The 61,387-nt window shown below is 34.1% G+C and overlaps 5 protein-coding genes across 6 annotated transcripts; 3 read left to right on the forward strand and 2 right to left on the reverse strand.

Annotated features, from left to right (window-relative positions):
* The first annotated feature begins 17,219 nt into the window (after positions 1–17,219).
* LOC108201931 (putative Myb family transcription factor At1g14600) lies at positions 17,220–20,868 on the forward strand. The gene is made up of 6 exons (XM_017370275.2): positions 17,220–17,925; positions 18,036–18,112; positions 18,249–18,285; positions 18,872–19,067; positions 19,165–19,351; positions 20,466–20,868. The coding sequence occupies exons 1-6, from the start codon at positions 17,799–17,801 to the stop codon at positions 20,745–20,747; spliced, it is 906 nt and encodes a 301-aa protein (XP_017225764.1). The 5' UTR covers positions 17,220–17,798; the 3' UTR covers positions 20,748–20,868.
* Positions 20,869–23,340: 2,472 nt separating this feature from the next.
* Positions 23,341–27,215, reverse strand: LOC108200839 (uncharacterized). The gene is made up of 7 exons (XM_017369098.2): positions 26,882–27,215; positions 26,220–26,266; positions 25,183–25,327; positions 24,891–25,089; positions 24,444–24,573; positions 23,811–23,987; positions 23,341–23,716 (listed from the first exon to the last, which is right to left on the reverse strand). Exons 1-7 carry the CDS (start codon positions 27,033–27,035, stop codon positions 23,531–23,533), a joined length of 1,038 nt encoding a protein of 345 aa, XP_017224587.1. The 5' UTR covers positions 27,036–27,215; the 3' UTR covers positions 23,341–23,530.
* Positions 27,216–30,216: 3,001 nt separating this feature from the next.
* Positions 30,217–39,207, reverse strand: LOC108202922 (protein ACCUMULATION AND REPLICATION OF CHLOROPLASTS 3, chloroplastic). Of its 2 annotated transcripts, none has more exons than XM_017371539.2 (16): positions 38,808–39,207; positions 37,226–37,284; positions 36,415–36,479; positions 35,971–36,105; positions 34,714–34,762; positions 34,247–34,359; positions 34,098–34,169; positions 33,918–34,028; positions 33,465–33,643; positions 32,849–33,130; positions 32,664–32,758; positions 32,108–32,514; positions 31,641–31,745; positions 31,421–31,558; positions 31,032–31,198; positions 30,217–30,469 (listed from the first exon to the last, which is right to left on the reverse strand). In XM_017371539.2, exons 1-16 carry the CDS (start codon positions 39,110–39,112, stop codon positions 30,403–30,405), a joined length of 2,349 nt encoding a protein of 782 aa, XP_017227028.1. In that variant the 5' UTR covers positions 39,113–39,207; the 3' UTR covers positions 30,217–30,402. The 2 variants fall into 2 exon arrangements, with proteins under 2 accessions (XP_017227028.1, XP_017227030.1); XM_017371541.2 differs by having other exon boundaries at positions 36,411–36,479; positions 38,808–38,949.
* Positions 39,208–42,783: 3,576 nt separating this feature from the next.
* On the forward strand, positions 42,784–44,208 carry LOC135149633 (uncharacterized). Its single transcript, XM_064085399.1, has 4 exons — positions 42,784–42,817; positions 42,908–43,057; positions 43,133–43,886; positions 43,947–44,208. Exons 1-4 carry the CDS (start codon positions 42,784–42,786, stop codon positions 44,206–44,208), a joined length of 1,200 nt encoding a protein of 399 aa, XP_063941469.1.
* Positions 44,209–51,024: 6,816 nt separating this feature from the next.
* On the forward strand, positions 51,025–55,696 carry LOC108201489 (protein indeterminate-domain 12-like). Its single transcript, XM_017369771.2, has 4 exons — positions 51,025–51,199; positions 51,383–51,779; positions 53,956–54,956; positions 55,596–55,696. Exons 1-4 carry the CDS (start codon positions 51,025–51,027, stop codon positions 55,694–55,696), a joined length of 1,674 nt encoding a protein of 557 aa, XP_017225260.2.
* The last annotated feature ends 5,691 nt before the right edge of the window (positions 55,697–61,387 follow it).

The following is a 61,387-nucleotide window of genomic DNA, read 5'->3' on the forward strand; positions in this document are numbered from 1 at the left end:
TTGTCTCAGGGCTTCTGCTTATTTCCCAAACACTTTAATCACTTATAAGTCTTATCTTGCTTCCAACTTCTACTCCACTTATTTATTTAAGTAATAAGCACTTATTTTAAACTCACCCAAACGCCCCATAGTCAGCCAAAACGGAATGCACATTAAAGTCTAAACCGAGGTGTTCTATGTTTGCAGGGGAAGCAATGGAATAGTTTGGCTACAAAAGTAGTGTCAAATTTGAGTCCAGAAAATATTAATGTAACGGTGATCAAGCGATATCACAGCTCATAGAATGTATGGAATGTCAAATGCGTTACACAGTTGGTTACGTTTATTGACAAACCATGTGTGTCGTTTGCTAATTTTATCACGTGTTTTTCCATATTTGATGTAATATTGATGACTTTCCACTTATCAATTTGGAACCGTTTTTATCCGCTCACTAAGATTTGAATACATTTATTTCCTATTTTGAAATAAAATATTAATATATTTACTAGTAAAATGATTTGTATTATAACTTTATAAGGTGCATACACTTAAAACAATCAAGGAGAGTTCGGAAAGTTCAATCAAAAAAAAAAAAGAGAGAGAGTTCGGAAAGAATATTGAAAATTAGAAATTTTAATACCGCTATATAGATGGTGACACAATTTTTGCCAAAAATAGAAAAAAAGAATCATTTAATAAATTTTAAAAACTGTATTTTTAATAAAATAAGTATCCATATTTTTGAAAATTTTTAATTTCGGTCTTTATTAAAAATTGTCACAAAAATTCATCATTAATTATCATCAAAAATATTATTTTTATATTATATCTAAAAATATACATAAAAAAATGAAATAGTTATATAATTTCACACAATTTTAACAAACACGTAATCTTTCATGTCCGAACAGAATCGCAGTCTCCCCTAATTAGGTAATGCACCTAAAAGGCTAAAAGTGTCTAGAAATTCGAGTAGCAGCGTGGGTCCTAAAACTTTGAATTACTTTCTTTTACTGCAATGTTAAAAAGTTCAAAACTACAATAACAAAACAAAGAAAGGAAGTATTTTCTCCCTATCTTTCTAAACATAGGAGACCCGTCAGTGTTAGCCATATAAAAAAAAATTGGAGGGAGTGTTATGTGTAAAAGCAACTCCAATATTATCTTAATAATTTTTATAGAATAATATTATTATATAAATTTTAGTGATTAAAGATATTGAGTTATAAAATTATCTCAACAATAATCTATAATTTTGTTTATTAATTATTATTCTAACAATAAATTCAAATTCAAGAAAGACAGAATAGTGTGAAAAGAGATAAATGAATATTAATTTATAAAAATAAGATGAGGAACAACTATATATTTTTTAAAAATAAGACATGTTAATTTTTAGGAAAGTACCAACTGTAACAACCGCAAATTTTCAAGTACGTGAATAAGTTGATTATTAAATTTTATGCGGTTAAAATTAGCATTCACATAAATTATGAATTTATTATTGGTACGTAAAATATTCAAGGGTAATAAAAGCTTAGATTATATTTTTATGTCGGCTAGCGAATCAAGTTCAGTTACGTGCCATTAAAATTAATACGTGAATAGTTAGTAAACGTGAAGTTCTAATTTTACAACCCGAAAATAAATAAATACTACGGGTTAGCCAGAGTAAATATTTTGTTATAATTATTCAATAAATTTCAAAATATTTAGGAAAATATTAGAATAATTATTACTTATTTAATTAATCTCGAATAATTTTATTTAAAATATTTAAATGAGTAGCGTTAAAAGAGCCGGGACCGGAATATTCGAGAATAAACGAAACAATTTATACTTTTGCGAAACGTAACTTGGTGCGCAAGAAAAACAGAAACTTACGGCCCAAGTAATTAAACTTGGGGGCCAAGTTTGCTTGGTAATCAAGTAATAAAGTGATTAAAATTAAATAGTGGGCAATTAGCAATTAACTACAATTAGTGGAAGTAGTATAAATTCACAGGAAAATAAGAGAAAACCAGTAAGCTTTCTGCAAACTGTAGGAGTACTTTGCAAAGTTTAAAGGAGATGACTTTGGCCTTTATTTTCTTTAAAATAAGGTACATATCCCTCTTAGCTTACTCTCCGTTAGTATATTAATTAGCTTATTCAGGGAGCATGACCCACTAGTAGTTAAAGATTTATGAACTTATTCTTTTAAAAGAGCTGTGACATCGTGTTACACAAATATAAATCTTCTGGTAATATTCAAACAATTCAATTTGCTTAATTGGGTTTGCTGGAACTTAGAATCTTGGATCGAGAATTCGTGGTTTATTGTTGATTTGGGGCTTTAACTAAATAAATATAAAATGATTGTGATTGGTGGTTGAATTGAATTTGGGGCCGAAGTATTGGAAATCAAGTGTAAACGGGAGGGGTGATGGCGGAGTGCTGTCCGGCGACCACCGCGGACAGGGGAACGCCGAAAACAGCGTGAACGCCGTCGATTGGCGGCGACGAGTGGTGAGAAAAAGAAGATACAGGGGAGAAGCGGGAGTATGTGCAGTGGAGAAAGAGAGAGAGAGAGAGAGGAACGGAAATGGTTGTGGTGCCGCTGGCGATTCTGATCGGACGGCAGAGGAGAGAGTCAGAGAGATCAGCAAGGGAGAGAGGAGAGAAGAGAGAATGGGAGAGATGATGGTAGGGGTGTTTCGGGTATTTCACGGATAAGATTTTTAATAAATAAATTTTGGAAATAAAATGAGTTGGGGAATGCAAAGTATTTGCCGTAAAATAAGAAAATTGAGAATGAAAGTAGTATGAGAATTTTTAAATTTAGAAAATAATTGGTTAATGGCAATGATAATTCTTGGGTGATATAATATATTCGGAAAAAAGAGAATATTTTATTTTTATAAGAGTAGTGAAAGAATTAAAGAAGAGAAGAATATTAAATTATGGGTTAAAATATAATATGGGATTAATTAATAACATTAAATGAGAATTTTAAAATGTTGTGAATAAATTTGGGGATTTACAAATAAGGATAGACTTTTATTAGATAAATAAATTGGTGGGTTATTAGCATTAGTATTGTTGAATAAATAATTGGTCAAAGATAAAAGAAACAATGAAAAAGTGGATGAGTATGGGTCGAATGGTAGATCAGTAGGAGTCTTCGGCAAAAAGAGGAGAAATGATAATCATTAGAGCAATTAATGTGGTGATAAACAATAGAAATTGGGTTAATTGGGATTAATTTCGATTATTAATCAAAGTAGAAAGTTGAGCGACATATGTGAATTTCCCATTTAAAAAGTTTAAGCACAATACTTTAAGAGAGGGTGAAAGAACAATTACGGAATAAATAAATGTATAGTGAATACATATTTGACATAATATTTGGAAGTCATTATTTCCTTTATAAAGAGATTTCTAAATTACTATTATTTTGTGTGAATTAGAGAATATAATATCTGGAAAAGCCGAGCCGATTTATAAATATTAGATTCGGAAAGTCTTATCAAGCTAAGGACGACAGGCAAGTTCACTATCCCTGTCTTGACGTGAAGTATTTTTGTGCTTATTTCATAATTTTGTGAAAAGTGTTGATTGTGAACATATTACATTTCGTACCATTGTGAATTCGAGAAAATATCTCCTTTTCATTTTGAGGGTTTTAAAGATATTGTTCACATATACTTTCAATAATTCGAGCCCTCCCATTGTACGGGAATGAGCTGATCCTAATAACAATAATATTTTGAATCTTCAAAACTTGAGGTGAATACGTTGCAGCGATGATCTCACCACAATTAACTTACTCCCTTTTTGGAGATCATCTTATTCTTTGGAATCTAGTTCTTTTAATTATCCTTCACTTCTACCTTCGGGTAATCCTTGTTGAAAGGGTGCATTGTTCGCACTTCTTTGGTACAAATGAGTAGTGATGATTGGTGTTTGTGTGGGAGAATATCCTTGTATTCGGAGGAATCTATTCAAGCTGGTCAACACGAATTTATTAAATTCGTGGTAGAGTTGAGAATTTACTATCTGGTAAGGCAGATAGTTTAGGGTTACAAATGTTAACCCTTATGCTAGCAAATGAGAGTGGTAGGTGTGTCTTGTGCGGTTACGATCAGACTGCAAAGATCACACAGGAGAACGGTATTCACGAAATGGTGCTGATCGAGCCACGTAGTGTTACCGAACGGTGGAAGACCAGCGTTTTCTTTACTTGAACTTGTGTTGTCATTTGACGGTAGCTGCTTTGTTGCTTTGACTTGAATTGTTTTCTATGCCTTACATGCATATTCTGTTGATTGTTGTTTTGTTCTATGTGGACTTGCTGAGCAATTTGATTGCTCATTCTTGCATCTATTTTATTCCTTTTTGAGCAGTAAATAGTGAGTATGGCACAACTCAAGAAAACCGGCCGGAAATGGGTTTTTGGCAAAGCGAGGGAAATGGCGTATCGCCCAAGCTGATACTGCTAGACTACGCCGCTTGGTAGTACGAGCTATAGTTATTATAATGGTCTAAAATCAGATTTCCCTTATGTAATAAAGTTAGACTCGGTAGTAATGTTGTAAGACGATCGACCCTGGACTTGTGGGGCAAGAGTTGGATTATGTAATATTAATATGTAATGCAAGTGTTGTTTTGAGCCAGATGTTTAGTGGCAGACCAGATCTGCGGGATGTGGATCTGGGGGCGTCACAGATTTGGTATCAGAGCGAGGTTATATCCTTAGGATACGAGGAACCCTAGGAATATAACGAGCGAGAATGATAAGAAGTTTAAGATGGGTGCTTTAGGTAAACCTATCTCCATATGTTATTAAGTACATACGTGCCAAGTAAACTTTTAGCAAAAGGGGTTAGTAGACTCTATTGAAATGTATATTTATATGTATATATGTAGAAGGACATACGGACCAGTAGAGTCAATGGACTCTATAAAGTTATATGCTTATGTATAAAGCCTGCGCAACTTTGAGTAATTTATGTTTATAATGTATAGATGTCAGGTGATAGATATCGAGTATGAGAATTCTCCTATACAGATATTAGAGCCACTGGCACCTGATATCATTAACTTAGTATCTGAGGAGATCAAGGATAGAGAATCTTTTGAGTTCACTAAGAGTGCTTGGATGAATATCTTTCGATCCTTACCTGAGCTGACTTATGTTCCTACTTTGACCCCTTCCTTTTCGATTAACACTTCTACTGTTCCTCCACCTATTTTTGAGAGTGGGGACCCTTCCATTTTAGGTTTGCTTCAACATTTCGAGCCTACACCTCTTTCTTATAGTCTTATTACCACACATACTTCTGATTGTTGTCATTTTGGGACTGCTGTGTCATCTCTGATTGGAGATGCTCCTATACCACCTTTCAGTAGTCACACCCATGTTTATACCACACTTAAACCTCGAGTTCGAGTTACACCCCTAGTTACTACCATGTCAGAGACTTGTGTACCATTTACCTTCATATCCACTATTTCAATTTATGTACCTCATACCGCTCTTTGTCAGATTAGTGGATCTTTCTATGCACTAGTTTCTATACCATCAGGTGGCGACTATGTGCCACTTTCTTTGGTCCATTAGTACCATCTGTTGAGAGAGTCTGCTTATGACTCTAGATTTGGGATTCCAGGATCTTACGATCTTATGTTTGTTTTGCGGGTTTAGGATTTCTGACCCGAGGGTTTAGTATGGAGATTGTGTATAAGATTTCTAATTCTATATTAGAGGGACTTTGTATTGATATCGGTGAGATACCTTCCACAAGCTCATGATATGTAAATGTTAAACTTGTTACAATGCTAATAAATAGAGCCTTTCCTGAGTTTCAGCATAGGGTCTCACAGATATTTGGATGATAGATTTGCTTTTTGACTTTTGAGAGATAACACATATAGTCGGTGTGTATCTCATTTTATAGTATATGATGTATCTAGAGGATATAGAGACACTGTATAGTATCGGAATAGAGGATCGTGCGCTTCTCTTTATTTTATATACAGATGCTACAATTTCGATTAGTATATCATTAGTAGTAGAGATTTATATAAAGTGATCTTTTGTATAGTGATGTCCAGATTAGATTTGATGTAGTAGGGTGATGACTAGATCAGATATACTTCTATATCATGACTTGTACCCTAAAAGCTTCGGATATTATGACCACTTTGGGAAGGATGATCAATCTTGTTGTCATATTGGTGTCTCTTTCTTTGTCTATACCTGCCCTATTCTTCTTGGACTTGTCAACTACTTTTGACCTGTTTCACTCCTGTCAACCTATCTTGCATCTGCTACATCAATGATCCAATGTGAAATTTTAATGTGTATTTATTCAACCTTTTAAAATTGTTTTTTTTTCTTTTTTTAGAGGTTTTGAAAAAGAGAAATGCTAAAGTTTCTAAAGTTTAGATTTTTCAAAAAGAAAAGATGCAACCTTTTAAGTTTCTTAAAGGTTTTAAAAATATGCAACTTTGGTAAAACTTATCTTTCTAAACAAATTATGCAACCTACTTCCAAAGTTCTGTACTAATCATTTTACAAAACAATTGCACCTTGTTGAACCTTTGGATAAACCTTGCATTTTAATGATGAAACCTATTAAACAGTTTTATCTACTCTAATAGATTAAGGTGGATTCACACCAGATGCTTCACTTGAATTTCAACCCAGACCATATCTTGTTCAATTACTTGACAACATACCTGGGTCAACTTACTAAACCTATCTTTTCATTCAAATCTTTCAAATTTTTGCCACAACAAGAGTTTAAAGGGACAGTAGATCCCGTTGAGGCCAAGATATGGCTAAGAGAAATCGAGAAGACTTTTGAAATGGTTGATGTAGAAAAGGATAAGAAAACTATCTGGATGCTTATATGCTTAATGGAGAAGCTAATTATTGGTGCAAAGCTAAGCAGTATCTAGAAAAGTCTAGTGTGATATCATGGACTAGGTTTACAAAGTTATTCCTAGAGAGGTATCCTAAACACCCATGGAATCCAATAGAGCTCAAATTTCTATAGCTCATGCAAGAGAATATGTCTGTAGCTAAATACGAATCTATGTTTATCAACCTTTTGAGATTTATACCGTATTAAGTAAATATAGACACAAAGAAAGCTAGATGTTTCAGCCAGGCTTGAAGCCCTAGATTCATAATTGGATTGATATTCTTAAGATTGCTAGTTATACGATGTTAGTGCACAAAGCTTGAATCATGGAATTAAGTAGTGAGTTGTTTAAAAAAAAAAAAAAAAAGAAGAGAAGAAAGTCGGTAGGAAGCGGAACCCTCGCAAAATAATCAAAATGTAGGAAAAAAAAAAAACCTTGGAATCATCGTGTGAAGAAACCTTTTGGTGAAGTAAGAGATGCCGTGAGCAGATAATATAGGTAATATAAAAGGAAATCAAAGGTTTAGATCCTCACAAAACGCGAACGTGTTATAAGGGAGACCCTCGTTGCCTGATATAAGATTTGTGGAATATGCTATTTATAAATAATATTACGTTTCACATCATTTCGGCTCAAGTTGACATCAAATCTCATTTTGAAAATTGTGAAGTTTATTCTGTATCTTGAATCCTTCCTTTGTTCGGAAGTGACTGCTCCTAATAATCAATATTTCTTTGATGTTATAAAATCTTTTGTGATTCATGATTTAACATTCAAGAATTAGAATAAATATATACCACAATGATGATCTCAATCTAATAATTCTAAGAGATCGTTCCATATTTGATCCTATTTCTGATTCTATCCACTGAAAATCCGTAATTTGTGGTTAAAGGATGCATTGCTCGCATTCTTTGGAAGAAATATGTCGAGAAGTAATTATGGTAGATCAAGTTTGTCCAAGTTATGAGATAACAATTCAAAAGCAAATCTTTGAGATACATCTTATTTCCTTAATATTTCTTCAATCTGATTGGGATGAATAACCCTAATTATAGGGGACACAAGGTATACCTGTCTGTGTGATAGGAGTTGGATGGGACACCATCACTTGTGTGTGTTGTGATTACAAGAAGGTTAACAACCTTTAGTAGTGTCTTAATTTGGGCACGCAACACTTAGTTCATTTGATCATATTGGTCTCCCAGTCATCATCCTTTTATTTCAAATGAAAGCTACTTTGAAAAATCATTGGTCTGTGATTACCACTGTAAAAGACTTCTATATATTCAAGAAAGTTTTAAAATTCTTATTTCCTTTGAGTTATCTTCAAAATGCTCAGATTTCAAATTCTTTGATTTTGTTCTTTTCAAATATACAATTTTTTTTCCCAAAGGTGTTTCAAGAAGGTCTTGTATGGAGACATCAAATCTTGACCCTCTGATTTGAGGATTGTCACATTCATTATCGAAAGTTAAATAAGACGACCCTTTACCTGAGGTTGATGATTTGTTTAATCAGTTGAAGAGAGCACCTTAATTTTCAAGATAGACTGAAGGGGATACCATCAGTTAAAGAATCAGATTTGAAAATGTACCTAATACGAACATTATGAGTTCTTAATAAGCCTTTTGGATTGACTAATGCCCCTGAAACTATTATAGATATTATGAATTGAGTATTTAAGAAATATTTGGATAAGTTCATTATTATTTTATCAATAAAATTGTGATTTATTTTAAAACAAAAGAAGAACATGTTGAGTATCTTAGGATACCTTGAAAATACTGAGGAAAAAAATAGTTATAGGCGAAATTTTCGAAATGTGAAATTTTGATAGAGCAAGTATAGTTTTTAAGGACATATAGTTTTTAAGAAAGGAATATTAGTAGACCCGCGAAGATTGAGGCATTATCAAATTGGGATAGACTAAAAACCCCAACCAAAATGAGAAGTTTTCTTGGTTTAGCAGGATATTATAAAAGATTTTTGAAAGATTTCTCTAAGATTGAGACTCCTTTGACTAAGTTGACTGGAAACGAAGAGAAGTTTGAGTGGACACCTGAGTACGAGGAAAGTTTTCAAGAATTAAAGAAGCGACTTACAATGGCCCCTGTATTAACCTTGCATAATGAGACAAGATATTTCGTGGGTTTATAGCGATGCATCTCATCAAGGACTTAGATGAGTTCTTATATAAACATGGAGAAATGATAGCATATGCTTCTAGACAACTTAAGGCTTACGAGCTGAGATACCCGACACATGACCTAGAGTTAGCTGCTATAATGTTTTCTTTAAAGATTTGGCGACATTTCTTGTATGGTGAGAAGTGTGAGATATTCACGGATCGTAAGAGCTTAAAATACGGCTTACTCGGAAAGAATTAAATATGAGACAAAGGAGATGGTTAGAATTGATAAAAGACTATGATTGTACAATTAACTATCACCCAGAGAAGGCTAATGTAGTTGCTGACGCGTCAAGTAGAAAGGAAAGAATTAATGTGATGTCTTTATTAAAGAAATTGATTAAGAAGATGGAAAATCTCGGATTGAAGATTAAGGATTCAGAGCATAAGGATGGAAGGATTTTTGAGATATAAGTGCAGCCAGAAATACTAGAACAAAGTCAAGAGTTGATAATTAAATAAAGACATTTTGAATTTACTAACGATGAGTATTTAAGTGAAATATGAGAAAGGAATTATGAGATTTGCTAAAAGAATTTGGATTCCTAACATAATCGATCTTAAAAGAGATATTTTTAGTAAAGCTCATGAATCGATATATTTTGTACACCTAGGAAGTACCAAGATGTACCAAGATTCGAAGAAGTATCATTGGTGGCCAAATATGAAAAGAAAAATCACAGAGTGGGTAAGTAGATGTTTGACTTGTTAAAAGGTGAAAGCAAAGCATCAAAGACCTAGTAGATTGTTGCAACCATTAGAAATCCCAGAATGGAGCTGGGAACACATTACTATGGATTTTATAGTATATTTACTAAAGTCGCAAGCCAATCATGATGCTATTTGGGTAATGGTATATAGATTGACATAATTTGCATTTTCTTCCTATTAGTGAAAAATATACCCTTGAAAGACCGATAAGGATGTTTATGAATGAAGTTGTGTCTAAGCAGTATCAATTGTTTCAGATAGAGATGTGAAGTTTACATCAGGATTTTGGCAAGCATTTCAAGAATATTTTGAAACTAAGTTAAACCAGAGCACTGCATATCACTCCCAGACGGATGGACCAAGTGAAGGAAAGATTCGACTATAGATGATATGTTGAGAGCTTGTTCTATGAATTTTAAAGGAAATTGGGATGATCACCTACCATTAGAGTTTGCATATAATAATAGTTACCATTCTAGTATCGGAATGGCATCTTTTGAGGCATTGTGTGGTAGAATGTGTAGATCAGCTCTTTGTTGGAATGAAGTTGAAGAGGAAAAGATTTTAAGGACAGATTAGTTCAACACACTAGGCAATCAATTGAAAAGATACAAAAGAGTTTAATAACAGCTCAAGATAGGCAAAAGAAGTTGCAGATTAAAGAAAAAAAAGAGAGAGAAAGAAAAAAAAAAGAAAAAGAAGAGAAAGCATTTGATGTAAGAGAAAAAGTACTTTTAAAAGTATCACCTTGGAAAGGAATAATTAGATTCAGGAAAAGAAGTAAGATTGAGTCCGAGGTACATGGGACCATTTGAGATTCTAAGAGAAGTTGTAAGTCTTTCTTATCAGTTGACTTTACCTCCAGATTTACACCATATTGATGAAGTTTCACGTGTCTTTGTTAAAAACCTACAAGACTAACAACCATCACATTTGGAACTATGAAACAATAAATATCCTGTATGATTTAACATATGAAGAGAAACTGGTAGAGATTGTAGACTCCAAGTTTCAAGAATTGAGAAAAAAGAAAGTGAAGTTAGTTATAATAATATAGCGAAAACAGGCAATAGAATAAGCTACGTGAAAGGATGTAATGAGAAAAAGCTATTCATAGTTGTTCAGCACCTATCATGATTCCGAGGTCGGAATCCATTAAAGGAGGGAAGAATGTAACAACCGCAAATTTTCAAGTACGTGAATAAGTTGATTATTAAATTTTATGCGGTTAAAATTAGCATTCACATAAATTATGAATTTATTATTGGTACGTAAAATATTCAAGGGTAATAAAAGCTTAGATTATATTTTTATGTCGGCTAGCGAATCAAGTTCAGTTACGTGCCATTAAAATTAATACGTGAATAGTTAGTAAACGTGAAGTTCTAATTTTACAACCCGAAAATAAATAAATACTACGGGTTAGCCAGAGTAAATATTTTGTTATAATTATTCAATAAATTTCAAAATATTTAGGAAAATATTAGAATAATTATTACTTATTTAATTAATCTCGAATAATTTTATTTAAAATATTTAAATGAGTAGCGTTAAAAGAGCCGGGACCGGAATATTCGAGAATAAACGAAACAATTTATACTTTTGCGAAACGTAACTTGGTGCGCAAGAAAAACAGAAACTTACGGCCCAAGTAATTAAACTTGGGGGCCAAGTTTGCTTGGTAATCAAGTAATAAAGTGATTAAAATTAAATAGTGGGCAATTAGCAATTAACTACAATTAGTGGAAGTAGTATAAATTCACAGGAAAATAAGAGAAAACCAGTAAGCTTTCTGCAAACTGTAGGAGTACTTTGCAAAGTTTAAAGGAGATGACTTTGGCCTTTATTTTCTTTAAAATAAGGTACATATCCCTCTTAGCTTACTCTCCGTTAGTATATTAATTAGCTTATTCAGGGAGCATGACCCACTAGTAGTTAAAGATTTATGAACTTATTCTTTTAAAAGAGCTGTGACATCGTGTTACACAAATATAAATCTTCTGGTAATATTCAAACAATTCAATTTGCTTAATTGGGTTTGCTGGAACTTAGAATCTTGGATCGAGAATTCGTGGTTTATTGTTGATTTGGGGCTTTAACTAAATAAATATAAAATGATTGTGATTGGTGGTTGAATTGAATTTGGGGCCGAAGTATTGGAAATCAAGTGTAAACGGGAGGGGTGATGGCGGAGTGCTGTCCGGCGACCACCGCGGACAGGGGAACGCCGAAAACAGCGTGAACGCCGTCGATTGGCGGCGACGAGTGGTGAGAAAAAGAAGATACAGGGGAGAAGCGGGAGTATGTGCAGTGGAGAAAGAGAGAGAGAGAGAGAGAGGAACGGAAATGGTTGTGGTGCCGCTGGCGATTCTGATCGGACGGCAGATGAGAGAGTCAGAGAGATCAGCAAGGGAGAGAGGAGAGAAGAGAGAATGGGAGAGATGATGGTAGGGGTGTTTCGGGTATTTCACGGATAAGATTTTTAATAAATAAATTTTGGAAATAAAATGAGTTGGGGAATGCAAAGTATTTGCCGTAAAATAAGAAAATTGAGAATGAAAGTAGTATGAGAATTTTTAAATTTAGAAAATAATTGGTTAATGGCAATGATAATTCTTGGGTGATATAATATATTCGGAAAAAAGAGAATATTTTATTTTTATAAGAGTAGTGAAAGAATTAAAGAAGAGAAGAATATTAAATTATGGGTTAAAATATAATATGGGATTAATTAATAACATTAAATGAGAATTTTAAAATGTTGTGAATAAATTTGGGGATTTACAAATAAGGATAGACTTTTATTAGATAAATAAATTGGTGGGTTATTAGCATTAGTATTGTTGAATAAATAAGTGGTCAAAGATAAAAGAAACAATGAAAAAGTGGATGAGTATGGGTCGAATGGTAGATCAGTAGGAGTCTTCGGCAAAAAGAGGAGAAATGATAATCATTAGAGCAATTAATGTGGTGATAAACAATAGAAATTGGGTTAATTGGGATTAATTTCGATTATTAATCAAAGTAGAAAGTTGAGCGACATATGTGAATTTCCCATTTAAAAAGTATAAGCACAATACTTTAAGAGAGGGTGAAAGAACAATTACGGAATAAATAAATGTATAGTGAATACATATTTGACATAATATTTGGAAGTCATTATTTCCTTTATAAAGAGATTTCTAAATTACTATTATTTTGTGTGAATTAGAGAATATAATATCTGGAAAAGCCGAGCCGATTTATAAATATTAGATTCGGAAAGTCTTATCAAGCTAAGGACGACAGGCAAGTTCACTATCCCTGTCTTGACGTGAAGTATTTTTGTGCTTATTTCATAATTTTGTGAAAAGTGTTGATTGTGAACATATTACATTTCGTACCATTGTGAATTCGAGAAAATATCTCCTTTTCATTTTGAGGGTTTTAAAGATATTGTTCACATATACTTTCAATAATTCGAGCCCTCCCATTGTACGGGAATGAGCTGATCCTAATAACAATAATATTTTGAATCTTCAAAACTTGAGGTGAATACGTTGCAGCGATGATCTCACCACAATTAACTTACTCCCTTTTTGGAGATCATCTTATTCTTTGGAATCTAGTTCTTTTAATTATCCTTCACTTCTACCTTCGGGTAATCCTTGTTGAAAGGGTGCATTGTTCGCACTTCTTTGGTACAAATGAGTAGTGATGATTGGTGTTTGTGTGGGAGAATATCCTTGTATTCGGAGGAATCTATTCAAGCTGGTCAACACGAATTTATTAAATTCGTGGTAGAGTTGAGAATTTACTATCTGGTAAGGCAGATAGTTTAGGGTTACAAATGTTAACCCTTATGCTAGCAAATGAGAGTGGTAGGTGTGTCTTGTGCGGTTACGATCAGACTGCAAAGATCACACAGGAGAACGGTATTCACGAAATGGTGCTGATCGAGCCACGTAGTGTTACCGAACGGTGGAAGACCAGCGTTTTCTTTACTTGAACTTGTGTTGTCATTTGACGGTAGCTGCTTTGTTGCTTTGACTTGAATTGTTTTCTATGCCTTACATGCATATTCTGTTGATTGTTGTTTTGTTCTATGTGGACTTGCTGAGCAATTTGATTGCTCATTCTTGCATCTATTTTATTCCTTTTTGAGCAGTAAATAGTGAGTATGGCACAACTCAAGAAAACCGGCCGGAAATGGGTTTTTGGCAAAGCGAGGGAAATGGCGTATCGCCCAAGCTGATACTGCTAGACTACGCCGCTTGGTAGTACGAGCTATAGTTATTATAATGGTCTAAAATCAGATTTCCCTTATGTAATAAAGTTAGACTCGGTAGTAATGTTGTAAGACGATCGACCCTGGACTTGTGGGGCAAGAGTTGGATTATGTAATATTAATATGTAATGCAAGTGTTGTTTTGAGCCAGATGTTTAGTGGCGGACCAGATCTGCGGGATGTGGATCTGGGGGCGTCACACCAACATACAACATCAATATACTTATATAAAGGAGAAGCGGGGGGCGTGTAGGTGGCGCCTCTCACATCGCTTCGTTCTATTTTTCTAATTTTCTGGAATTTTTAGATGAAAAATACCAAAAATTAGAACTACCTTTTTTAGTCAAGTTTCAGAATCTGATTTTGTTTCAGATTATTTATGGAATATAGTAGCTTGAAAATTTTAATTTGATTTTGTTTCTATATAATCTGATTTTGTTTCACATTATTTGTGGAATATAGTAGCTTGAAAATTTTAATTTGATTTTGTTTCTATATAAAGGAGAAGCGAGGGGCGTGTAGGTGGCGCCTCTCACATCGCTCCGTTTTATTTTTCTAATTTTTTAATTTTCTGAAATTTTCAAATGAAAAATATCACAAATTAGAACTGCCTTTTTTAATTTCGGATATATTAGAAGCAAGTTTCAGAATCTGATTTTGTTTCAGATTATTTATGGAATACAGCAGCTTGAAAGTTTTAATCTGATTTTGTTTCAGATTATTTAATTATGGGAAAGAATAGCACGTAAGTCTCTGCACCTATAAATACCCTTGTAGGTTGTAGGGTTTTGGATCATCTTAACACAACCTACTCTCTCTCAGTATCACAACCCTAGCTCTCTGTGGTGATAGTCTCTTGCTCGATTTCTAACTCGGTGTTGCCGTTCTTCTGGTGAAGGCTGTTTATACAGTATTAAAAAAAAAAAAAAAGTTGTTGTAAGCAAAGGTAGTCATATAGCGCTATGTGGGAGTCGACAAATCCAAACACGGGAGAAGAATATAGTTTTGACATGATATTGATGGATGATATCAATAAATTAACTATTAGTGATGTATGTTTGTTGGTTATCCTTTTATAAAATTTGTTTTGTTCATCGGACATGTTTGTTGTTGTTAATTTTTATATGATTTACTTTGCACACAAGAAAATATTATTCATATATTATCTGTTTGCTCCGTTCAAACAACTTTTAAGTGAAGACTGTTCATACAGTATTAAAAAATAAAGGTTGTTGCAAGTAAGGATAGTTATAGACCACTCTCTCACGGATTTAAATTAGATGTTTTTGTGCACAATCAATCCAAAAAAATTGGAGGAATGTGACAATGTAAGAACATAATTGCTTTTTTTAAAAAAATACAAATAAAATTAATATTTGTCGTACTTTAAATTGTTAATTACGTGTAGAAATTTATTTTCATATTTTCAACATGAATTATAGTCTAATTTTGCAATTTTATATATTAGTATTGGCATTACATCAAGATTTTTATAATATAAAATTTAATTTATCCTACAAATATTACTCCCTCCGTCCCAGCCATTTGTATACAAATGGTTGGGACACGGAGACCAAGAAAAATGATAAAAAATGAGTAAAGTTGGATGAAAAGTGGGTATAGTGGTGGGACCCATTTATATTTAATAATAGATTTGAGATAGTGGAGTAAAGTAGTGGGTGTAATAGTGTTTATATTATTATAGAATTGAGATAGTGGAAGAATGTATTTGATGTAATGATGTTTTATATTATAAAAGTTTACTATTTTTGGAACGTATACAAATGGTGGGACGTCCCAAAAAGGAAACTGTATACAATTCATTGGGACGGAGGGAGTAATTTTTAATCATTAATATATTTTTTATAGACAGCCACAAAATTATTACATTCTACAAATATTAATATTAAATTATTAATATAATTTTTATAGGCCACCGCAACGCGCGGCTTCTCAACTAGTTTTTACATAATTGAGATTTTAAAAGACTTTTCATTAATGAAATCTAAGGATATTGACTCAGATTTAAAAATATATATCGGAATCTTGAAATAAACTGATGAATTTTGTAGGATTGTTCAAGTGTATTTTAAGTTTTTTGAAATTCTACCAAAATCAATGAGATTTGAAATATTAAGTTAAATCCTAAAAAATTTATATCAACTCCGTGACAAAAATTCGCACGGAATCAAAATTATACACAATCCATTAAAATCCGTAGATTAAAAATAATCTACTAAAATCTTAGTGAATACACTTAAATTTTAACTTAAATCAATGTAGAAACTAACAAAGAGCATCTCAAGAGAAGCCGTGGCTAAAAATTTAGGTGGCTTACCAAAATTGAAAAATATAGTCAATGTCCACAGAAAACAGCACTCCAATCATAGTAAACTCTTGTGTATAATTATAGTCATCCTCCTGTGAATGACTATATTTGTCGAGTAACTACAGATTTGTAGTGAATTCCACGTCATCTCCTACAGTTTATTTTCCTCCTTCACGCTGATTACATATTATTTATTACCATATTAAACTAATATATTATATTTATAACAATTTAAATATTAATAACATACTATTTTTAAATTATAGCCAACCAATATAGTCAAATATCACTGAAGCACAATGTCCTACATGTTCAACAAATTTTACCCAATATTTTACTGGTCCAATTTAACCAACAATTATGTACAACGCGGTCGAAGTTTCTGTAATACAGTTACTCCCTCCGTCCATCCCATTTCTTTACACTTTCCTTTTTTGGGTGTCCCACCCAATTCTTTACATTTCAAAACTTACTAAAAATAGTCAATGAGCCCCACCACTTCTCCACTTTTCTTTCCTTTTCACGCTACTTTTACTTAACTATCTTCTTTTTATATATTAAAAATCAATGGGTCCCACCACTTCACCCACTTTTCTTTCTCTTTTCCGATACTTTATACATATTATTTAACCTCCGTGCCCAACCCATTCGATAAGAAATGGGTGGGACGGAGGGAGTGTTTTCTTAATTAAATTAGGAGGCCAAATACCATTTATCATATACAAACTTTGAGATATCATATTTCCCAAATAAGTTTTAACAAGCAAATGTAACGAATGCATGCGTACGTTACATATATGGATTTGGACTAGGGTATACCACGTACAAAAGTAAATGAAGGAAGCTGTGTTGTAATGATGACGAAGGTTGGCGTATTTAGGGAGTAGAGAGAGAAAAGGAGCTAGGAGTCAAAGTGGCAGCGAGAAACAAGAATTGCAGATTTGTCTCCGGCCAATTCATTTCATAATACTCCTCATAAGCCCTCTCTCTAGCTGGCTAGCTCTCGTGACCAGATTTTAACTTTGCAGCAGCTCGTATTTATATTTCTACTTGCAAAAGTTGATACAAACAGAATTTACAGACTCTCTCCTTCGTCTCTTCCTTTTCTCCTGATCTCTCTCTCTCTCCCTCCCTCTTCTCTCTCTCTCCCTCCCTCCTCTCTCTCTCTCTCTCTCCCTCTTATCTCCCCCTCCCCCTTCTCTCTCTCTCTCTCCCCCTCCCCCTCCCCCTTCTCTCTCTCTGATCTCTCTCTCTCTCTCTCTCTCTCTCTCTCTCTCTCTCTCATATTGCTGCTTTAAACCTAGACATTTGCAACGAGATTGTGTAGTCACAGCCTCTCTTTGCTTCAACTGATAACCCAACGTATACAAATATTCATCCATCTCCCTGAGAAAATACACCTGAGAATGGGTTCTTGTGGAAGAAATGGAGCAGTGAGACAATACATAAGATCGAAAGTCCCTCGTTTGAGATGGACTCCTGATCTTCACCAAACCTTTGTTAATGCCATCCACAGGCTTGGTGGCCAAGACAGTAAGAACTACTCTCTTCCACACTTATCTTGTTTTCTTTCTTTCTTTCTTTCTTTCTTGTTTTTATCCTTTTTGCTGTTTGGGTTTAAGTGTAATTCTACAATATTTCAGAGGCCACGCCTAAGCTCGTTCTTCAGTTCATGGATGTGAGAGGACTTACTATTTCACATGTCAAAAGCCATCTCCAGGTAATTACCCCTTTTTGTATTTTCTTTCACTTTAATTACTTAATTTCATATATTATTAATGGGTCCGCAAAGTGATTGTTGCAGCAATCTATCTGCTGTTTTTTTAATAGAGTTTTGATTTTTTTTGTTCATGCAGATGTATAGAAGCATGAAGACTAATGGCAATGGTGAAGGTATTAATTCTACATGTATACTATATTTTAAGAAGCCTTGTTTTTCCAACAACCATTATCAAATATATTCATATCTACCACGAATCTAGTAACTACCACATGTGTGTGTGAGTGTGGTATATCATTCATACATGCAGTTGAATCCTGATTTTGACCTTTCAATGTGTTTGGGTGCAAGCACAGATTTTATACTCATGCTTCCTGGCCTGCACTTATTACTCATTCACACTAGTTGATCAGGAAAAAAGTGTTACCTTCTTCTTACACATCTTTTAGCAAGAAGCTTGCAAGATTACTCCACTTCATTTATTATTTCTTTTACCAATGCTTTCCTCTAACTAAAAAGAATTGACCATAGTACCAAACCTCAAATTTCCTCAGTATAAGCATTTTTTATGAAACCCACATCCCCCTTATTCTCTACTTAGTTTGGCCACAATCTCTCTCTCTCTCTCTCTCTCTCTCTCTCTTTCTCTCCCCCCCAGTTTGGCCACAATTTGGATCTCTCCCTCCCTCCCTCTCCCTCTCTCTCTGTTTTGACAAACATGTTGTGCTTTTGACAAATTTTGTTTAATAAATTGTGTAGATGGGAGTAGTTTTATCCAAGAAAGCATAAAACAAAGTTATGAAGAAGAAGATGACAATGATGGGTGTTTAGAAGAAGAAGAAACAAGTGTGGGTTACCATTCATCATTACAAAGACCCCTCATGCAAGTATCTTCTTCTCATCATAACCATTTTCCCTGCTTCCACACTAGTCCTCCAGTTCCACTTGCAAAAAGGTATCTCAAAGGCTCATGCCTTTTTAACATGGACAACTATATCAGTCAGTCTTTTTATGATGCATACTTATCATTTAGTCTATGGCTTCTTCCTCAGAGCTCGAAATACAGATCAGTATCTGCAATGCAACTACGACGAGAGAATGCTAATGAATCTATGCAGTTATAATGATTTTGTGGTGGCTGAGAAGAATGGAGATGAACTCTTGAGAAAATTGGAGACTAGTTTGATCAGAAGCCAAGAAACTTCAATGCACACAGCCTTCTCACATCATTCTCTTAAGGTACACTAATTTTTATGTTTTCTTGGTTATTTAATTTTTGAAGATTTCTAGTATGACATGGATTATGGTAATAATTTTAAATTGGTATATTTATAGATAGTACTGCCTTTTAAGTTTCAACTGCAAGTCATGTACCATATATAATTTTTTATATCTATTTTTATGTATAATTTCAGAGGGTTGCCTAAATGGACAGATGTTGCATGAGTATATATAATGAATTCATGCTTTTTGGGACAAGCAGTACTCAAAATTTATGGTTTCCTTCTGTCTAGTAACATCTCTTGCAGAGAATAATACTATGACACTGTAGCCTTACTTTTGATTATACTCTGTGCTTGTGTTTACTCTTTTTGTTCCTAGTGAACATTGAAGATAAAATGTGAAAATAGGTAGCTTTTCTGAATGTCAACTAGTGCCATAAACTTTAAAGTCCTGCTAAAGCAGGCTTCATTTTAATTATTGCTGAGGGGGAGTGGACTCGGATACAGGTCGGGAGTGTCCAACTCGGATACGTGTCCAAACATTGGACTCTGAAATATTTTTAAAAATTACATGTTTTTGTCTTAAAAATGTGTTAAGGGTGTACCTAGACAAACAAAATGAAGAGTCTGGATAACACATCTCGTATATATAATACAAGTACATGTTATAGATATATATTTTCAACAGGACTCAGAAGCATTGAATAGTGATTTTAGGGCTAGAGGTTGGTGTATAGCTAGCTTAGCTTATTATTATAGTTCATCTGAAAAAGTAAAAAGTGTAAATTTTGTAGATTTATTAAATGAATGTTGGATCTTGTGAGTTTGATCCCAGTAAAAACTTTGGCAAACTGTGGTCCATTACTGTATTCTTAACAAAGCCATAACTTTAGGATCTAGATGGCCAACCCCCTTAAATGCAAGATTGCAGTCCTGTACAATGTTCATGTTTTAACAACAGTCTTTTATCACAAGTCTTGGCAATATATATGTTGTTGGTCCACTAGGCCAGACACCTCATGCATCAATCTAATATTTTGTGAATTTCTTAGAAACTATATACTTGTAGTGAAGTGTTAATAGGTTTAAGGTCCAATTTACCAATCAGCAGTACTTCTAATCTTTTGCAGGTTGCTGAAGAATATAAAGCATGCACGTCAGCTATGAAGAAACGCAGAATTGAGAGCCCGGGAAGTACACAGGAAGTTGACAACGATGATCTTGGTTGTGGATTATCACTGTCGCTCTCATTGCAGCAACCCTCCACACAGAAGAGCAATGGTTCTTCGCGTAGCGACACTAGCGAGGCAATTTCGTCTTCGTCTTATAGGCCGAGCCTGAAGCACTGCGCTAGCTCTTCACAGGAGCACAACCTTAATCTAGAACTATCTATTTCTTTATGCGGTGCCTGAGCTTATTCAGTGCCAATGTCTTCCCCTTAAATTTTAGCTAGTACTTGGAGCATGTTTTCTATTTAGGTTTAAAACTCCTAGATTTAGTTATAATATTGCATGGCCATTTATGGATTTGTGATATGGATCTTCACGACTTTATAGATTTGGGATATGGAAAATCACGACCTCACTAAATGATTCATCCACAAATTAAAATCTGTCATGTCGTTTCACACGAAGAATAATTTTTGGGATATCTAGCATTTACGAGTATTGATCATCCCTGAGACTTTCAAAAATGCTAGCATGAAATAATTTTCTCTGGTTGCAACATAATCACATTTGTTGAAAATAAAGTACATGTCTGTTCATATTATGCTACTAAGGTCTAGAGGTAGAGGTAATTGCATATCGCACCCTCTAAGTATCGTTCAAAAACGATAGAGTACCTATACTTTAAGAAACTCAACTCGCGCCTCTTATCTTTACTTCTCAAAACCGAGATGCACCCCCTGCCGCTCAAAACCGAGATGCACCCCCTGCCGTTAACTTCCGTTAACTCAGTGCACTCCGTTAAGTCATTATATATATAATTGCACCTCCTAACTTACGTTCAAAAACGATATTCTACCCGTACTTTTGGAAACCCAAATCGCACCACATATCTTTACATTCCAAGAACGATACGCACCCCCTCCATTGAATTCCGTTACCTTCCGTTAAAATACTCACCCGTCTCAATTTACATGTCCCTTTTGCTTTTTGAGAAGTCAGATTGACTAATTTTTGACCAACTATTAAAAAAATATTTATTTGTTATTTTAGGAAATAGAAAGTTATGTATTAAAATATACTAAATTTTGTTTAAAAGAAATATCATCAAAAAGTAAATCTAGCCTATTTTAATAGAGGTAAATAATAGGGGGTCCGAATTGCAGTTACCTCTATTATTTGCGAAAACAAATAGACTAGATTTACTTTTTGATGATATTTTTTTTTTAAAATTTTTGTTTAATTAAGTTATGCCCAAGTCAAAATGATTTTACATATTGAATGATTTTAAATTTTTAGTGACATATAGGGGTGGCAATCGTTTCGTTTCGTGTATTTTCGTGTTTCGTGTACTCGAAGGTGAAATCCGTATCCGCCGGTTATTAATTTCGTGTAACTAATTTGAACCCCGTATCCGTTTCGAATCGTTTCGTGTATATTTCGTGTACTTTTCGTGTATATTATATATAAAAATATTAATATATTTTTAATCAAAAAATGGATTTAATATATATTTTCCTTTATAAATTTATTAAATGTTAATGATATATATTATACTTGTATACAATTCTTTATAAATTTGTTAATGTATCTACAATATATATCCACACATACATATAAATATATACTTTATACTCAATTATATATTTAATATATCATTACATATATATAATAAATATAATCTACAAATATTTCGTGTAATATCGTGTATTTCGTGTACCCAAAATGAAAATCCATATCCGGCACGAAATTTATCGTGTAATTTCGTGTTCGTGTACTTTCGTGTTTCGTGCATCGAAAATCAAAACCCGTATCCATTTTTTTCGTGTCGTTTCGTTTCGTGTTAGCGTGTTACGTGTCAAATTGCCAGGCCTAGTGACATATGTATTAAGTACTTAAAATATACACTATTTTAAATATAAAAAATAAATATTATGTGATATTTATTATAAATAATACATAAATTTATCTATTAATTAAAATATATAAATTTCGCAACGGAAGGTAACGGAATTCAACGGAGGGGGTGCGTATCGTTCTTGAGATGTAAAAAAAGGTGGTGCGATTCGAGTTTTCAAAAAAATGAGTGCAATATCGTTTTTGAACGTAAGTTAAGGGGTCCGAATTGCAATTATATATATAGTGACTTAACGTAGTGCACTGAGTTAACGGAAGTTAACGGCAGGGGGTGCATCTCGGTTTTGAGAAGTAAAGATAAGGGGTGCGAGTTTGAGTTTCTTAAAGTATAGGTACTCTATCGTTTTTGAACGATACTTAAGGGGTGCGATATGCAATTACCTCTAAGGTCTATTGTCTTATGCCAGTCGCCCTCAATTTTCACCAGATCTATAGGGTATTACAAGTCGATGCCTTATCCCCACCCCAAGTTTCAATTCAAATAAGTTGACAATATACTCCTAACCAGGACTTTTGTTGTGGTCCATGCCTGTATTAAGTACATCAGTTGATTAGCAAGATAGCTACTGCACTAGATTTGTCAATTTGCCATATCCATTATGGACTATGGCCATAAATTTCAAGCCACCCCCAAGGGACTGCCTATGCACAGTGCAAATGGCCATCCATACTGCCCGATATGGGAGTTCTCCGATATTTTAAGATTTTTCAGGATCTAAAAGCTCAAAATAGTTTACGGGTCTCTGACACAGTTTAGTCTCGAGTTTAAAGTTTAGCGGGTCTTTGACATAGTTCAATTTTTTAGTACAAGAATCTTTCATCTGATGTATTGCATCTAACAGCATCGACATATATGGGGTATGGTATCAGAACAAAGAAAGCAAACTATAAAATGACTTCAAATCAAACTTAAGAAGCGAGAAAAAGGGAAGAACAGAAACTCATAGGAAAAATATAAGATTACAGAGGGTGATTTTGCAAATCGAGCTGAAATTCCCAGAACTATTTTAGCATTTTGCTTAAGGGAGATCAGATTAGAGTCTGCTACTGAGGGCTTTAGCAAAATTGTTTAATTTAGACTTACAGTTGCATGTTCATGAATCATGATAAACTCATTTTTGTACCATGATATTCTTGCTATTCTTCTTTCCATTACCTGTTTTCATATCAGAAACTAGAGCTTTGATGCCAAGCTTAGGCTTGGTGCTCACAAGATTGTACGGGAGAACCGAGACCCCAGCCACCAATGACCCACTCGTTACTCTTGAAATGGGTAGCAGCTCAATAAGAACTGAAAGCTGAAGATTATACTCTATGGTCAATATGAGCATTAATATAACAGAAGTACTACTCACTACTATGTAGTACTGACTAAAGCATCAAGGATGGTACCTCTGGATGGCTCAGGTCCACCATTGAATCAGGTATAGCTTCTTTAACTGCTGCAGCTACGACCGTAAAACATTTATTTCGATCTAATAACTCTATCACGTCTGATTCATTTAATGTTTTTTTTGTACCCTTTATCTCTGCCTCCTCAAATCCTCTTCTGTTGTACCCAACTGCAAACTGTAACGGTGTACAAGTTATCTTAGTACAAATTTATACACTTGTCAGTTTTCACTAAAAGGAAACCACGATCGCTTGCAATAGGCTCATGCTATGTTAGATTATGATCAAATTGAGATGCAACATATTACAGTCAATATCCTAAAACACATTGATCAATGATTCTGGAAAAGCCACATCAGACATCAGAATTCAAAAGAAAGACCTAAGAAAACAAAAAAAATGACATCACCAAATAATTCAATGTGATAGATTTACTGTCTAAAGTCTAACTTTTTATGCTTAATACAGTTTTTTTTACCATAAACAATCAAGCACTGGCTACAGTTGAGCAAGAAACTACAACAGTAACCTTGGCTACGTTCACTAACTGGTGTGTCAATCCTCTAATGTACTTATCTTTCGAATTAGTCATCCACATATAATACATAATCTTTTATAAAGGTGGCCCCGTACCTTCACAGGTCGCACAAATTTGTTCTTTCCATCATTCACAAACTGTAAAACAAGCTTTGACACTAATGCAGTCAGTTCTTTCTCATTCAGAGTACAAGTAGCTTGGATAGGAAATATGCGATGACACCAACTGCACCACAAACAACCTGGCTTATTAGTAATAGACGATCCCAGCCAGTGATGATAAATTTAACTAAGATAAACTTCGGATACTAATTGAAGTGCATTCAACCAAAATCGATTAAGGTACATCTACATAACCAAGGCACAAGTCTAAGGCAACTTTAGTCACCTTATACTTCGATATCATAGTTTATACTTATGGATTAAGACTGAATATAAGCCAACAGCTTTGTTCCAGATAGTGTTTCACATGGAATAAGATCGCACATATTCATACTATGTAATTATATAGACTAGGAAAAAGATGAAACAAGTAATACTAACAGTGGAGACTTTAAACTTCCGGACTCCAATGACTGCATGATTTTTGCTACGGTGTTGGCTACATCATGGGAGTGGTCCTTGTGAAAGATAAAGAGAAGCAAGCCACTTCTTATCAGCTTTACTAGAGAAAGAACATGTGTAACACCAACATCTGTCTCTTCTTTCACAGAGGGCGCACATGAACCTTCAAAGAGCTTTTCTGATACAGATAATTCATATAGATAATTTCAGAAAATTCAACAATGAGTACTTAGTTGCAAAAAAGAGCCAAGTTATGTTGCTAAAACAATACCATCAATGTCAGCACTCTTGGTTTCTACACAGTTGACAGAAACCTCATCAGTTTCTGTGATAAACACCTTTCTTCTTTTAGACACATTAGTGTTGTTAGTGTTATCTAGATCTTCAGAGGTGCAAATTTGAGAGGACACAATAAACTGTAAATACAAATGCCTGTCATATCAGCACACATCAAAGAACAACTTCAACATTTAAGTCGTATCAAATATTACAAATTGATGCAGACAGAAGACAATAATAACACAACTATGAGGGACAACTTTGTAGTAACCGAAACACAATAATATTCCTAGACAAGAAGTTCGTGTATAAAATCTAACTGACTGAATCACAGTCATACATATGACAACTGAGAAAATCAATTTGTTCATATATTTTCTTTCTTAAATGCTAGAATTTTCATTAGGAAGTCTAATAATAGCAAAACTGTGATGATTGCTTAAGTTACTGCATAACAAACATCAGCACAAATAAATAAGATTAAACAAATAAAAAATAATGCATAACTTGGACACGACACTTTTTTCGTGTCAGATCTTTTGACTAAAATGTGGACACTTTGACCAGTTTAAAAATCACATACGAGTCAAACTTCCAATTCAAAACAAATATGTGAGGAAAAAAAGAAGCAAAATGTGATTAAAGTACAAAAGACGCCTAATTTGCAAAATCCCCTACAAAACCATGTCTAGTTTGAGTTTTATTGTTACTTTTTGTTAAGAAGTCTAACTCACCATACTTGTTTATTAGTATACTACGATGTGTCCCCGTACCCGTGTCCCCAATTCTCAAAGTTCCCAAGTCCGACACTCGGATATGTGTTGTGTCCGACACTCGGATATGTGTTGTGTCCGACACTCCGTACCCGAGTCCGAATAACATAGAACATATGTAGCAAGTCAAGTGAATAATGCACAATATTAAGCAACAAATATCCTAAGAAAATATAACAAATGCACATAATGCATACAATTAATAAGCCAACAACTAAAAAAGAGAAAATGAGGGATAAATCGATTATATCAAAACCTTTTGGAAGATTGACATGGCTTCCTTCGTAGCACTTTTCTCCCTCTCTGCAATAATACCATAGCAAACCCGTATAAACCTTTAAGGTCAGTATAAACAATTTTTTGCCCCTTGAAATTATAATTTCAATCCAAAAATATTAAAAACCAACAAAACAATAGATTAAAGATTGTAAATTAAAACTAAACATTTAAATTAATCAACTCATAAGCTCACAACTTACTCAAGTACTAAAAATCCAGTCTTTTTTAAAAGACTGGAACATACCAAAACTTGTTCCACATTTAAAAGTGAACCAGTTATTCACACATAAATAACACAAAAGGAACTATACAACACTTCAAAGATTGTAACTTTATACCAAAACATACCTACAAACCAACTTCACCTCCCACCAAAACATTAAAATTCAGTCTTTTCAAAAACCCAATAACACAAACACTCATTCCACAAATAAAACCAAAAACAATCATCAAACTTAAAACACAAAAAACAACACATCAGATTGCAACTTTACACCAAAAAGACATACACACCAACTTGTCAACCCACCAACACATTAAAAAATCCAATCTTTTTTCAAGAAAACCCAAGAACATGCCATTACAAACACATATTGACATATTTGTATGTATATATGAAAAGGGGTTTTTGAGACTTACTGATGGGGCATGTAACAAGAAACCCAGTGAAAGAATGGCTGAGTAAAGAAGAAGGGGCGTTGTAATCAAAGCGAGGGATGCTTATAACTGCTGAGTGCTGCTCCCATGGTTTCATCTCTGACCCACCTGCCTTTTCTTCTTCCTTGGCTGCCATTTTATGTATATTTGTGTGTATATGTGTATGTATATGTCTGCCACTGACGGCGTTGGTCTACCGATCGGTCTGCTTTTCCGGCGAGGAGTTGCCAATTGAGCAAAGAAGCAAACACGGCCTTAAACCCAAGAATGAAATATATGAGCCCATATGTAAATGAGCCCATATTAAAACTGTTACCCTGGACTCTGGAGTCTGGGACGGATGTAAAGCTGAACATTAAAATAAAGCTATGAATTACTTTTTTATATTTTTTTGCCGGAAAAAGTTATGAATTATTTTAAGATTAATAAAAAATGTCATTGATAAAAGTTTATAAAAAAGGAATACGAAAAAAGAATATCGTGAACAATTCATAATATATGCTGCCTTCGTCCCTGTGTCCCTCTCATGTGTAAACTACCGGAAGGTACGAAGGAGTATATTTTAACTTATACAACTCATACTTACATGGCGATTTTTAAAACTAAATAATAATATACATGTTAAGAAAGTATATTATATATATTGTGTTTATAATATTTTTTACTTTTAATAATTAAAACATTTCATTTTTATTTGTTCCCTTTTTATTTTTAATACTTCTTCCGACTATATTTCAATATTATTATATATAAAATACTTGTTAGATTTTATATTCATACATCTTACATATTTTTTCATCTTGTATTTTTTCTTATTATGAAAAGCGCCCAAGACATATTTATCTGAAAAACCTAATATCTTATCACAGTGACCTAATATCTTATGATAGTGTTGCATTTAGGATATTTGTATGAAAAATTTAATATTTTTTGACAATGTCAAAATTGATGTCTTTAAGATGTAGACGTATAGTAAAAAGGGTTAATTATCAAACTCATCACTGAAGTCGACAAATGGTATTAACTTCATCTCCACGGGGTCTCAAGTGGCTCATTAAACTCGCTTAATGATATCAAACTCATCACTGTCGTTAAAAAATTAACGGAAGTTTATACGAAATGACAGATTGACGATTGACGTGGCACATTCGTTAACATTTTAATCGGGTTAAATAGCTAATTCATAACAAAACTCGTTAAAAACTTGCAGTTTGGTCATGTTGTTGAAAAAGCTCACAGTCAACTAATGAAGTATTTAAAAACTTTCATATCAGTAATTCTCGTGAGCTCTGTTAAAAAAATTAACGGAAATAAGCAGACTTTCAAAAAGATCACTGAAACAAGAAAAATAATTCAAAAACATCATCCAAACATAATTAGCATCACTAATTGGCAGCCTCTCTCATAATGAGTCCTCTCATCTACGGACTATGGAGTGTGTGCATGCATGCATAATCACGTATATCCTTATTTGGAGCTCCTCCCGCAGTCAAGTACTTTGATACAAGTAGCAAACAAAAAGCATAAATGGTTAGATCTTTTCATGAATGTCTGAAGTTCCTCCTCCACATCCTAAAAGAACACCATTTGATATCAGATTTTTCTCAAAACGGAGTTGATTGTGCTGAAGCATTTTCTTTCGCCCAGGAAGCTCTTTCTGCCCCTTTGTGTTCAAAAATAGAAGTACCGCGTGGAAGAATATAATTGTCGAGGAAACGACAAAGAGTAAGATAAATGGGAACTTGGTTAGCGAAGATTAGGTAAAAGGTGCTAAGAAGTTTGCAAGGGTGAACTCAGTGAAGAATGAGAAGGCCTCCAAAGATGTCTTCTGCTATTCTCTGTAAGGATCTGTTGCATGATAAAGTTCGAGAGCTTTTATCAGAGGCTTTACTTAAAGTTTCAGGTGAGGTTGGTGAAGAAATTCAAGAAGAAGCAGACACCCCTTTGTGATGAAGTTCATCATTTTCCTCCATTCCACTCTCCTTTTACCCCAGTACAAAATCCTCAAAGTGATCGTTACTCATTGCTCCCGATCCATGCTACTTTTACTAGTCTGGTCGCATCTGTAATGATAAAAGCAGAGAAACGGGTAAATAGGATGTAAATAGGAGTGAGTCGGGTCGGGTTAACGGGTTAACTAACGGAAAACGTTAAAAGTCAATGACTTTTAACGGGCGTGTAGGTTTCTGTTAACACAATAGTTCGATTGAAAATTATATATAACTAAGTTATGTGTATGAAAGGTTTTTCAACAACATGACCAAACTGCAAGTTTTTGACGAGCTCAATTATGAATTAGCTATTTAACCCCATTTTAATCAATTAAGTTTGAACAATGTTTGTTTTTGGACCTTTAAACATCATATGTTAAAAATCGAATAGAATTTCTTTCTGTTCAATCTCTAGATTTGTCTTAAAATGTTAAAAAATTTGGTGATATAAAAAAAATTAAAAATATTTTTTTGCTAACAATAATATTCACATAAATAAAATTTATTAAAAGAGAATACATTTCAATATTATTCAAAAATAATTATAATCTAATGAAAATGATAAAACTTAATCTTGGATGTTTAGTTAATTATATCTTAAAATTTAGTTCCATGCATTTATTTAGATAATTATATCCTAAAATTAATTTAATAAAAAGATTGCATACTTTATTTCCATATAAACTTCAAATTATGTGGCATGCCACGTGTCAAATCCTACCGCCAATCTATCATTCCGTCTAAACTTCTGTTACTTTTTTAACGGCAGTGATGAGTTTGATACCATTAAGCGAGTTTAATGAGCCACTTGAGACCCTGTGGAGATCAGTGATGAAATTGATACCATTTGTCGACTTCAATGATGAGTTTGATAATTGACCCATAGTAAAAAATATGTCAAAGTCATAGGTGTTTTAAATTCTCTTTAGTTAAACAATTGTGATAACTTTACAGGACAATTACACAACTACAACTTTATGTAGAGCAATAGTTTAAAGATTGCAATTTATACTAAACAGTCGAATAAATCAACTCACCAACCTACCAAAGCACTAACATCCAGACTTCTTGAAAACCCAAGAACATGTTAATACTTATTCGACAATAAAAGTAGTAACAATTATTCACACTCAAAACACAAAATATAAAAACAACATTTTAAAGATTGCAACTTTATACCAAACATACATATCAACTTAGCAACCCACCAAAACATTAAAAATCAAACCATTTTTAAGGAAAACCAAGAACATGCCAACAAAAATACATAGGCACATATGTATGCATGTATAAAAGGTGGTTTTAGGGACTAATTGATGGCGCAAGTAACAAAAAACCCAGTACAATAATGGTTGAGAAGAAGAGTATAGTGCCAATTATATAAACGGATAGGACGTCCACATACGTAACTACTGTACAATTTAGCAGCGTCATGCAAATTCGTTTCAAGCCTATGATTCACTAGCCTAGAATTACAATAATATAAAAATACAATGCTGTTGCCAAAAAGGTTTAATCCGAATCAGAGTCCATGTGTTTCCTGCTCACAAGGATACCTTCCTCCCAAATCTCAAGACACCTGCGATGTCATAACATTCTAAAAATTAAGAATAAAATTTAAAGTTTGCACAAAACAATAACTTGCAGCATATAACTGATGATCATAATTAACAAATGAATCAGCTTCAAATGGTCGTCCACAGTACAGAGTATTAGTAGCCTTTGATACAATGTCATTGTCAAATGTAACAGGTGGTTGAATATCAGTCATCAAATAAATATTGAAAAGTTGTTATAACAATTATTACTTTCAATTAAATAACTGTTACAACAAGTGACTAATATCATTTATAACAATTAATAGTATATTGCAAAGTGGTGGGACATGGACTAATTCAGAGCTATATTACTAAGTACTAACTGTGACGCATGAGCAAGATTGCGTGCTAACATGGAATATCTTTTTTCTTGTCTTGTTAAGGATCCAAACAGTAAAACCATACAAAATCCATGTAAACATTATAATTTAAATATGACAACCTGTATATGGAAAACAGAAATTGACACCATTAACACAGAACTAGCAGATACATGAACCATATAAGGGAAAAAGGTACAGGACTAAGCATAACTACATATACCTTTCCCCATCGACATCAATACAAAGAAATTCACCATGTCTCCATCCATCCTTGAAATGACCAAAAAATATTTCACCGTTCCTCGAATAAAAGCGCCCTTCCCCATTGGCCTTTCCCTTCCAGAAGTTCACAAACCATCTATCCCCAGTGTGAAAATATAACCATCCCTATATATCATAGGAGGTAAATTCAGATGAAGGCGATTAAGTTTGTATACATAGATGTCATGGTATTATAAAAATAAAAATAAATTAAAGGTTGACAATGCAGTTCTTGCACAATCAATGGAGGAATTAGCAGCAGAACTAGTAATAGTGCATGTCAATGCAGGACCAAAATTCATTTCCACAAAAACATAAATAGCTACAAGCTTCAGTAACACTACTTGCCTTTCCATGCATGAGATCATCTCTCCATGGTCCACGAAAAACATCACCATTACTAAAGCAGAATGTACCCAATCCTGACCTCTTACCATAGCGCCACATTCCATCATATGTGCTCCCATCCCCATGAGAAAGGCGCCCCTAAATATTGATTAACCCCTTATACATTAGCAGAGTGTAGTAAGAAACCCAGAAAAAATGCTTCTGGTCTACATAACTGTACCTTGCCTTCAGGAAGACCGCCTTGGCAACGGCCCATGTACGAACCCCCTCTGTATTTAATCTCCACTACAGGACTCCACTTTTTAGAAGACTCTCGTTCAGATTCCTGAATATTAGCTAGTCAGAATTAGAGAAAGCACATTGTTTCTGTCATCTTTGACCGACATGTAAATAGTCGATACTCATTATAAAAGAAATGTGTCCATGCTAACCCTTAGCGTTCACACAAAAATCATAATTATTTGTTGCTTGCCCATCATATATTCTTTATGGAATATACATTACTGTGGTTTTTTATTGTAAAATATATAGCGCAAACAAGTCCATAAAAAATTTAACCCCATTCAGTATAAGGACAAAAAACAAAAACTTGAGTAACAATTGAACAAATAAGTAAAAAATATAATAAAAATGAACAAAATATATGCTAAATAGTATATAGTAATGAACAAAATTTACGATAGGTACCAGCATGGATGCTGCACGAGCCGAAAGATTTCCCTGCTTCTTAGAAACATCAGCATTGTTTCCTTTCAATATTGCAGAAGCATTACTGTATAAATCGGTAACAGCTTCATAACTAGCATCGGTCAATGCATCCCAAGGTACAATAGGGCTAACTTGAGGCTGAGGCTTCATTTCAGCATCTAATATATCTTCTTTCTCTGCACGATTAAAAGTGATAGACCTATCTTCTTTTAACTCTTCCGAAGGTTTTACGCCTATCGGGAGTTTGAAGATGCCCAGACTGTCAAGCACTGAAGCAGAAACAGAATTACCAACAGCTTCTTCAATGGCCCAGTCCTGTGCATATCCTGCCCCTATATTATGTCTGCTGAGCAGCCGTTCTCTCTGGAAAATAGGTGATCCTGATGCTGTATAATGCCCGTCAAAGAGAATCATAGATAAATGATCATTTGATTGATGCAAATATTATTTTTCAATGCCTAAGTTTTAGGTTACTAAACACGGATCATCAGATTGCACATTTAATTTTAAGATGAGAAATCCTAACTTAATCTACCTTTAGTACTTGGATCAGCAGACATGGAAGAACTAGGACTAGAATCTCCTTCTGAATTTCTAATTTTGCTTTGTCCGGGACTACTGCCATAACCCCTAATATTGCCAAAACAGATATATCTTTATTGAAACAGAAAGTAAGATGTCACATTTGAACTCCAAGGAAGTCAGAGTATAAGATACAACCTCGACATATAAATTTTATCATCATCTTTGCTCCTCAACAGTGTATTGACTTCAAAAGAGTCAACATCCTCAGCTGTATCATTTGCAGAGGTCATACTTGGCATGTCATAAAGATCTGGTGAAGGTATCACCTTAGAGAAATGTCCGTCTTCAGGCAAATCACATTGTTCGGTGTTAATAGATTGCGGTTCGCGTTTCGCCCACAAATTGAAAATGGAAGGAAAATGTTGGACCAATCTAGAGAAGATACCCCCTTTAACTGATTCCACATCTTTAGCATAACTGATAATTAGATATAAATGTAAGCATCCAGATCAAGATATACACAGTAGATCATTTAGAATAATCTAAAGCACTAGGTTCACCTTGGTAGCAAAGTGTTGCCCAAATTTTAGCAGTCTTCGTAGTTTATCTTTATATAAATCATAATTTTACAATTAAAAAATCACAGTTCAACTTTTCCAATAGCATTGTTTTTTAAAATAATAATAACAATGTTAATTGGGCCAATTCCGTGTAATATCAAGAGTGTAAGCAAAAATGGAGGTCGAAGGAGAATAAGAAAGTAGGATAGTCACGTTGCCCAAAAAATGAACTACTGTAGACAAAAGCTTACCCTAAATTAACAACTGTCGTTGCTATTAGGTTGGGTTCCATCTTGGGTTCATGGACAATAGACATTATGACTGCACCCCTGAATTCTGAAGTTTGACGAAATAAACGCAAAACAGATTGAACATCATTGCTTTTAACAGCACCCGAACTTGTGAGGCAAAGAGCAACGGTTCCTAGATCCTAAGTAGGAAATCAAAGAAGACAAAGATATTCATGTAAGATATCATTCATTAAAGGTTCAGAAGAGAGTTGGAGGAACTAGGCACCATTATTTAGCATGAACAGAATAGTTATAACAACATCAGATTGCAAAAGAACGACATAAAAATAGCAGTCCTCCCAAATTCAATTTAATTGATGTAAACCAACAATCTGAGCAGATCACTAGCTCTAAATTACAAGAACAAGATATGAAAAAATAAAGAAAGTGCAACAAAGTCCACATTGTTCAAACCTTGACACCTACGGCAAGGAAAGGGCATTCGTATAAAGATCGCATGATTGAAGTTTTAATGTTGTAAGCACTTCCAAATCCAATTTTTGCATCTTGATATGCTCCTAGAAACTGTAATACACACGTTGGCTTTTTAAACATTGATAACTCTGCAACAAACAGAAATGCTTGATAACTTACTTTTTTCAGTTCTGAAACTTCAAGTTCTTTCATAGTACCATTAGGTACGTCAAGAAATTTTCTATGCACATCCTGTCAACAACACACTAGAGATGATTACACCAGGTAAATGGAAATTAACTAAAACAATGAATTGAAGGCCATCTTACCGATACAAGAACGGAGATGGCATTAATGGCTGTCAGAATAGCATTATTAGCAGTTTTCAAAGCCTCATCCAAGGTTAACGCATCTTTCTCAAGAAGTGTGTCAGTATCAACCACTGCAGAGCAGAGGGACAAGTTGCACTAAGCAATCCTATCACACACTATAAACTAAATTATTCTGTGGACATATATGCGAAGAATCTACATAAATTCTGAAGTAGTCTCTTCGAAGTCGAGAACCCTTCACTAATTCTGAGCTAGAGAATCAACATATTTTAATCCACTGACAGTAATGTGTACAAGGAGTAGACATGGTTTCTGATCACTTAATACATAATACAGGCTTGAGACATGATATTGTGCAATTGTGTAAACTTTAAAGTTATTAGCAAGCTAACCAAGTATCAACACATTATACAGTTACATTTATTTAGTACTAGTAGCATGGAAACTAATTTTAGACTACTCACTGATACAGAAATTTGTGTGCTCCTGAAGTTTATCGGCCAACTCTATCACCTTCAAAAAGTAAAAAATATAAAATGTCAGAATAGATGATGCGAGAGCAATTTACTCATAAAAAGACATGCAATTTTAATATGAAGTTTTTAATGTAGAAACTAGGAAGATAACATAAACTTTCAAGTTTATTATGACATGATGCACTTAAAATAAATTACTATTAACATAAAACATGTATAGTTCATTGATAGGACTACATGAAGATGTTTGACACCCCCCCCCCCCCCCCCCTCCCCCCACCCCGAAAAAAAAAAAATGGCCGCCTAGAGTCTACAATCAATTTAGAGATGTTACAAGCATCACTGGAGAAAGAGCAACAAAAGAAATGGTAATAAAAGATTAATCCATTATGAAGCTGCTATTCAATTAAAAGTTCACGCATTACCATCACGAGCCATAAAAGATGTGGAATTGTGTACAATGAATTTCTAGAAGTGAATTATACTATGGATAATGGATCTAAAGTGCAAATTCATGCATTATGGGATAATTAAATTTATCATGTACAACTTATTACTTACGTAAAAGAATGAAAAAATTAGAAATTATATGTAGTGACTAGTGAGAATAATATTAGTTATTGTACAGTCAATTCCAACTTAAACAAGTCACGAATATAGGTATATATTTCCTACTTCCAAATTCAGCTAATAATAATTTGGTTTTCAGTTGTAAGTTAAATCTGTAAAATGGGCAAAAAATTACCTATAACTTGTTTTATGTTATAACTTACTTTCTAAACAAAGCAAACACTCCTTAAATACTCTTGTTCAACCTCTCAAAACGACTACAATTCGATTGAGTATTAAGCTACATAGCAATAGGCGGCCTTCCCATAGAAAAGAGAGGTAGCCTTCACTCAGCATATAGCAGAAATAACACAAACCGGGAAAAGAGTAGAAAAATTTTGAAGTACAGTTTCAGATTTCAAGGACTTAATATTGCGGTTGAAAAGCCAAATCAGATGACAAGGTAGCTACTTTAATACACAAATAAAAGATGTTCTAAACTGAACAGTATAAAATCTATAAAAGCACCCTACACCATATATGAAGCAGTAGTTAATAAAACTGTAGCTATTTTAATGCATTAGTACTCGATGTTTTAAATTGAATAATATAAACTCTATATATACCAATATGCATCCACACCATATATGATATAGTGGAAGATAAAATTTAAGATAAAAGATCACTTTAACATACCTCATTTCTGCGCCTTCGCCCTTCAAAGCTGAAAGGCTTCAGAATAATACCAAAAACTAAACCATTAGCAGACTTTACTGTCTTAAGGATATCGAGTACCACCCTATACTCTGAGCCATAAGCAGCACCAGCTACCTAGAATAAACAAATAATTATAATCAAATAAAGCACATTTACACAAGCAGAAACATTGGTGGCCAGTGAGGCTTAAATTAAAAGGGCAGATAAATTTAAGCAGTAAACTACATACAATATCTTCCATAGTGAAACAACATCAAGGACAATTCAGCTTATAATCATGAACTATAATGACAAACTCAATCAATACAAAAAAATATCAAATGAGAACTAAATCTGATTGCTACCACGTATTTCATTCTAGTAAACTTAAAGACAAAATAAGCATACATATGAACAAGGTAAAAAGGTGAGGAATGTACAAACAAGTATAATTGCTTTAGAACGTGACTGCAAGGTTGATGGAGTGTCCAGTATACAGGGTGGGATATCTGCAAAGAAGTAACAATACTGCCTTTTAGTAAGGATACGGAGAGTTGTATTGCTATTAAGATAACACAAAATGGAGAACTATATAGTACAAATGTCAAATAATAATTAATGTCAAAGTTTTAGAATCTTTACTAATATCTGAATGTTGAGTTTAATAAATGACAAAGCAAGCAAGTAAACTAGTCAAGAATTTCTCAAGAATGACAGAGTTCTGTTAGAGGCTTGATAAAAACTATTAAAATCATTTTCAGATGACAACTTACACAATACTCTATTACTTGCAAACCCGAAATTAATCTTTATTTGTAAGACCTTCTAATAATGGAATGAGATGAAATTAAGCGGAAGAGAAATTATTAAGAAGGCTTTTCCTCGTGGCAAAAAAAAAAAAAAAAAGGCTTTTCCTTGTCCCTTGAAATTACATGTTTCAGATATAACAAGTTTGATATTTTTAAGAACAAATATTCCTACCGAAGTTTGAAGCACTATTATGAAAAGAACAGAAACCTTTAAAAAATTCACAGTTAAGACACAAGTCATATCCTTAGTTACGTAAACACATCGTTCCATTGTTATCCGAATGCAGTCATATGCCATGAATCTAAGAAAATGCACCTATCACACTCCCACCAGTCAGAACCTTTTATCACTGAAAAATGCGTATTTTGACAACTGACAACTGTATGAATAATTTAGAACATGGCCATATAGGACATCATGGATGCACGTAAAAATAGATATATACCTTTTTCAAGGACCCTTTGTTGCAACTCAACATTTACTGAATCTTTCAGACTTATGTCCCTGGAAAAGAATACTAATCAGAATACTAGTATATAAATATATTGTTGCACACTATCAAGAGAAACTACACTTAACCGAACTAGACCGGCCGCCATAATATTATTTGCATAGGTGTTTGTTCTAATGCAAACTAATTTATCCTACTGTGACAGCTGATACATGAGATTTATATTATAATTGATTTGCAGAGCTTGTAAGCTTACATATTTATCAAAATTTCTGATAGGAACTTTTATCTAATTGGAAATCACAGAACCAATTTGGTCTGCATCATTTCCTTTGTGTTCTCCAAAATTTGTTCAAAAGTGTCTTCGTCAGAACTCAGAACTATGTATATTTCCTCGGTATATTGTTATTCTCAACAAGAAAACTTTTGTTTTCACTAGACAATATATACCAATACCAATTTTGCAGGACACATGTTGTATAATTCTTAATTTAAGAGAAACTTCTTCTTAAATATAGAAGCGTGTGCTAAAATGAGATCTCCTTATAAACACTTGGCAAAAAAAATAATCCCTAAAATTGAATTGAGAGAGACTGAGATCTACTGATTTGTATAGTTGAAACTCGTAATTTGGATGCAACTCAGTAATTACAATTTCAATACAAATCAAAATTACAGTCACAATTGCACATAAATTACAACCTATATGAATAACCTCATTCAAGGTGGTTCTCGCTGGAGCAGTACTGTGGGCCTGTTTAGCGTACCTTGAAAGAGTTGCTTTTGTTCAGTTCTATTCATCACCTATAACTAATATAGTTGCTATAAGCTTGGATAATGTTATTGGTAATGTAAAACTTATGATATATGAAAATTAACAAAATAATGTACTTAAACTTACCTTTGAAGTTTGAACAGGATAGTAACAAGTCAAATCACAAAAATAAAAATAATTAACTATAATTTTTCACTTTTCAGAATTCAACTTATAAGCCATAAAGCATATTTCTTCTTCATATTCTTATAAGCTGCTACTAATACATATAGCTAAACTAGAATTATACATATAGCTATTGATATATCATAAAACCAAAAAGTGATTCTACGTGCTAAAAGAGAATTTTAGTCTAATACATATTTTTAAAATGGCACTAAACAGCTGCAGTATATATATATAACAGAATTGCATCTCATTTATGTTTTAAAAATGTATGCTAGTTTTAATTAGCCACTTCCCTCCATTTTCCCACTTGCATAAACATGTTTTAAGGCGATTACAGCAACCTCTATACCAGTTTCTATATTTAGCAACAAGTATAGCACAACATTCTTTTAACCCCATGTTTATCATTGCATTAGAGTGATACGTTTCAGTTAATTCCAGATCATGGATATAACTTGTAAGTTACTTATAAGTCGAAACTAATGCTCACACAACTCCCTAGCATACGCATCTAAATCACTACACAAATCACCATTTCTCGACTCTCATCATCACAATGACAGCAATTACGCATGAATACAACTAAATTAACAAAATCAATCTCAGACACAGCCATAAATCCACAAATTATACCACAACCGCAGCGCGGAACCCAAAAGAGGCGAATCCAAGCAAAAATCAAGCACAGCATCTCTCCGACTCCCAATCGCAATCACCTCAACAAACCTACAGTCCTCCCACACACTCTCAACACCACAATTTGAGCAATTCTGTTCCAAACTCAATTTAAATCTCAGAGGCTTCGAATTACACTTCAATCTGTGTCTGCTACTCCTGTAACTATAGACACAGGCTCTGTAAGTATGTTCTGAGGCAATTGGGCACAGTGAGGGCCGAAATATAGAGTGTTGGAAGCTTCTGGAAATAGAAAGCTCCATTGAAATGGAGGTGAAGTTATATCATATTTGCCCTAACAATTTGGATGTCTATGTGGCTCGGAGGTCTTGTAAGGATATACTATGACAACTTAAGTCTTAAACCCGATATTGTTTTGATTTTGTAATTTTCAACTCCCCTGGCTTTAGTTTTTTTTTTTTTTTTACAAACATATGATTTTATTAATATGAAGCGCCAACGCAAAGCGCCAACGCAACCAGACAAACTCCAATCAACTACAATACGGTTGTGAAACAAAGAACTAACTAAATAAATAGTTGTTTTGTTTTCAGATCGCTTAACACATTAGATATTCACATTCTTCGATCTAAAAAGCATTAGAATGATATCTCGAACAATCCAACTTACATCAGTTATGAAACTAGTAACATCACAATTGACCTTCACATAAGTATCATTTGTGGCCCAATGTTCAGGACCATCAGTCAAATCAATTGATTTTGGTGCACAAAACGTCCCCAAATTAAACATAAACAATTATTTGTCGTGAAAGGTGAGCTCTTGCAATCTCCACCATCGTTCCAAAATCGATGTGAGTCATACAGATCTCCCAAATTTATCGTATAAATCCTTTTCAGAATGATAATTGAAAGAAATACCAAGACACATAAAAATATCAAAATATAACAGACTGATATTCCAAAAAGATGGACACACACTGAAGTCTCAAAATATGGGCACATAATAATAACCTTGATAACAAGGTACTTAACAAGATTAGATCTTGGTTTTATTGAAAAATTAGTAAAATAATAGTGGGAGGAGAGAATGAAGAGGTTAATTTTGATAAGATGAAGATCCGGGAAAAAAAAAAATCTTAATGGACAAGTTAGTGACATTTGGTTCGTGATTATTGAACCTTATTAATAAGAATCAGATTTAAGCTCTATTTTAGTGTTTGAATTTTTAAGACGGGTTAATAAAGTGTGCTCATTAACACATGTTCAACACTGTCATTTATGAATTTGGATAAAGATTTAAATTCATATTTTTTAATGATTAATATGTGCCCATGGACACAATAAAAAACGGTTTTAAGACATGGAATGGTTATGGACCTCTCATTTTCCTATGCTTCATGCTCATTTCTCTCATTTTCATTTCCACTCGCCCGTCCAAACTTTTCAAGATCAATTTTATATCACATATTTTTAACTTATATATTCAGAATTAATTATATTTCACATATTATATTTGAACAATATAATAATTATGATTATAAATAAATTTTCTTATAGAACTTAATTTTCTTAACTTCTTATAAACAAAATTATTAATCGCAATCAAGGACATAGTAATACTTTTGTAAAGTGATTTAAAAATAATGAAATTATTTTACTTAAATGTAGTTTTCTCATGAAATCAGGAACGGGCTTGTTTGAAAATTATTTGCTATAAATATTAAAAAAATGTCAGAAATTAGTGTGTCGTAATTTATATAATTTGGATGATTTAAGATATGTATTCGATAATTGATATGTTATTATAAAATTCTCTTCATCCTATTCATTTTATAAGAGTTTTATTTACATTGGAACACATTTAAAAGTAGATATGAAGTATAATTTCATAATTTATTTTGAAATTTTAAAATAAAAATTTAAATATTAAATTTTTATTTTAAAAAATGGAAAAATTAAAATAATATATAAAACAAATCCTTTTTGCATCCCAAATATTAACAATCTTCCCCAAGAATATACATTTAAGACTTTCTATTTCTAATTCCATTCTGAGGAGGACATTTGGTTGGGAATAATCGACAAAGACATAGAGAAACAATTAAATCCATTTTGTTTCAGTACAAGGCTGTTTAGCTAGGAGTATATGTTTACTAAAAAGAAGAGGTTTGGTGTACGTGATGATTCTGCCCAAAATTTTGTACATAACATGTGTGGATTTAACTTGAATGATCCTCTATTTACATCAACAATTATAATTAAAACATTCTTAATTGTATAATTTTTTTTAAACAGCACCTGACACTACTCTTACTAAAACTCCTTCTTAAGACTTGTTCGGATTATAAATTAAGTTCATATTATAATTCACTTTTCATGCTGTAAAAACATGTGTATATACAATCCTAAATCCAAAAAACTGTATAATCACACAACAATTGCACTCGAAAAGACTGCCTAGTAAATCATTCCTATGGAGCATTTCTCTATACACATAAATATTTGGTGCCACCACTGTATCCTCAGTCCTGTAGTACTCCCACCACCCACATTCAGATTGTTGTACGTTTCTACAATTCTACCCCAAAGGTGCTGCCCACGTGTTAGATATTTGAATAAATTTGATTATTTGAATATTTGTTTTTGATTATTTGAATATTTGATTTTCATGTATTTATTTGATATTTTTTGTAACTTATGATATAATTTTGTAACTAATGAAATTGATTTGTAACTCCTAATAATAACTATGGTTTTAGTGTTATGTGGGAGTTACAAATTTCAATTTATTGCATTGTGGTGGTTACAAAATTAATTGGGTTGTAAGTTACAAAACTCTTACTCCTATATAAGGAGGCCTGTGCACATTGGTTGTGTACACAAAATATATCACTTACTTGCATTCCTCTTAGAGCTCTCTAGGATTCAGTTTCTGTGAGATAGAAGAAGCAATACTTGTTCGGTTCGTAGGAGGCGGGTCTCTAGTGCTTTAGATCACCTCTATTCGTTGTATCCTGGGAGACGGAAGCCACAACACCTTCAAGCACCACGTGGAAAGGGCTAATCTGTTTTAAGGACAGCGTGGTTTTCACGTGCCTCGAATATTTGTTCAGTATTTTTACAGTTGATTATTGATTTCAGGTAATTTTTTGTGATATACTTCCTACACCACGTGCCACCACCACTCATGCCATCTACCCATCTCCCAAAGCTCCCCATATGTATTAAAACTTCATTGCATCAGACCAAGAGCTCCTCATGCTCTTAACAAGAGCTACATTATTGGAATCACATCCGGTTAGGGCGACCTGGTGTAGAAGAGCTGTGGCCGATAGCTGAGATGCAGGGGTACTATTCAGAATATTACACGCAGAAACCTCACCAGTATTTTGTTAGAATATATGGGTATAATTCTCATATTGGTAAATAAGATTTTGAGCATTATGTGTGAGATATGATGATATCTTCTTAATAATGGAAATTATTTTTTCCAAGTGGAATTTGACTCAAATATTATGGCATAAATTAATTTGATTTTGTTTCAGATTAATTGATATGGTGTATATCTTGATATATTTAATCTGATTCTGTTTCAGACTATATATGGGATATAATAGCTTGCAAATATTTATTGATTCTGTTTCATATTATTTATGGAATAGTGTGGCGTGCAAGTTTTACACCGATTCCGTAATTACTGATAATTAATTATGGAAAAGAGTAGTGCACAAGTCTCTCTGCACCTATAAATACCCATATAGGTTGAAGGGTTTTGAATCATCAAACACATCCTCCTCCTCCTCCTCCTCCTCCTCCTCCTCCTGTCTCTCTCTCTCTCTCAATACCACGACCCTAACTCTCTCCGGTGATAGTTCTCCTGCTCGATTCAAGCTCGCCGAAGGTGCCGTTTTTGTTAACGACATCGCAATCCGTTTTATCATGGGAAGCTTTCGTTCCACACACACGACTTAATGAAGAATATTAATGGAGCAATCCCCACGAGGGGTACGGCTGTTGATCCCAACGCACTGGTTAATCCAGATGGGGATCAGACACAACAGTTGTAGGCTAACCCCAACGCACTGGTTAATCCAGATGGGGGTGTGCCACCTGTTTCTGGGCCTACGCCTACGGGCTACGGTTCTGGGCTTACGCCTGCAGGCTACGGTTCTGGGCCTACGCCTGCGGACTACGGTTCTGGGCCTATGCCTCTGGGCTATGGTTCTGCGAAAAATATGACCTTTGGTCAGTTCAGTGTTCCACATACACAGAGTCCGGCATGACATGGTCCTCCGCCGGTTGTGACTGCTGTGCATACAGCGCCTGTTGCACCAATTGCGCCCTTTGCGCCGGCTATGCGTCACGTGCCTACTGCTCACGCTGAAAGGCCGAAAAAGTTCAACGGAACGAACTTCAAACAGTGGCAGCAGAAGATGTTGTTCTACCTGACCACACTGAATTTGTCTCGCTATCTGAGGGAAGAGACACCTATGCTCACTGCTGAGAGCGATACGCAGGCGGTGTTTGCTGTTGATGCATGGAAGCACTCCGACTATATCTGTCGGAACTATGTGCTGAATGGTTTGACTGGCCCGCTGTATGATGTGTACAGCTCGAACGTAACATCTAAGGACTTATGGGAATCACTTGACCGTAAGTATAAAACCGAAGATGCCGGTGCCAAGAAGTGGATTGTTGGACGCTTTCTTGACTACAAGATGGTGGATTCCAAGACTGTTGACAGTCAGGTGCAAGAATTGCAACTGATTATTCATGAGATGCATGCCGAGCGGATGGGTCTCACTGAATCTTTTCAAGTTGCCGCTGTGATAGAAAAGCTGCCTCCTGGATGGAAAGATTTCCAAAACTACCTTAAGCATAAGCGAAAGGAGATGACTATGGAGGATCTGATTGTTAGACTTCGCATTGAAGAAAATAACATGGGATCCGGAAAGAAGCCTATTGCCGGTGAAAAGGCAAATATGGTGGAGCATGCACAAAGCTCCAAGTCCAAGAAGACCAGTTCCGGGAAAGGGTCTAAACTGACACCCAAAGGAGGAGTTTCGAAGCCATCGTAGTTCCAAGGAAAGTGCTTCAACTGTGATAAAGTTGGTCATAGGCCTGCTGACTGCAGGAAGCCTAAGAAGAACAACATGAAGAAGGAAGCAAATATGGTGGACAGTATCTCAAAGGACATGTCCGACATAGACCTATGTGCTACGGTCTCCGAAGTAAACCTGGTTGGCTCCAATCCAAAGGAATGGTGGATTGATACAGGAGCATCTAGGCATATTAGTTCCGACAAGGCGACTTTCTCTAGCCTTATAGCTTCTGATGCTGATGAGAAGCTATGGGAAACTCTGCGACTTCTACCATTGAAGGGGAAGACACGGTGATTCTGAAGATGACCTCTGGGAAGAATCTGTCTTTGAAGAATGTACATTATGTGCCTGATATTCGCAAGAACCTTGTGTCTGGTTCTTTGTTGAGTAAACATGGCTTTCGCATTGTAATAGAGTCAGATAAAGTTATTTTGTCTAAGAGTGGTATATTTGTAGGCAAGGGCTATGCTACTGACGGGCTGTTTAAGCTCAATGTAATGTCCGTTAAGGACAATAATAAAATGAAGAATTCTTTTGCTTACTTGCTTGAGTCTCCTAATTTATGGCATGCTAGATTAGGACATGTGAATTATGACACTTTGCGAAGATTAAGTGCAAGAGAATACATACCAAAATTAACTATCGATTCAAAACATAAGTGTGAAACTTGTGTTGAGGCAAAATTAACGAGATCATCTTTTAAACGTGTGGAAAGAAACACCAAGGTGCTAGACCTAATACATAGCGACATATGTGATTTAAAATTCGCTCCAACAAGAGGAGGAAACAAGTATTTTATTACATTCATAGATGATTGTACAAAATACTGCTATGTATATTTGCTGAAAAGCAAAGATGAAGCTATAGATAAATTTAAAATCTATAAGGAAGAAGTTGATCCGTTTGGGGAATTCTGTTCACAACATGGTATAATCCATGAGGTCACTGCACCATACTCCCCTCAGTCAAATGGAGTGGCTGAGAGGAAGAATCGCACTCTCAAGGAGATGATGAATGCGATGTTGCTAAGCTCTGGACTTCCTCAATCAATGTGGGGGGAAGCCATCTTAAGCGCGAATAATATTTTAAATATTACTATGCGCAAGAATAAGGATGTGAGTCCTTATGAAATGTGGGAGAAAAAGAAACCGAGTTACAAACACCTGAAAGTGTGGGGGTGCCTTGCCAAGGTACTGATCCCTACACCTAAGAAGGTGAAGATTGGTCCAAAAACCATGGATTGTATCTTCATCGGATATCCTCCACATAGTACAGCACATCGGTTTCTTGTGTATGATTCTAAGATTCCTGAGATTCAAAAGAATACGATAATGGAATCAAGGAATGCCTCATTCTTTGAGACTACGTTTCCTTGTAATCTAAGAAACGAGCACCCTACAACGTCTAAACGAACTCATGAATCTGTAGATGATGAAAATGAGAATGATGAAAGTGAAGATGAAAATGCGGGGGTTGTGAGGAGGAGCAAAAGACAACGAACAGAGAAATCCTTTGGGTCTGACTTCATGACCTATTTGCTCGAAGAAGGTGATCTGAAAACCTATAAGGAAGCGGTCACCTCACCTGATGGACCTATGTGGAAAGATGCCATCGAAAGCGAAATTGATTCTATCCTACAGAATCACACTTGGGAATTAGTGGACTTGTCACCTGGTTGTAAAGCACTAGGCAGCAAATGGGTTTTCAAAAAGAAATTGAAACCTGACGGAACCATTGATAAGTATAAGGCCAGACTTGTAATCAAAGGATACAAGCAGCAGAAAGGCCTTGATTATTTTGATACGTATTCTCCTATAACGAGAACCACGTCCATAAGGATGATGTTTGCAATCACTGCGATGCGAAACTTAACAGTACATCAGATGGATGTGAAAACAGCTTTTCTAAATGGAGATATAGATGAGGAAATCTATATGGAACAACCTGAAGGGTTTGTTGTCCCTGGGCAAGGAAGGAAAGTATGTAAATTGGTGAAATCACTATATGGCTTGAAGCAAGCGCCTATGAAATGGCATGAAAAATTTGATGAGGCTGTGTTAGCTCACAACTTCAAGATTAATGAATGTGATAGTTGTGCCTATTACAAGGATAACGAGAAGGGTTATGTCATGATGACATTGTATGTGGATGATCTACTTATTGCCGGAAGCAATGATAAAGTGATAAAATCTACATGTTAAAATCAAGATTTGACATGAAAGACATGGGACTAGCAAATGTAATTCTAGGAATCCAAATTTCTAGAACATCAGAGGGTCTCGCACTAAGTCAACCTCATTACGTTGACAAGATCCTTGAGAGGTTTCTTAAGGATGATATCGAGAAAGCTAGAACACCTGTGGATATATATGACTTTACATCTATCCAAGAATAAAGGTGTGGGGGTCTCTCAGTTGGAATACTCTAGGATAATTGGAAGTCTGATGTACCTAATGAGTTGTACAAAACCAGACATTGCGTACTCAATTAGCAAGTTGAGTAGCTTCACGAGTAATCCTGGAGATGATCATTGGAAAGCGATCATAAGGGTACTAAGGTACCTAAGGGGAACTCAAGACTATGGACTGCACTATGGCAGATACCCAACAGTATTAGAAGGATATACTGACGCAAACTGGATATCTAGTAAGAAGGCTCTAAAGTCTACGAGTGGCTACGTGTTTACACTAGCTGGAGCAGCAATATCATGGAAATCCTCCAAACAAACGGTACTAACTCATTCCACAATGGAAGCTGAGTTTGTGGCTCTAGATAAATGCGTCGAAGAGGCTGAATATCTACGCCAATTTCTGGAGGATATTCCAAGATGGCCGAGGCCTGTGACTGCAGTAGGGATACACTGTGATAGTCAATCCGCTATTGGCAGAGCACAGAGCACAATGTATAATGGGAAGTCCCGTCATATACGACGACGACATAGTTCCATTAGACAATTAATCTCAACCGGAATTATCACTATTGACTATATACCGTCAAAGGATAATATTGCGGATCCGCTAACCAAAGGGTTACGAAGAGAAGTGGTTGAGAGATCATCGAGAAGAATGGGTCTTAAGCCTATCGCTTAACGGCATCATGGTAAACACCCAACCATTGCTGACTGGAGATCCCAAGAACTTCGTTCAATGGGACAACTAAATCATGATGACCAAATCACTGTGGGGGTAACCCTTGGCCTGTTCCTATGATGAAGAAACAGTGAGACCCGTAAGGTACGAGGTTAAGCCTTGAGCTTTTAATGATCTTTGGTGAATACATGGAGTGGTACACGCATGGAATTCAGTTGAGCAAACGCGTGTTACTCAATAAGATAAAGATCACCTATGTAGGAGAGAAGTGGGGCCGCTTCAAAGGAGAATTGCGAGGCACAATTCATTAGAAACTCCCGCAGAACCAGGACGATGTTCCATGGCCAAAATGGACATACTCATGAGAGCTGAACGGGTCAGAAAGGGTATAGTGATAAGTATATCATCGTTTACACAAACGGTCGAACAGTTCAAGGACAAGCACGTCTACTGTCTAACCAGTAAAGTCGGTTTACTTACTCAAGCGAAGGTTCAAAGAGCATTCTCTACCTATCGTATGCTATATTTGATCGAAGAAAACTATCACCAAGTCAAACCTTGTGTCTGTCTGTCTGGTGTGTGCTACTACTAAGATCACCAATCTCACCCATGTGGGGGATTGTTGGAAAAGATGGGTATAAGTCCCATATTGGTAAATAAGATTTTGAACATTATGTGTGAGATATGATGATATATTCTTGATAATGGAAATTATTTTTTCCAAGTGGAATTTGGCTCAAATATTATGGCATAAATTAATTTGATGTTGTTTAGATTAATTGATATGGTGTATATCTTGATATATTTAATATGATTCTGTTTCATATTATTTATGGAATAGCTAGTGTGGCGTGCAAGTTTTACACCGATTCCGTAATTAATGATAATTAATTATGGAAAAGAGTAGTGCACAAGTCTCTCTGCACCTATAAATACCCATATAGGTTGAAGGGTTTTGAATCATCAAACACATCCTCCTCCTTCTCTATCTCTCTCAATACCACAACCCTAACTCTCTCCGGTGATAGTTCTCTTGCTCAATTCAAGCTCGCCGAAGGTGCCGTTCTTGTTAACGACATCGCAATCCGTTTTATCCTGGGAAGCTTTCGTTCCACACATACAGTGAGGAGGCGAATACACTTTAAGGAGACAATTTCGCACTGGACTCGGATTTTCTTCATATCCTTTTGTTTAATCTGTCTCCTTCATTCTTCTTCTGTTTCGCACACACAAACACATATATTGGTTTTTGCACAGATTGTCTTATCATCAAACCACTCACCAGTCAGATCTGCAAGAGCCATTGACGGACGGTGATGGACACAACCAAGTTCAAGGCAAATGTAAATCTTTTTCTTGATTTCATGTTTTGCTTCTTTTTTTTTTTTGAGCTTTCAGGGTATATTGTGTCCTGTTCTGTGAAGGTGCATGTCCTTTGAAGCTGCATGTTTTGTTCCTTTTTTTCCATCTTCCATGGTATATTATACTTCCTTACTTTTAAAACTTATTTCATATATTTAGAATTTTAATATTACCACAACTTTATTATCTATTTATTCCAAATTTTATATTTTATATGTAATTTTTGATTATTTGTTTAATTAAATACTCCCTCCATCCCAATCAATTCTATACAGTTTCCTTTTTGGGTAGTCCCATCATTTCTATACATTCCCAATATAGCAACTTTTTATAATATAAAACACTACTACACCCACTACATTCTCCCACTATCTCCATTATATAATAGTAAAAATACTATTACACCCACTACTTTACTCCACTATCTTAAATCTATTATTAAAAAAATATGTGGGTCCCACCACTTTACCCACTTTCCATCTAACTTTACTCATTTCTTACACTTTTCTTGGTCTCCGTGTCCGATCCCAATGTATATAATTCATTGGGACGGAGGGAGTATTTGTTTAATGAAAATATATTGACTTCTACATATGACATTCTTATTTAAGTTTAGTTTTGAACGAATTAATTATTTAACATATATTGTCTGCGTACATCTTCCCTATAAAGCTTGTGTTTAAAGTGAAATATAGTGAGCGCCGTGATTTGATTTAGAAATATAAAATATGGATCCTAAAATTTTATATGCCTCTCATATTCTAAAACAAGTCCTATAGACGTGCTAAAAATTTGCTATAGTTATAATATAATAAAGCATCCATCGAAAATACACACTCCGATGAGATGACTCGGTTTCAAATAGCAACATGCTATATTTGGTGTTAAATATAAAAACAAGTACGGATGTTGCTATATTGTTCCGATAGGCATACAAGTGGGAAAATTGAGAGAAATAATAAATTAAATAATTTTTGTTTCATTTCATTTTAAAAAGAGTAATTTACATTTTGTCGCGAATCTAACAAATAGGAAGCAGCTGGACAGAGGAGACATGGTGAGGATTTGAGCAGAAGATGTGTAGTGGGGGATGCTGAGGTGATGGTTGTTTTTTTTCTTTTATGGTTGTCAGCGGCGGTGCCACTTAACGTCGATGACGGAAAAGAAAGAAAGGATGTGAGACTGAAGGAGACAATTAATTGATATTACTATTATACCCTTAGTTTCCTTAACGTTACGGTCCACTCAAACGGCGGATGGTCAAAAGAATGCAAAGTGAAGCGAGAATTAAAAAACGGGGTGTGTTCTGCCAATAAAAATTGTTTAAAACTAATTCGAAAAAGCCCTCATAGTTACGGGGTGCAAAGTGTAATTTACTCTTTGAAAAATGATTGAAAAATTATTTAAATATAGATTATTTGATCTTGTTCTGAATCTATTTATAATAAAATTTTTATTTAGACATCACAAATCATTTTTTACTATTAAAAAACACATTTATAGATTCAATTGTTCAAAAATAAGGATTCACATAGAAGAGAGGTGCTTTACGCCTCCGCTCCTATCAGCAGGCTCTTTCTTTTGCAATACTTAAAAATGAAGCTCATGACCAATATAAATATAACTATAAGTATTTTACAGTGTCTCCAAAAGACCCTTAAATCACTAAGAGCTTCCTATTTCACTCTCATCTTTCCTCGAAGTTAAGAGCCGCTACATAGATCTTAACTTATTTTTTTTATAATAAAATATTCATTTCCAATTGATACGTACCCCAAAAGTTTTTACCAATTTTTTTTACCAAATGATGTGGTAGACACATGGAAGATTGTGATTGGGTGATTATACAAGGGGGTCCTAGCATTTTTCTAAAGTCCAAACAAGAATAAATTATAAACTTAAGAGCAAGTGTTGGATTTGATACTCTTAAATTTGTATTAACTTATTAGGAATCTAATATTTTATATTATATTTAAGAGTTTAGTAATAAGCGTTTGAAGATGTTCTTTAACACCATTACTTCCTCTGTCCCACCAGGATCTTTTACATTATTTTTTGGCATGTATTTTGAGGCTACTATAAAATATACTTAAATTTTGTTTTTCTGAATAAAAATTTAATATTTAAATTTTAATTCAAAAGAAATAATTAAAAATACGTTATAAAATTATAATTTACAAGAATTTGCAAACAGTGTACTGGTCGTGCTGTTACACTCTCATACGTTACACTGTGTAACGGGCGGACGGAGAAATCGAGAACAAACACAATCTGGTAGGAACAAATGACACCAAAAGAATTTGCTTAAAACGTCAGTGGGACCGGATATCTTAAAAAAGGTAAGTGGGACCCTCAGCATATGACCAAACCAGGTGCGTAAATACACAGCTCATCACCACCTTCCTCTTTATCAGTTTCATTTTACCATTTATACCATATATTATACATGCATATACATATTACTTTAAAAATTCAGTTTAATAAAATAGTTTAGAAACTTATTGTAGAGACTTCATAACCCGGGTCAAGTAATCATGGTTAAAATGGTCTCTCACCCTTGTCTTTTATTGAGATATATTAACATACTTGATGTGAGGGTTTGTATGCTTTTTCATTCAGACTAAGGAAATCAACTTTAATTTCTGAAAAAACCTAGAAAATGGCTGCTTCTTCATCTGCAACCCTGTTTGGACTCAAAGAAGAGGCGCTTAAGAACTTCCATCATGAACAACTTGAGCATTCATCAGCAGAAGGAGCTACTCCTGTAGTGGCTTCTTCTACGCCCTCAGTCGCGGCTTCTCAGAGAAGAAAGAGAAACCATCCCGGAAGTCCTAGTAAGAGCTTCTATATATGTGTGTGTGGATATGTGATTCCATTTTTTTTTAATTGTTATCTTTTATTAAGGGTATATTAGAATTAATCAAGAGTCTTCTAGTTAAGAAACCCTTACTTGGAAATGTGAAATAAATGAAGAATTTGTAAAATGGTTTTTATCTGTTTTTTGATATAAATGACAGGTCCTGATGCTGAGGTTATAGCCCTCTCTCCGGACACTCTAGGGGCTACAAACCGGTTTATGTGTGAGGTGTGCGATAAGGGTTTTAAAAGGGAGCAGAACTTGCAGCTTCACAGAAGAGGACACAATCTTCCCTGGAAGCTCAAGCAAAAGACAAGCCATGAATTCAAGAAAAAGGTTTACATCTGCCCTGAACCTGATTGTGTCCATCACGATCCCTCACGGGCTCTTGGAGATTTGACCGGAATTAAGAAGCATTTCTTTCGGAAACATGGTGAAAAAAAATTCATTTGTGATAAGTGTAACAAGGCATACGCGGTGCACTCTGACTGGAAGGCTCACCATAAGACTTGTGGTACAAAGGACTACATATGTAAATGTGGTACTACCTTCTCCAGGTGATGGCTATACCACAGATCTCCCTTTAATTTATAAATTTTAATTCTTTACATGCTCAATATTGGTGTTAATTGAAATCCTGTTAGGTATACAAATTCTGTGTTGCTTTTTGTTTTGTTTGTGATCTACTGAACTGATGCGCTTATACTTACTAGAATTCATTAATGATGATTTTGATTCAGCAGCGATCTTTGATTAAATTTCTTGCTATTTCACAATTAATCTTTACATGTCCATTTAGTCTAGAATTGTTTTTATATCAGAACATCTTCCAACTGACATACATATGAATTTACTGACAGAACCTTTAATTGTCTTTGTCTTTTTTATTATTTTTATATCAAAACATCTCTTGAACTGTAATTATAGATTTACAAACCTCTTTTATCCCTCTATTTTTTTACTCCATTTCTCATATTTGGTACCCAAAGCTAGTGACAAGATTTTGTAATATATTACTTTTAAATTAATATTAATTTTTAAGTTTTGAAGGCTGTATTTCCATTTTCATCTTCGACAATTGTGCTTTGTAATTTAAAATTGTACAATCACAATATATAAACCTACAATTATATAATTCAAAATTTACTGTTTATAATTTAATTTTAACATTATTTTATTTATAATTTAGTATTGTTCAATGTTCTTTTCAAGTAAGGAATTCTATCATATTGTATAGTATCAAGAGTCGACTAAATGTTATCACCCGATTAATTATATTTTCCTACATAGGCTTAAAGGTTATTTTAGATTAAAAATGGGTATGAGAAATAATAAATATTTTTATTATCTATTTGTAAATATTTTTCTAATATTAATATTTGTTAATGTGATTTGTTTTATGAATTTTGAATTATATTTTTCATTTTCAACATATCTTTGTTACAAAATGATAATATCATTTACCTTGTATAAGTGTATTCCCGCTTGTGTTTGTCTTAAAGAAAATAGATAAGATGGGTTAAATTTGATTTGTGTTTGTCGTGATGGTTCAAGTCTTTGTGTTAAAATATTAGAATTAACAAAAGGTTAACATCTCTCGCGATATTTATATAATTTTTTTATCACGAAATATATGTATGTTTGATTATTATAGTTTAGTATATATGTATATTTATCATTAAATATTTTTTACAATAAGATTTAGTTGCGTTTTTCATTAATTTTACCTTATAGATAACTAACTATAACCTAGCTGGGTCTACAAACCCTATCTCCCGCAAGAGAGATAGGAGCTCAACCACTTGTTGGCGGGTTTTTGTTTTCCATTATTTATGCGCACAAAGTTTTCATGTACTTGATTTTATATGTATATAAACCCTAACACCGGCAAGTATATAATTCAAAATTTATTATTTATAATTTAATTTTAACATTATTTTATTTATAATTTAGTATTGTTCAATGTTCTTTTCAAGTAAGGAATTCTATCATAATGTATAGTATTAAGTGTCGACTAAATATTATCACCTGATTAATTATATTTTCCTACATAGGCTTGAAGGTTATTTTAGATTAAAAATGGGTATGAGAAATAATATATATTTTTCTTATCTATTTGTAAATATTTTTCTAATATTAATATATGTTAATGTGATTTGTTTTATGAATTTTGAATTATATTTTTCATATTCCATATATCTTTGTTACAAAATGATAATATCATTTACCTTGTATAAGTGTATTCCCGCTTATGTTTGTCTTAAAGAAAAATAGATTAGATGGGTTAAATTTAATTTGTGTTTGTTTTGAGGTTCAAGTCTTTGTGTTTAAACATATTAGAATTAACAAAAGGTTAATATGTTTTTCATTATTTATATATTTTTTTATCACGAAAAATATGTATGTTTGACCATTATAGTTTAGTATATATGTATATTTATCACTAAATATTTTTTACAATAAGATTTAGTTGCGTTTTTCATTAATTTTACCTTATAGATAACTAACTATAACCTAGCTGGGTCTACAAACCCTATCTCCCGCAAGAGAGATAAGAGCTCAACCACTTGTTGGCGGGTTTTTGTTTTTCAGTATTTATGCGCACAAAGTTTTCATGTACTTGATTTTATATGTTTTTATTTGTTGCTTGAATTAAGTGTGTAAAGTTTTCATTATTTATGCATACATGATTCATCAACCCTGATTTGAAGATTATATAATGCCTTGTTGCAGGCGTGACAGATTTCTCTTTCATCGTTCATTCTGTGAGCCACTTGCTCCAGAGGTGGCTAGGCATACAAACAACGGCGCTCCCAAAAGTAGCACCACTGCTTGCATTCTTGCAAATGATATTAGCCCCGGCACCACTGCAGGTTCATTGATTCCAGGCAACCATCTGCAACTTTCTTCTCCTCTGTTCGGAACTAATTCATTTACTAGCCTCTTATTAGGACAATCGGTGGAATCTGATTTTCAGTTCATTCAGCCACCAAACAACAGGCTTCTCCAACCTGTTCCGGAACCAAAACTGAATTTTCTCAGAGACACTGATTTTTCTGGGACTCATGGCTTTCCAAGCTACGTCGCGCCTAGCAACATGTTTAATCTTGGGTTTGATGGGGATGCTGACCTAAACAGTCCTGAAAATGACCTGGATCTTGCAATGAACGGCTCATTAACTAGTTTGATGATGAATGCTGGCGCTTCTACTTATGACATTCTGAATGGTACCCCTTCTACTCAGTTCTCAGCCACTGCACTTCTTCAAAAATTGACGCTGACAGGAGGTAGTTCCAACAATATGACCCTGATGAAGAGCATGGGGAGCACTTTGTCTGGTGGATTGAAGTTAGATAACTATGGGGGAGCTTTGGGAGATGGAATGAGTGGAGGTAGCAGAGGTGGTGGGAGTACCTTTCCAGATATGTACAACAATCAGAGTGGGAGTGGTGGAGGCACCGGAGGATATAGAAGTGGCATGGAATACTTTTGTGATCAGATGAATGCTCCATATGGAGAAATGATGTACAATGGGAAGACTGCTGATGGAATATTGGTTGGTGAGCAGAGTAATGATGCTGCTATGGTAGAGGCACACATGATGGCTCGCAGGGAGTATGGTGATAATCATGCAAGGGATTTTCTTGGTATTCGAAATGGGCTGAAGACTGGAGGTGGGATGGTGGCTGATCACAATGAGAATGGAGGTGGGATGGTGGCCATGCTTGGGGCAGGTCTCTCTCTCTCTCTCTCCCTCCCTCTCTCTCTCTCTCTCTCTCTCTCTCTCTCTCTCTCTCTCCCCCCCTCTCTCTCCTCTCCTCCCCCCGCTCTCTCTCTCTCCTCTCCCTCTCTCTCTCTCTCTAGCTCTCTCTCCCTCTCTCCCTCTCTCTCCCCTCTCTAGCTCTCTCTCCTTCTCTCTCTCTCCCCCCCCCTCTCTGTCTCTCTCCCTCCCTCACCCCCTCACCCCCCTCCATACACCATTACATTAGTTTGCAATATCATATTCTTTGTAGACTGTAGCCAGACATTTAAGAAAGGTATGCTCTGTAATCTGTTTAAATGGAGGCTAGAAATATGGATATCTACACACATACATATCATATATATATAGACCAAGGGCCACCTGTGGTATATTTTAAACTAGTCAAAACTTATTTTTTGCAAACAGGGTCTTGGAAGATAACACTTCTCTTTCAAATATTTATAACTAGGAAATGAGATTTTAACGATTGATAGAAATATTTTTGAAATCAAATTATTAAAACATAAGTACTATTCTATTTCCCATATGCCATCATATATAAATATAAGTATTTGATACAACATATCTGAAGTATGTATGTGTGAAGTTGCTTACTGTAAGTATTTTGCAGGAGATCCAACATGGCTGAGGCAGATGCATGGAGTTACTTCTACCGATCCTTGGATCTCTTCCCCGAAGCAAATTGATCAGGGAGCAGGAAGCCATCATTAGTTTCCTTATATATTGAATAAAACTTTGGGATATTTATGTTTCTATTTCCGTTATTCAACCTGATTAATAATCGAATGCATGCTAGAATTTTAAACCTGTATGGTGGAAAGTTTATTTAAGTATGCTGATGTAGACTCTTAATTCTAAAAGCTTCCCCGAATGCATGCTAGAATTTTAAACCTGTATGGTTTTTCTAATTGTTTTGTCTGGGTTTTATGGTGATCCAGTGCCTTCAGTTAGAGCACAATTAGGGAGTTGCTACAAAAAATAGAGAGTTTAGGCTGGCTGGATTGTGGGGTAACTAAAACAGAAACAGAAATATATATACCGAGGAAAAAAAAAAGTACCGGAGAACACTTTTTTCTCATATCTCAGCTCTGCTGATACAACTTGGGGGAATTACGATAAAAAAGGCCACAAACTTATTAGAATCATAGTTACATATAAGTTACTATTCCTTTTGCTGCATTTCATATTTCCATACATTTACCTATAGTAGTATATATATTTCTATTTTTACTTATATGAGGAACAATCAAGTCAATTTAGTTTTAAACCAACAATGCCTCTCCCTTAAATTAAACTTGCTTCTTACTCCTAGACATTTAACATTTGTCATGTACACTTTTCCACATAGTGGCTTGGTGAAAATATCCGATTGTTTTTTTTTACGGTATTCAATGTGCAAGTCATTTTACAAGTTCCGATAAATGAGATCATGAATGCCGATATATTTTGTCTATCCATGAAGAACTACATCTTTTGCTGCCAAAATACGAGATTTGTTGTCATTTTACAGAATAGTTGGCATATTCTACTTTTGCTTAAGACTTTCCAAAATATCCTGCATATGACTATAGCCACCGATTCTGCTTCAGTGGTAGAAAGTGTCACAACTTGCTGTTTCTCGAGCTCCATGGAATTGCACTACTAACAAGATGAAATACATAAGAAGAAGTGAATTTGTTATCATCAATTATTCTTGGCAAGTCAATATTAGTATATACAGATGTGGTTACGCCATTACGGAGACATTAGCCTCATGAATAACTCCGGCCGGCCCCATCACCACCGCAGTACCATCTTCTTACTCTTCTTTGCTAGCATTTGAGGGGTTAATTCCAACTCCCTTAATTAGAGCCACTTATCAACACAATAAAACATTGGTACCATTTTTTTCTTAATTTTTTTTGCGATTTTACTATCAGAGAGTATTAAAGAATATTAAATAGGGAATTTATCAAAGAATTATACGGGTTAATTATCAAACTCATCACTCACGTCGACAAAAGATACTTCGTCATTGATCTCCACGGGTTTCACTTAACTCACTAAACTGATTTAGCGTTATCAAAAACATCACTGCCGTTAACTTAACTAACGAAATCATAGACGGAGTGACTGGTACAAATAGAAAAAAATGGCCTGACCATGAGACAACCGGCTATTTAGATGGCAATTTTTTTTGCCTTTTAAATGTTTATGATTCTTTTTTTTAATCCAAAACAAATATTACCTACCAATTTTAATTGTAAAAATATATAAATCACACCATTATAAAATTATTTTTATCTAATATATTTCCTTAAACAACACACTAAATAAAAATAATATTATGCACAATACTAAAATTAATAAGCCTAACTTGATCTCCATATAATATATAATAAACTATGTTTTTTCTGAAATTTTAATCTCTTGTTAAGTATTGAAACATTTCGATGCAATCCTCTCATTTTTTTGCCATATACATAGTCAAGATAAATATATTACTTTCAGGGAAAAAATATAAATATTTGTCCATGTCTTTGTTTGGTAAAAACATCCGAGATGCATACCATGTGGTATGTTCTTTCCCAACAAACCACTGGAGGTCGGCCCAAAATACTAGAAATTGGTATACATTAGTTATTTACTTGTACTTATAAATACTTCAAATACTCATTATCTAACCGATGTGGGATATTACAACTTTAATTACCAATAACTTTTAAAATTGCAAGTTTTTCCCTTTAACTATAATTTTCTAATTAATCCTTAAAAATTTGTGAAATTCACTATTATGTGTCTCAACACAAATTAATCACCAATATTAAGATTTTTCCTCGCTTTTAATGCTTAATTATATCTTGTACCATAATATTATATCTTTCTTTAAATCATATTTCTCATGCATCTCATTTTCACTATATTACCTGTGAAATTCATTTTTTGACCCAATATATTCTAAATATTCTATCATCCTTTTAATTTCATAATAATTTAATAAATTGTATTTTTGTTTTAATTATTAAAACACTCCCAAAATAAGTATTTAATCATTAACTTTCGTTTCTAATTTAAAGATTCACAAATTGCTTATGCTATCCCCTATTCTAGTTTATTTATTTTTCATTCATTTTTCATAATCTCTCAATCATTTTATTATAATTTCTTCAACAAGGGAATCATCAAAATACGTTCAACATCTCCCTCTTCTTCTTTTTGGGCCAACCACAATTTTCTGGAGGGGCAACATAGGTCCCATCTTTCTCTCACACACAGTCTCACACAACACAATCTCCACTCGTTTTCTTCACATACATATGACTAAGTGATAACAAGTATATGAGAGTTGGACTATAATAACTTGAGGGTCCCTAATTTTATTATAAATGGATAGATATATATTAACAAAAAGAATATGATTGATGACGTGAGATATACATTGGTTATTTTAAATATGTTATGTTTTTTGAATATTGATCCATTTGTGTAAGCAAAATATGTCAAACAAGTTTGTCACATCGATGATCTTCTTGATAAATTATGGTCCATGACGTTGAGATTACCTGAAAAACATACTATAATCAAAATGATGATGGAAGCGAGGAATCCATTGAAGTTAAACTTGAAAATGATTGTTTTTGTGCCCAATATACCCGATGTTGATTTACTTGAAGAGAATGTGACTAGTTACATGCGAGAATTAGATGGATTAATTTAACTCTAGTGATGTGATACGGTTTGCAACTTTTGTAATAACTTTGATTTGGTGATCCCATGAACTAGTTTCTCATTTCTATAACTTTGTGTCATTTTTATGTATAGGAAGGCTTCTCACAATTTTTATTCTCAAGTTTTTATTACTCTCAGGCATTTTTCCATGTATAGTCATTCAAACAATGGGTTTTGGAACCGGAACACATACCCGAAAGCTTATAATATAATGAAAGTACGTATGTTAAATAAACTATTCTCTATAGAATATTTATACAACCTATTCGAACACTGTTGGCGGAACTTCAAAGTTTGTACAACCCAACAGTGATCAAGAAACTTGTGATTCGGCTAGTAAAAAAAACTATTAATAAACTGTTGTAACAAATTTGGTTTGAAAACAGTTTAAGAACTCTTGTCTCAAATTTAAAGTTCACACAACACTACAGTCATAAAGACTTTGTCATTGCATCCAAAAGATAATGATTCTTAAATAATTCTGATAAATATGTTTAAACAAGCCTTTTATAAATAATCGCCTGTCTCAACATCAAAGTTTCCACAACACCCCGGTAAAGAAGAGTATAAGTCCATTCGGAAGAAAACAGTTTTTAAACAATTGTCAAAAACATGGTGATAAGAAATATATATTCAACAAACGTGAGAAGAAATATGCAGTCCTCTCTGACTTGAAGTCTCACAATAAGATCTGTGGTACAAGGGAGTACAAGTGCAATCCTGTGGATCTACCTTTTCTAGGTTACATTATACAACAAATCTCTCTTTAATTTATAATGTTAATTCTTACCTGCTCATCCAGTTCCCATAAATGTTATTTTGTTTTTTGTCTTGTTTGTGATTTATTGAACTTCGACACATGAATTGATTTACCAAAGTTATTTTTTAGAATTATATTTTGTTTGTGTTTGGATATAGATTAAAGATAATCTAAACGATTAAATATAAAAATCCTTTTCTAATGTTCAATATAAAAAATTAATTCAAGGTCTTTGTATTCTCACCTTGGAAAACACAGCAAACCATAAAATGTGTATAGATTTGCCAGATATGCCCTCGTAGTCTATATCTCATGGGTTGTTTTTGCTACATGTCCTTATTTACTGTTTTTACGTAATGTAGTGAAATTAGTTCCATATTGGAGCCAAAACTAAAATTTCCCAGAGTCTCTCGGAGATTTGATAGAGCATATATTTATATATGTTTTAATATGATTTTATTCCCATAATTTTAGTATTTTGTAAATAATCGGGATGTTATTAATGGATTTTAAGTGTTTAATGATAGGACAATAAATATTCCTAAAGTTGGATTAAATCAAACTTATTTGGGCTTAATCAGATGGAAATTCGGACTTAGTGGTTAGCCAGCGCAGCAAATCTTATTTGGGCCGTAACTTGAGTTTCGGACATCAGAATTGGACGATTTAACAGCCCACGCGAAGATATTAGAATTTTCTACAAGTTTAAAGTGGTCCAGCAATAAAAATCTAACTGGATCAGCCCAGAATCAGGCCTGAACAGCAGCCTACGAATTTCAGCATCAGAATCCAACCCGTTTTAGGATATTATTTTATTTTCTTGTGAATCATTAAAACTCTTATATATTAAGGTTTTGAGAGAGATAGTAGAGTATGTTGTATCATACAGAATAATAGAGAGATAGCCTTTTAGAGAGAAAGGGGAGAGAAACACTTGTGAGAGAGATGGGAAGAAGGAGTGAAGGGATTCATCTGGACTTCAAGCAATTTCGTCAAGTTATATTCTTCGTACTTAAATTCTTATACTCATGGTTTGTGGTATAAATATATATTTGTTTCATCTTATCATGAGTAGCTAATCCTTTAATCCAAGAATCAGGTAGTATTCCTTGGCTTAATATGTTTGTTTAGTTGGATTGTGTTTTCTCTTGATTTGTTAATCTGTCATTGAGCTCTTTATACAATTACAAGAGTAGCTAACTTGTGATTGAATCTCTAGGAGTTACAACAAATCGGGAGAGGAGTTATAATTCTAGTACATGATATGATGGACACAATTTGAGTATTAGATCGGGAGATTGATATGAGAATTGTGAGACATTAAATCCTTGGTTCTTAATAATTTACAAGTGTTCTTTGTTTGACCATGGGAGTGGCTTTTAATGGATAATTGTAGGCATTATAATTTACCTTGGGAGAAGATTTTATAAATATTAGAAGGATTGTTTTTAGCAATCAAGACAGAGACACAAATTAGACATTCATGATAGCCATGGAAGAACTCTAATTCTTGGGTTGTTTTCCCTCATATTTATTTATTTTATTTATTTATTTATTATATTAATTAGTTGATAGATAAAACCCACCAAATTCTTCTCCACACTTCTAAATTACAAGAGATAAAAGACTTGAAATTTGTATTAATATCAGTCCTTCCCTGCGAATGATACTCTTGAAAATACTCGGCAAGAAGACTCATGGCTTTCCTAGCAACATAGCATAGAGCAACATGTTTGATTTTGGTTTCGATGGCATTGCTAACTTGAACATTCCCCAGATTGACCTGGACCTCATCAACATTAACATTCATTAAGTGGTGTGAAGTTGAATGCTGAGTCTTCCCATTAATGCAATACCCTTAAATAGTACCCCTTCTCCTCAGTTTTCAGCCAGTGCTCTTTTTCAAAAAGCCAAGCTGACAGGATTTACTTCCA

Source organism: Daucus carota, chromosome 9 (assembly GCF_001625215.2).
Source record: "Daucus carota subsp. sativus chromosome 9, DH1 v3.0, whole genome shotgun sequence".
Taxonomy (NCBI): domain Eukaryota; kingdom Viridiplantae; phylum Streptophyta; class Magnoliopsida; order Apiales; family Apiaceae; genus Daucus; species Daucus carota.

Coding starts and splice junctions, on each gene's coding strand:
- LOC108201931 (XM_017370275.2), top strand. CDS start 17,799: ATGGGTTCTTGTGGAAGAAATGGAGCAGTGAGACAATACATAAGATCG. Junction 18,286..18,871: donor GACTAATGGCAATGGTGAAG/GTATTAATTCTA, acceptor TAAATTGTGTAG/ATGGGAGTAGTTTTATCCAA. Junction 19,352..20,465: donor TCTCACATCATTCTCTTAAG/GTACACTAATTT, acceptor AATCTTTTGCAG/GTTGCTGAAGAATATAAAGC.
- LOC108200839 (XM_017369098.2), bottom strand. CDS start 27,035: ATGGCAGCCAAGGAAGAAGAAAAGGCAGGTGGGTCAGAGATGAAACCA. Junction 25,328..26,219: donor CCATGTCAATCTTCCAAAAG/GTTTTGATATAA, acceptor TTGTATTTACAG/TTTATTGTGTCCTCTCAAAT. Junction 23,988..24,443: donor AATTTGTGCGACCTGTGAAG/GTACGGGGCCAC, acceptor ACACCGTTACAG/TTTGCAGTTGGGTACAACAG.
- LOC108202922 (XM_017371539.2), bottom strand. CDS start 39,112: ATGGAGCTTTCTATTTCCAGAAGCTTCCAACACTCTATATTTCGGCCC. Junction 31,746..32,107: donor CTCGTGCAGCATCCATGCTG/GTACCTATCGTA, acceptor GCTAATATTCAG/GAATCTGAACGAGAGTCTTC. Junction 31,199..31,420: donor ATGATCTCATGCATGGAAAG/GCAAGTAGTGTT, acceptor TATGATATATAG/GGATGGTTATATTTTCACAC.
- LOC135149633 (XM_064085399.1), top strand. CDS start 42,784: ATGAAGAATATTAATGGAGCAATCCCCACGAGGG. Junction 42,818..42,907: donor TGGAGCAATCCCCACGAGGG/GTACGGCTGTTG, acceptor TGGTTAATCCAG/ATGGGGGTGTGCCACCTGTT. Junction 43,058..43,132: donor TGCGAAAAATATGACCTTTG/GTCAGTTCAGTG, acceptor CTGTGCATACAG/CGCCTGTTGCACCAATTGCG.
- LOC108201489 (XM_017369771.2), top strand. CDS start 51,025: ATGGCTGCTTCTTCATCTGCAACCCTGTTTGGACTCAAAGAAGAGGCG. Junction 51,780..53,955: donor TGTGGTACTACCTTCTCCAG/GTGATGGCTATA, acceptor GCCTTGTTGCAG/GCGTGACAGATTTCTCTTTC. Junction 54,957..55,595: donor GGTGGCCATGCTTGGGGCAG/GTCTCTCTCTCT, acceptor AGTATTTTGCAG/GAGATCCAACATGGCTGAGG.